The 72,089-nt window shown below is 34.5% G+C and overlaps 3 protein-coding genes across 8 annotated transcripts; 2 read left to right on the top strand and 1 right to left on the bottom strand.

Annotated features, from left to right (window-relative positions):
- Nucleotides 1-8,106: 8,106 nt before the first annotated feature.
- On the bottom strand, nt 8,107-9,938 carry LOC131644539 (protein CANDIDATE G-PROTEIN COUPLED RECEPTOR 7-like). Its single transcript, XM_058915067.1, has one exon. It carries the CDS (start codon nt 9,767-9,769, stop codon nt 8,447-8,449), a length of 1,323 nt encoding a protein of 440 aa, XP_058771050.1. The 5' UTR covers nt 9,770-9,938; the 3' UTR covers nt 8,107-8,446.
- Nucleotides 9,939-22,303: 12,365 nt separating this feature from the next.
- Nucleotides 22,304-27,428, top strand: LOC131644538 (phosphatidate phosphatase PAH1-like). 3 transcript variants are annotated; one of them, XM_058915066.1, is made up of 11 exons: nt 22,304-22,625; nt 22,785-24,377; nt 24,474-25,027; nt 25,123-25,196; nt 25,383-25,467; nt 25,621-25,707; nt 26,017-26,089; nt 26,501-26,544; nt 26,649-26,777; nt 26,864-26,962; nt 27,053-27,428. In XM_058915066.1, exons 2-11 carry the CDS (start codon nt 22,883-22,885, stop codon nt 27,104-27,106), a joined length of 2,694 nt encoding a protein of 897 aa, XP_058771049.1. In that variant the 5' UTR covers nt 22,304-22,625; nt 22,785-22,882; the 3' UTR covers nt 27,107-27,428. The 3 variants fall into 3 exon arrangements, with proteins under 3 accessions (XP_058771049.1, XP_058771048.1, XP_058771047.1); XM_058915065.1 differs by having other exon boundaries at nt 22,751-24,377; XM_058915064.1 differs by having other exon boundaries at nt 22,305-22,625; nt 22,779-24,377.
- A 22,652-nt stretch (nt 27,429-50,080) lies between these two features.
- LOC131619726 (uncharacterized) lies at nt 50,081-55,267 on the top strand. Of its 4 annotated transcripts, none has more exons than XM_058890801.1 (18): nt 50,081-50,478; nt 50,713-50,943; nt 51,215-51,310; nt 51,420-51,472; nt 51,578-51,674; nt 51,801-51,874; nt 51,993-52,080; nt 52,187-52,297; nt 52,619-52,695; nt 52,982-53,048; nt 53,156-53,221; nt 53,346-53,453; nt 53,540-53,670; nt 53,836-53,902; nt 53,987-54,051; nt 54,126-54,219; nt 54,286-54,356; nt 54,500-54,631. In XM_058890801.1, exons 1-18 carry the CDS (start codon nt 50,329-50,331, stop codon nt 54,501-54,503), a joined length of 1,650 nt encoding a protein of 549 aa, XP_058746784.1. In that variant the 5' UTR covers nt 50,081-50,328; the 3' UTR covers nt 54,504-54,631. The 4 variants fall into 4 exon arrangements, 2 of the variants coding, with proteins under 2 accessions (XP_058746784.1, XP_058746779.1); XM_058890796.1 differs by having other exon boundaries at nt 50,091-50,478; nt 54,495-55,267; XR_009288961.1 differs by lacking the exon at nt 54,500-54,631 and having other exon boundaries at nt 54,140-54,219.
- Nucleotides 55,268-72,089: the final 16,822 nt, after the last annotated feature.

Genomic DNA, 72,089 nt, shown 5'->3' with positions numbered 1-72,089 from the left:
GGCATATCTCCCTCAATGTTTATGGTATGGAAGTGTCTAGGACTTTTTGGAAAGATCAAGATGTCCTCTACAAGCCACTTTGGAACATATTTTGCATTTGAGGATTTTATCTTGGAGATATGGCTCCTGACATAAAACAACTTTTGGGGAGCTTCTAGAAAGACCTGTAATGTTTTGGCTCATATCTCTCAAATGGTGCATTTTTGGCCTTGGCTTTAGAGAGACAAATTTTTATAGAATTCAATTTCCTTCAAAATAGGCTTCTTTTGGGAAATTTCTGATGTTCCATGCGAAAGTTATGGCTGGTCAAAGTTCAGTTGACTTTTAGGTCAAAAACCCTAATTTAGAAACTTTGAGTTTTGTTGATTTCAGAACTCTCCTTGATGAATCATGATCAACCCTTGATCAAATGATTAATTTTACTTCAAAATAAGGATGTTGACCAAAAATTAGGAATTTTGACTATATTTTGACCACAGTTGACTTTCAGGTCAAACTAGTCGACTGTTGACTTTCTGAGCTTTTGACTGAGCAATCATGGGAACTGAGGCTTGAAACTTGTCATGGGATTAATTTGGATCATAAGAGGTCATATGAATCCTGCTTGAGACCTTGACTCACTCATCTTCTTTAAGAAATTCAAAACCCTAATTTGAAGGGCTTTGATTAGGAGAGTGTGTACTCAGTTGAGTCTTGAGCTTTTGATACTTGGATGAATCTTGCATGAAAATATGGTGGGAAAATTTTGGGGTATGACACCAAGTGTTCCTTTAACTGGGTTGTAGGAATCATGGAATGAGCAGTGATGGAAATCAAATGTAGCCACGTACACCAAAGATGATGAGATCTTATAGCTTTTGAAGCTAACCATGTGAAACCAAAGGCGAAGAGGCCTTACAACTTGGTGAAACTTATGTATGTCGTTTAAAAAATTATGAATATGGTAAGGTGAACCTTAGGATACCTAGACCAAGAGATATGAACGGATGTTAGCCTGATATTCCCTTTTCCCTATCAAGCGACGACTTTCGAAATCCTACATTCTAATGGTGTAGTAAGTATGAGACGAGGGGTTAGAGAACAGACATCAGGATAGTAACTGCGAGTAGGCATGTTACATATATGTTGGCTATTTCTTGTGAAGTAATTCCAAGGATGTCCCTGTGCCACATATATTGCAGGCATTCCTCGAGTGTCTGATCTCAGGAATGGGTCGTGCTCCGTAGTTCAGGAGCTATTCTACGGGGATGAACTCCCGGAGATGTGGGCCATACCTTCTCCTTTTATCATCTCCTTAAGGGTGAATTTCTATGTGACATTCGGGCCCTGGGATATTGGAGGAGTTGAATCGTGCGATGCGATTCAATGTCGATTCCATGGTTCTCTATAGTCATATGAGTTAATTACCATGTAGATCGAAAAGGTGTGATTTGGGGTCTTGTTTCAAGAGCAGATAGGCAGGTAAACCCGGAAGACCAGACCTTGAGGGGTAGCTATCGAAAGAAGGTTGGCAGGTAAACCCGAAAGACCTATTATGGATGAAACATGTACATAATATCTGAACATGTGATATGTTCTCAGAGCATCAAACCGGGTGGTCAGTGGACACTCAATCTAGTGTTACGAGTTGATAGGCTTTCCTGTATTGGATAGTAAGAAAACCTTAGGATCTGAGATGGTTCTGTAGATTATGCATGTACCTTGTAGAGCCGAGAGAATCCATAAGATAGGGGAACTCATTGAGATTTAGTAATCTCCCCCCATTCATCTTATTATTTTTTCAGGTACCGTGCAAGATCAAGTTTTGCCATATGCTTAGATCAAGAGCTTTTGATTGGATATCATGAAGACTGTGCCTGATCTTTTCTTCCGCTGTGTATTATTATCTTTGTGTAGACATATTCATTGTATCGATCTTCAAGATGATTTTGAAATGTATACAGTTTATGTCATTATTTTCTGACTTTTGTAAGTACTCATTACCAGTTATTATTATTTTACTAATATGATTCTAGATGCATATTGGTAGGGTATTACAGTTTTCAAATTTGTTGTTTCAGGATAGGCAATCTTCCTCAATTTCTCTTTGATGAGCAATTTCATTATGTCATCGACTTTCATGAATCTCTCTTGGATGATGTAACACCCGTAATTTCGTAAATTAATTTAATTGAATTTTAATTTAATTAATTGAATTTATTTAATTATTCGGGGATTAAATTAAAATTGGAAGAATTATGAGAATAAGACTATTGGGCCAGAGTTGTAGTTAGTAAAGAGGAGGTGTCAATTGTTGAGCCTTTTACTAAAGTTGGTCTATTTTTCATAAAAGAAGGAAAATAGAGGGAATTGGAAAAAATAGAAGAGAAAGAGCATTTTGGAGAAAAGAGAAGAACGTGAAAGAGCTGAAGAGCATAGGAATGGGAAGAACCAAACCAAACTCTAAGGTAATGGGGGACTCTTCCGATTAATTTCTTTTATCGATTCATGAGTGGTAGGATTGATTGTATGTTGTTTGATTCGATTGATATAAGTTAGGTTATGGGGAATTTTGGGGTTTTGGGAATAATTGATGAATTGGAATGGTAGTGATTGTATATGGTGTTAATTGGTTCCCCAAACATGTTAATGTTGTGTTATGATATGAGTTCTGGTGCTGTTTTTGCGTTTGAATCGTTTTGGTACGAATCGTTTTGGTACGAATTGTCTGAACCATTGTCGAACCTTTCGATTACAACGTGAAATCCTAATTTTCCAGCCTCTATACGGACCCATTGTAGCATATGTTCACGAACAATAAACACTTCCTTATTTGTAAATTGTGCACAAACATCTACCTCGACAACAACTGGTAAAGCATCCAGTTTAACACCATCATTCGCTTCATCCAATTTAGCCTCGTCATTCACTTCATCTAGTTTAATATCATGCTTCACTTCAACAGGTTTAACATCCACACTTACAATAGCTTTGAGAAACATATCTGGTGCACCATATTTATTACCACCAAAATAGAAAAATAGTGTGAAAACTCAAACTATCAAGATAATCCGGAGATGCACATCCTTATCAATAACAACTTGGTTCGGAGATGCAACTTTGGGCTCAACTTTCATTTTTCAGCTAGAAACTAAGATTAATGCAATGAATGAGGGAAGAAATAAATGTTCTTTACGTGCAATTTCAGCTTGTTTTGCTCTCTTTGAAGTGATGAAATACAAAAATGTTGTTTTGGTGAAAAGTTGATTGAGAATGAGAGAGAAAATTTCAAGGGTTTTGGAATGGTTTCTTGTTTTAGCATGAATGAAGATCATACAAGGTGGTGTTTTATCAACTTTTCCGCTGGGAATTTTCAAAGATGCCTGTTCGGAAATAATACTGAGTTGTATTTTAATCAGTTGAGTGAATATCAAACCACATAAATGGGTGCATGAGGTATTTCGGAGATGCATCTTTGAATACACTCAAACAGTATACGGAACTACATCTTCGAACCATATTTTCTTAAAACTAAGGTGAAACTCTGAAAATAGAAGATTGGCATGATTTTATGTGCGTCCAAATATGAATCTCCAGATTTATGAAGGGCAAATTCGAATTTTCAAGGGTGTGACATTGTGACAACAAAAAAGCTCGAAAATTGTACATATTGGCCCATTTGAATTATTCATTATTTTTGTTATTATTCTTGTTTTTAGCTAATTTTTGAAATATTAATTATATTTTATTAAAAAACACCACTTTTTATTTTGCATCAAATCATTTAGTTAACAAACAAAACTCTGCTTGGAAATTTTAAGAATCCTACCTTATGATTATGACTTGGGGTAATCGTCTATAAATTTAGTATTATAATTATTTTATGAAAAACACTAACATAGATATTTGTTAAGTAATAAAAGAGAAAAGTTTATCTCAAGCAAAATTCCACTTATGGCTCCTTCTCATGGGCAGATTAGAAACAAGAGATAGATTGAATAGATTTGGCATGATTGCTGATACCATGTGTAGCTTCTGCCAAGAAAATGAAACCATTGATCATCTTTTTCTTTTCAGTGCTGGAAAACCAAACTGGTGTGGGAAACTATAATGAGCAAGCTTGGATATATGAGAATAGGGCAGGCATGGCATATGGAGAAAAATTAGATTATTCAGGAAACCAGAAGGAAAGGGTGGAGATGACAAATTCTTGTGGTGGTTATTGTTGAATCTACCTACTATCTTTGGAGGGCCAGAAATGAGCTAACCTTCAACAAGAAGCCTATGGACCATGATATTGTTAACCAGATAAACAAATCGTGGTCATCCGATGTAGTATGCAGAAAGTAACCAAAGTCTTAGCATTAAGTAGTATTTCTTGTGTTCTTGGTCCTTAGATTGTGTAGGCAGATGGTGACGCTAGCATGGGTTGATTAGAATGTATTGGATTGTCCAAAAGAGAAAAGTTTCTATAATACTTTTCTTTCAGCTAGATTTTTAAGATAATTTTTCTTTTCGATTCCTATTGAAAAGAGTGAGAATGAGAGAACATTGGAATAAAATTGTGTGTTGGAATAGCACTACAGATATTGTATTATATAATAAAATATTTTATTCTATTCTAGAAGGACTAAGAAGTATTCTATATACAAATATTAATTATTTTTAACACACTCCTTCAAGCTAGATCATATATGTCATATAAGTCAAACTTGTTGCATATGTAATCCACTCGATAACTTTTAAGAGGCTTAGTGAACATATCATCCAATTGGTCTTCAGATATGACGAAATTTATGGTGATTTCTCTTAAAAGTACATTGTCTCTTACATAATGACAGTCTATTTCTATGTGTTTGGTTCATTCATCAAAAATCGGATTTGGATTGTTGCATATGTGTTTTGTGACTTGAAGATCTCTCAACCTAAGCTCCGAGAGTAAATTATTAAGTCATGCAAGCTCCTTTGAGGCTACTGTCATAGCACGATATTCAACTTCAACACTAGATAATGCAACTATATTTTGTTTCTTGTTTCTCCATGAGATCATATTATTTCCAATAAGAACACAATTTCTAGATGTGAATCTCCTATTAGACATAGACAATGATCCATCCCAGTTTGTATCTGAATAACAAATTATTTTAGTATCTATCACCTTTATCCTCATATAAAAAACTTTTTATCGGTGCATTCTTTATATATCTAAGAATTTGCGCATTCTTTAAATATCTAAGAATTTGAATGACTGTATCCTGATGACTATCAAAAGGAGCATTCAAAAACTGAATTTCAATGCTACCGCAAATGTAATATACAATTTGATTACTATAAGATAGTTGAACCTACCCCCACAAGCCGTTGATATCTTCCCGATCTTTCAATGTATGGAAGTCAACCCAAAGTTGGAATACAATTTGGCAAAAAAAATTTATCACTAGGAGAAAGAGGATCAATTGGATAAAGCACTACGAAAATTATATTATATAATAAGATTTACCGTTTATTGTACTAATTACTTAAGAAATATATCACGGTATATTCTATTGTATTTCAGACTAAAGAACATAGAATATTCTATATCCAAATATTAACGTAATTAATTTTTAACAATTCTTTAGTCAATACTCTTATCATATTCATTAACAAAATCTTTATTACCTTTGTGTCTTGAGTCTTATTTATTTGTTATAACTTCGGTTCATCCAATTTAATTGGTTAAATCATAATTTTAAAGTTTTTGGTTTGACTTTTGATTCGGTTTTTAAAATATTAGTTCAAACTATTGTTTCAAATTTGATTTATCTCAAAATATTTGATGAAACCACAACTTGTATGGTTGAATTCTATGTAGAAAATAATTCATCTGATCAGGAATCTCGTCTATAAAAACCTTAAAGATAACTAGTATTAGATCTAACTAGGGGTGGCAAAACGGGCCGCCCGCCCCGCCCGCCGCCCGCCCCGCCTTATGTCCGCCAAAAAATAAGCGGGGCGGGCATGCCCGCCAAGTAAAATGGGCATCAAAATCATGACCGCCCCGCCAAGATGGCGGGTTGGCGGGCGGCGGGTTTACCCGTCTATTTTTATTTATATTTTTTTAATAGATTAATATGTTTTTTTTATCTTTTAATTAAACTTTTCACTTATTTTTCAAAACAATTTTTTATAAAAGTAATTTTTTAACAAATTTACTCTAAAAAATATTACATATATTTATAAATAAATGTATAAAATAAATCATCAAGAATTGCAATTACTAGAATTAACTAAAAAAAAGAGTGAGTTTTGGAGGAGGAGCGGGTTTTGGCGAGCGGCGGGCTTTAGCGGGGCGGGTATGGCGGGCGGCGGATTTTGGCGGGGCGGGCTTTGGCGAGCGGCGAGCGTAAAATCCCAACCCAACCCGCTAATTTTTGGCGGGTGCGCGGGCGGCCCCGGCCCGTTTTGCCACCCCTAGATCTAACTGAGGGAATGAGAAAAATGGGTGGAGATTACAACTAAAATAGTCCAGTTGTGTAATGTAGCAATTAAGCCTGACAAAAGTTTAATCGGATTCTCACATTTGTTTGCATGGGAACTCCCACAAGCTAGATATACTGCAGAGGATGTGAAGGGTTATATTGCCCAACAGGTAACTAGGCCAATGCTGACATTTACAGCTTCATAAAGAATAGAAAACTACAAAGAGCTCTAATCCTCCCATCTCATACTTAGCACATTTGTATGATTTTGGCCTTTACTTATCTTACTTTGGTATCAAGGAAAGTGGAAACATTGTTGCATAAAACCCAAGACAACCAACCCACTACCAATCTACAAATAAACTCCCCCTAAGGTGATGTTGATTGTTCAACTTCAAGGATAAATTCCACACATTCATTTATGTTTTGTCTATTCAGTCTAGAACCTAACTTCATCACTAACCATTTACAAGGCTTACTTTTCATTGCAAACCTAAACAGAAGCCAGGCCAGCAGTTAGACATGAACCAATCAACCAGAATTAATTGACTAAAAAGTTCACTGGGAATAATCTGTATCTTGATGGATGACACAAATTAGAACAATTTTAGCTCAAAAAAATATCCCTAGAGCAGCTAATAAGTCCCATATGCAACCTGACAACTAAAGATGTAATTGAGAAAACTGAAAACACTGTACATCATCATAGTAGTCAAATAATATGTTAACTTCAAAATCAAAAGCATTTGAATGCATGAGCTCAAGTTCAATGGAAGGTCACACAGGCTTCCATCATGTATAACATGGGCAACCATGGGGATTTCCATCATGTATAACATGTATTGCATTCTTTTGAAATCCATACACTTATGAGTTACACCAACTAACTTCTAGAACCTCACTCTGTTTCTTCCAGAACATTCAGTTATCTAAGAATAAGAATAGACACTCTAATACAGAACTAGAATCTCTCTATGGCCATGCAATTCATATTGTTGAAGTTAGAAGACAAATGCCATAATAAATGTCGGAAAAACCAACCTGGCTCACTGCAACAAATTCTAATCCAACTCCTTCTCTACAAAAGATCAAGTTGGTGCCTTTGTGTTTGTGCTCTACTTAAATTTCAAGTGTTAAAATCATTGCTATTTCTAGCAGATTTTACACCAAAATGACAGTATAATGCAGGAATGAGTACAAACACAACACACAGATTTAACAAAAATCGTTAGGGCCAAACCTTGCAGTTAGTTAGCTATGCAAAATGTTTCATTTTTAGTAACCAAGTGGGGCATGAGAAAAGCCTTTGGTGAGCCATTAATAGGTAATCTGTTCAATTGCACACATAACTTGCTCTAAATAAATTTTCACAAGTTATCAACAAATGAAACCATATTACACTTATAAAGAAATATCAGACCTTGGAAACGAAAACTAGGAATCAATCAACGATATAAAATGTGAGAGCTTGTTATAGAAAAGAGCGAGATGTGATTGCAAGCTTCTGTTAAACTATCAAAGGAAAACACAAATTACAAAACTATGCAAGGTGTGGAATGTATGTAGATTATGAAATAATGTATGTCCAACTGATTATGGTACATTGCTCGTTTTAACCATTCAACAAGAAGAATGTGATGAACATGGAAAATTCAAAAACAATAAGTAACAAAATAACTCGGCAGAACCCGAGCAATCATCTTCTTGAGTGAAATAAGCATTTGATTTTGCGTACAAACATGAACAGACTTTTTCTATTCCGCACAATACAATTTGAGCAATCCAAACAAATACAAAATAAAATCTAAAAACATACAGGCAGTATTACAATATCTCTAACCGTAAAATAGAATGTTAGAAAATAAATAGAGGGTCAAAGGAAAAAAAGGAACAGCAAGGCACTAACAGCATAGTAGAGACTTGAACCACAAACGTAGTTGCACTTGCAGTTATAGGCAGATCGAGAACCTAATATCCGTGTGATTGAGGCAAACCCATTGTTTTTTTCAAAGCTCAAACTCTTCTTCCTTGAGAGCAATCTCGGCAGCCTCTTCTTCCTCATCATCAAGCACAAAATACTCATTCTTCTCCACAGGCATAAACATGTAAAACATGACAATGTAAAAGACAAGACTAGCACCCTCCTCAGCAAGATTACTAACCCACCTATACTTATAAGCAGTGATGGTTTTGAGAGCAAAAACAACAATGCGTGTGAAGTAAAGGTAACCAATAACAACAATATAAAACTGCCTGAAAAGCGTAAGCTTCGCGAGATTCCTAGCAGCTTTTCCATCCGTCTTGGATGTTTCCCTAAGCGATTTAATCGACCATACGATAGGAAAAATGATTGCACAACAACAAATGATATCAACAAGCAAGAAAACCTGATTCCAAGTAACCCAATCCTTGATAAAAGGACCGGTTTCACCGATTATAACCGAAGCTAGATTCGCCAAAACCTGAAGAGGAATAACAACCATAAGAACCTTCTTCTCCCTCTCCTGTAGGAATGGTTTGAGGAATGACCAACCGGTGCCGATCAATACAATGACGGTGAAAAGCAACACCACACGAATGAACTGGAAGATGTAGAACAGAACATCCCAACCGTGTGGAGTTCCAGTGATCTTGACGTAGTGTTTATCCTCGGCGGCGCAGATGAGATTAAGAGCTTTCATGAGGAGGAGCGCCGCCATGAGGAGATGGATCCGGTGAACGGAGAGTTTGTTGTTGTAACAGACGTATAACCATACACCGAAAAACCCGAAGTAAACGATGGAGAAGAGAAAGAACAGAGAAGGAAGCTGTGTTTGACCGGCGGAGAGATAATCATAGGAACCATCGGCGTCGAGGTTGAAAAGCTCGGTGCGAACCGCCATGGAAACGGAGGTTTCCGGCGCGCAGTTGGAGAAGAAGAGACTGAACTCATTCGGCGATGAGACGGGGTAAGAACCGTTCAACGACGCCGTGGGAGGAGGTGAAAGGTCACGGAAAGTGAAGAGACGCGTGATGTAACGTGAATCGAGAACGCAGAAGCTAGGGTTTTGTTGGATCTCGATAAGGACTTGAAGGAGGGACTCTTCGCTGAGGAGGAAGAATCCGAGACGAGATGGATCCGGTTGTGATCCGGAGGCGGCGACGGAGACTTCCGATACGGCGATCCGGACGTGGCCGGTGTGGGTGAACCCGAATTTCTCTAAGAGGATCATGGGTCGGGTATCGGAGGTTATGGTGAGGGATTTGATCTCAGCCGTTGATGGGGGTGGGATTGAGAGGAAGAGGATTGTGAGGAGTGAAACGACGGTGGTGATCGTTGTTTTGGCCATTTTTAGAATGGAAGATGAAAGTCTGAAGAAGCGATTGGAGTGAAAGTGTGTGTTTTTTTTTTCTGTGTTGTGTTGTTGGCGTATTGTTGAAGGTAGCGATTCAGTGTTGAATCGGTTGGTGATTGAGATGTGAAAGAAGAATTTGGTCTTTCTAAAACGAAGTCGTGGTCGTGACGCTGTGGAAAGAATTTGAGGGTGCGTTCTGGCCCAATTTTGTATTCTGGTTTTGTGGGCTCTAGCCCAATATTTTTTAAGAAAACTTGATGTCATTTGTAAATTTTTACACAGGTATCTTTTACTAAATACACCAACATCTTTTTAAAATCACTTTATTTAACACACATTGTGTCTCAATAGCTCTAGGGGTGTTCGCGATGCGGTTTGAGCGGTTTTGACGTAAAAAATCATTTGAATCGTATGAGGAAAAAGTGTGCGGTTCAGTTTGGTTTGGTTGGATTTTAGAAATAAAACCGAACCAAACCAATGCAGTTTGAATTGGTTCGGTTTTTTTTTTTACAAAAATTTATTGAGCCAGACATACACATATTGATGACAACGTAACTTTGTATTTAGTCATCTATGCGTTATCAAATAACAACAAAATTCATCATATTTGAATAACAACTTTTCATTTAATATACAAAAATAATATTAGATAAAAGTGGAATAAAAAACATAAAATAGTAGCATAAAATAATATCAAAAACATTATAATGAAATAAATAAATAAATAAAAGAGAGAAGATGAAATATTAGAGAAATGAAAAAGAAAGAGCATAAGATGTTATTAGATAAGAAAAGGAACATTAAAAACGTAATTGGAAGAGAGAACAGTTGAATAAAAATAATAAGATGAAAAATAAAGAACTTAAGAGATGAAAGACTAGAAAAGAATGTGTGATATGTGTTTGGAAAAGAAGATGAGAAAAAAGTGCAATACCGCTAGGTGAGATTTGAGAAGACTTAAACTGAAACCTTAAAAGTGTGAGAAAGAGAAAAGCATTCGTAATCGTAAGGCTAAGGCATAATAGGTTTGAGTTTGAGTTGGATATAAGTTTACTGAAGTTTGGGGGTTGTAACATAATGAAGTTTGGTTCGGTTTGTAAAATACAAACTGCAAATCGAACCAAATAACGCGGTTTGTTAAAAAATGGCTCAAACATATCTGAATCAAATACAATTTTTTGCGGTTTCGATTTGGTTTGATTCGGTTTTGCGGTTTTCTATTGGGTCAGTTTGGTTTTGAACACCTCTAAATAGCTCTACATATATAGTTTTTCAAGGTTGTATCATCATGATTTGTGACAAGAAAGAGCTGCCAATGTATCGATGAAAAATTGAGAATTAACTATTGATTGACTCAACTCGTATTTTAGTAAAATTCGTCACCGCGCTTAATTTTTTTCAAAGGAAATGAGAAAATAACGAAGTAAAACCCAAAGAAATTTTTAAAACAAAACTAATAAAACAAAATAGAGTTTTTAAATTTGCAGGTTGGTTATATAAAATAAAGGTATTAGCATCCTATGTATCTATAATACTTTATAGGAACCTCTTTAAAATATGCATATTAAAGTTTATTGTTGGTATACTTGTTTGTGAAAAAAGTGGGGTGGTGAGAAGAGAGTTTTATTATGTGCTCAGCCAGACATCGCATTTTGGGCCTACATATCCCTTAAGTGCAATAGGAAAGTCAGAGCATTTGTAGTTCCCCTTAAAGAAAAGAAAAGAGTCAAAGTGGCAAAATGTTTTTGAGTGCTAAGTTTTTCAAATACAAAGCAAGTTTTTTGAAATGTTAAGCTTTAGAAATGCAGAGCAAGTTTTATAAGGGGTTAAGTTTTAAAAATGCAAAGCAAGAGTTTGAAATGCTAAGTTTTAAAATTATAAAGCATGTTTAAAATATGCTAAGCTTTAGAAATGTACAAGGTTAAAAAGGGGACTAAGCTTTAGAAATGCAAAGCAAGATTTAAAAGGGCTAAGCTTTAGAAATGCAAAGCAAGGAATTGAGGTGCTAAGTTTTAAAAGTAAAAAGCAAAGGTTAAGATAAGAAAGAGATGAGTACCTTGACAATTTTAGTCAATACTATCTCATTCCTTTGGATTTTGAGACACGAGCAATATCAATGAGGAATCAAGCAAGCATAAGCATCTCAAGCAATCAAAGTATCTCAAGTAATATGTGTGAGATATGGTATATGTATCATGAACAAAGTCAAATAAATATATCAAAGTCAATCCTTCACATAGGTAAAATGATATCAAAGGGGAAATCCTAGATGGAACATCAATATGACTCAAAGGAGACAATTCAACAATCAAAATAAAGGAGTCAATATATTCACAAATAAGTATACAAATATTATAATTTAAAGAAGAGAAGACATACCATAACAAAGTTAAGCATCAAGATCATAATCATATCAAGTATATGTGTCATATAGATGTGTATGAACATATGAATATGTGTATGTGAATCATGGTAATCTCATGGATAAGTATGGACATATAATGATAATAATAATCACAAGGAAATTCAAAGTTAAACATGGTAACATGGTAGACAAGTACTCAAAAAGTATATGGATGAATCATAAAGTCAAGTAAGGTATGATCTAAGGGCATGAACATATGGATAGGTGAACATGTGATCAATCATTAACATGGATATCAAACAATCAAGAAAAATAAGTCTATACAAAGCATACATATACATCATGGTAGGAACATGTAGGTCAAACAAATATGTACATGTGATCTAACAAGGTGTGAACATTAAATGAGTATGGATAATCATCAAGTAAAGCGATCATATCACGATGTACCAAGCATGTGAAAATGGTAATCATTTCAAACATATAAGGTTAAATCACAAAATATATGGAAAGAATAAATGAGAACAACTCTAAAGGATCAATCATGTTATGAACAAGTGTAAACCTCAAAACATGGCATCAAACTTAAGTTAAGATCATGCATGGATTAGGGTTTAGGATTTTCTAAGTGAAGTTCATATTTAATAAATTTTTAACTATTTAAAGGAAATTATTCATGGTATATAGTAAATAAACAATCAAAGGTTAAAAATAATATCAAATGTTACTGCCTAAAGGTTGATTATGGAAGTATACACCAAATATATGTGAAAGTGAGCCACACTTACTTTTCCAAAAATGTATGACATCCCTTCTTAATTGAGTCGCACCCTCATATTTCCGTAATTTAGTTTAGAGATGCATATCCTTAAAAGATGCATTCAAAAATATACTTCCGAGTCAGTGAAGTGCAATTTGGGGTTTACATAGGGTGGTTCCGAGTCAATGAAGTAATCCCCTTGATTTATATTTGTTTTTTATTCTACAATCAAATTGTAGCAATTCTATTATAATTAGTTTTGCATTTCATCTTTTGATATTTTCAGCAACTTAAGTTTCCATCGTTGATCATCCATACATGCCTTTATGCACCGCTCCTCAAGTTCCTCAGATTGACACTGAATCTTCCTTATATGTTCATCCAAGCGAAGGTTTTAGCATTGTTACTTTGGAACCAAAATTAGATGGTTCAAATTACTTGGCTTAAAGTATATCAACGAAGCGAATCATGGATGCCAAAAATAATCTCAAATTCATTAATAGATCTATTAAAATTCACATTGTTCTTGATCTGAATTAAAGCCATTGGTATTCTGTGAGAAATTTGTCGATGTATGGAATGATCTACTTAAAAGATTTTCAAATACTGGCATAATTCACGTTACCACACTTTGTTCATTTATCAACAATCTGAAGTAATCCTCCATATCAATTATTGAATATTTTCTTGAATTAAAAGGTTTATGAGAAGAACTTATTTCACGCATACCTCTACCAATTTGCACATGTATTTAACAATGTAGTTGTGTTGCTCTACAGCTTGCTCAAAGTTACATACTTGAAGATAAAGTCATTAAATTTCTCATAGATTTGAAATACTTGTTTTCTATTCTGAAAACTTTAATATTGCTTATGGACCCTTTACCATCCATCAATTGGGTGTATTATCTTGTTATTCAAGAAGAAAAGAACCACAGATGTTTTATTCCCATTGATGATGCATCTGTAGCAACCTGCTTTCAAATTTACGTTTAAACTAGCCTCCACCCATTACTTGTTTTATCCTAATGAAAGGACAGGGCAAGTGGGAAACCCTTAAAGTAAGAGATCTGGGTAAGTAGTTAAATTAGGCAAAGGGAATATATTAGGCACGCTTTACCTCCCTTGTACTCAAGGGGACCTATTTAGCCTTTAGGTTTTTAAACAATATTTTTGGGTTTTAATTATTGTTGCTCGTCAAGATCAACAACCTTGTTGCTGTTGTTCGTCGAGAACAACAACTTTGGGGAATTGATAAATAATATGAAAATATATTTAAAGTTATACCATCAGATTTATCATCATATGGTTTAAAACAAACAATTTTTTTGAAAAAGAATTGAAATTCAATAGGAGGCCTCATATTGAAGGTTTACTCATTGGCCAAATTTAAAAAAAAAAAAAAGATTTTAACAAAAGTTTTGAAAAGTAAAGGGGGGCTCATATTTAAATCATTGTCCAAAAATCCTAGAAAGCTTGAAAGGCTTAAAAGAGTATGAGTTGTGAATTGAAGAACCTATGGTTATTTGTTGGTCGTTGTCTGTTAAAGACAACAACAAGGTTTCTGCTCAAGATAGAAACCTTAGAATAAACCAAAAGTAAAAAGAAAGTTTGTAAGAGAGAGACTGAAAAATTGTTGATGTCCTCCCAAGTGCGAACTTAAGGGCTATTTATAAGTGAAAAAACTAGGTTAAAATCTCAAGGAAACTATCCAAGATAAAAATCCCAAAGTTTGATATTTGAAAAAGGAAAGAAAATTAGTAACAAAAATAAGAAGAAAAAAATGTTAAATGTGGAGTAATGGAAACAAAAATAAGAAGAAAAAAATGTTATATGTGGAGTAATGGGATTCAAACCCATGACCTCATGCTTGTAAGCTTTGTTTCCTTACCAATTGTGCTATGTCATTTATTCGAAACAAAAAGTCAATTGAAAGTATATAACGGTGAACAAGCATTGGTTATTTTTAAAATATAATTAATTTTTAAATAAACTCTTATATTTTTAAATAGACTTGAAAACGAATATTCATAAAACCCAAGATGTCAGTGTAAATGAACCAAAGAAATTTAAAAATCCAAAATGTTAGTGGAAATAAAACCAAAGAAATTTAAAACCCAAAATGTTAGTGTAAATAAACCAAAGAAATTTAAAACCCAATTTTAAGATTATTTAACTTTTTGAAATGGGATGGGCAAATTTGGGGTATGACAGCTGCCCTTATTTAATTCCTTTTCGATTGAAGGGTGCGAGAGGGCGCGGTTCTCGCACGTTAGAATTGAAGGGTTATTAAATAATGGAATACCCCAAAATTTGACCAGTAAATCGCAACTTATTATGAAAAGTATGAAAGAGGCGTAGATGACGTAGATAACTCATCAATGCCTGGAGTATGAATTTGACATATCTATCTTTGCTGAGGGACTGATCTAATAGATACGAGAAAGAATGCTATCGCATATTTTGCATTTCTACCACAACATAGGGGGTAAACAAATGCAGGCATAAACTCTATCTTTGCCAAGGGACTAATCCAATAGAGTTGTTAAGGTTTTGAAATTTTTTGAATAATAGTTTGTAAATAAAGTAAGTGAGAACTTAAAGGAGAGCAAAGATGACGCAGATAACTCATCAATGCCTGGAATAAGCGAACATATACCACCTTGGTATAGCGACGCGGATAACTCATACATATCGAAGGAAATTAAACAAAGATGACGCAAATAGCCAATCAATCACTGCCATAGGGCTAATTATGATTGAAGGTAACTTATTACTGCTCGGAGACTAACGCAAGAGGGTGAAATTTGAATTCGATAATTGAGAGTGTGATTTTAAAAAATAGGAAAGTTTGAACTTGAAAATTGAGTTTTGACAATCGAAACTTGAATAACTAGGCTATGAATCGTAGATATACCGCCTAATGTCAATTTGATTTTGATACCTCTAGAGGTTATGTTTGTCCTTAACCGAGGTATTATGGGATATAGATGATGTTAAGCTTGGAAATTGAACATTGAGCGCATCTTTGCTGATAAGCCTGCCTTGAGATTTTCCGCAGTTTTTTATGGGCATGTTTGAATGTACTGCATGTATGCATGTTTGATATGATTATGCTTGATGTATGTATGATGCATGATATGTATGCTTGATATTAAAATGTTATGAAATGATATGATGCGATGATTGATAAATGCAATGCCCGTGTTTTTTGAACTGCGGATCCGAAGGTAGCTTATGATTATGTTGATAAAAATATGTGAGGCTGATCACGTATTTTTGTTGATTGAAGCGTTCGAGGTTGCTCACGTCTTTTGTTGATGATAACTTGCTGGGGAAGGATGGATAACTGACTTGCTAAGGCTTAGAGACTGATAGAGCAAGTTGTGTCGCGAATTGTGCTTATCTATCACTACCTAGGGGATAGATAATGCGAGTTCGATCTTATCTTTGCCAAGGGACTAATCTAATAAGGTTGAAAAGGTTTATAAGAACACTTGCTAAAGCTTAGAGACTAACATAGCAGGATGTATCATAGATTAGGAAATTTATCACAACCTAAGGGATAAATAACACCAGCTTGATAATACGTTGATGCTTCGAGACTAATACAATGGATTATATCTTAGATTTTGCATACTTATCACAACCTAGAAGACAAATAAGAAAAATTTAGGTAATTCATTGTCGTTTTGGGACTGGCACAACGAAATATATCGTAGTCACTGTGTACATACCGCAACCTAGAGGGATAAGTAACACAGATCAGATAATTCAGTATTGCTCAACAAATTATATCATAGACTGCTTTATATCTATCACAACCTATAGGATAAGAAATAACGAGTTTGAACTCTATCTTGGGGTTTAATCCAGTAGAGTTGAGGGAAGATGGAGAACTAACTTGCCACAACCTAGAGAGCAAGTCGTCGCCGATTTCCTCTTTATCTATCATGACCTATAGGAGAGATAATGTAACACCCTTCTAAACCCTGCGGCAATTAAATAAATAATCATAGTAACATGAAACACGGGTTCCACAATTCGATTTAAAACACAAATAATGTACTTCATTGTCATGCATTCACTAAGGAACATTCATCAATAGTTCACAACATCTCATGTCGACACAGCGGAAAATTAATCAAACGGATAGGCACAACATCTTTGATACCATATCCCATAAAATAACTCAAAAACAAACAATTAAAGTTATAAACTTATAAACTCAAAAAAATGACACTTGACGCTATAAAGTTACAATATCAGAGCATGACACTTGACGCTATACTAAACACACTGACTTATGAGCTAATCCTCACCAAGTCGAAAGCCGCTATCCTCAATCTGAAAAATGACAACATGTAAGGGTGAGTCTCATTCACAATTAATTAATATTATGTATTCATAAGCAACATATCTTCATAGCATACCATTCACCCAAATTGCATTATATTCATATCTTCATACAATCATCAAGCAACCATACCAACAATTACCTCACCAAAACATAACATTGGAACTCATTCAATCATGTTATATCAATATGCATATGGACCAACTGACACTATGCATGTGGTACTAATAAATCGTGGACTTAATCCATGCGACCGATATAAACATCACCGAGATACGGACCTACCGACACAAATTCCACACAATGGGAATTATGTCCACCCTTAATCCATACGTCACCGAGATTTAGTTATTAAATGATGTATGAATGAATGCACACACATATGACATACTTACACATCACCGATCCGATGAAATACATTGTCTCACAAACTCACCATTATCACCACCAACGAGTATGCCCATGTTCCACAATCATTCAATCATGTCACTCATTCATTAATTGAACACAGCAAATCACAATTCATTCATTACCACAACATTACATTATCTTATCCGCAATTCACATATTTGCACAATGTTTCATCCCACCAAAGCAATTAAATCAAGTTTTAGAAATAAAGTCGGCCACTACCCATAATTCTATTTTATATTATAAAATATTTAATTAGCTTTGCAATGCCCAAAACAACACATAAAAAGAGTACACGGATCACAAGATACACAATTTTGAAGTTTGGAAAATTTCTGCACAGCAGGGTCCGCTCAGCGGCCCACTAGCGACTCGTGACAGAAGCGAACTACGTTGGGACCTCCGCTTAGCGGGCTCAAACAATTTCTGGAAAACAAACAGCATCCGCTTAGCGGACTAGCTCCGCTTAGCGGATGTGCGAGTATGCAGAATTCTCATCTCTGCAACAGACCTGCGATCTCTCCCATTCTCCACCCAAAATGCATTCCAAACATCACATAAAGGTATAAAAACATCGCAGACATTATCACACATCATCAAACACCATGAAAACACATTTTTCCATTCATAATTTCATGCAATATCATCAATTCCCCCAAACTATTTCATTCCCAAACCTAAGAATCCCAATACCAATACAACCAATTGAATCAAATAATATCCTAATCAGTCCGATTACCTATACTCACATAATAGATACTAAAAGGAAGAGTCCCCCCTTACCTTCGATCGGAGTTCTTGAAGGTTCTCTTCTTCCTCTTCTTCTTCTCTTCTCTGCTATTTCACGTGTTCTTCTTTTTCTTCCAATTGGCTCGTTTCTTATTTTATGAAAAATAAAATAAAATAAACACAACTTAGTAGAAGGCCTAACCAAATAGCACCCCTCTTTTACTAACATCACACCTTAAGCCCAATAGCTATTTATTCCATAATTTTCCAGTTAAATCCAAATTAAAATACCAAAATTCCAAATAATTAATTTAAATTCAAATTAAATTAGTAAACGAAAAATATGGGGTGTTACAGATAAAGTTTGTGTTTAAAACAAGATTGGATAGTATAATCATTGAAGATAACTATGCTTATGTCAATTGGTAAACATTCACACCAAATGTTTGCACCAAAGAAGTTCACACCAAATTGTTCACACCAAAAAATTTCACACCAAATTGTTCAACCCCAAAAATGTTCACACCAAAACGTCAGCGATATTGGAATCATTCATATAAATATTTTTTTCTTGAATTAACTCCTTTGATTGAGCCTCGTAGCGGTATGCCCCAATATTTGAAATTTGCAAGGTATTCCCCCAATCTCTAGGATCCGGAGGAAGTACCCTTAGAAAGACTTGAATCCCATCACGATGAACTTGATATAGATTTCCCCTAAGTATGCGAATCTCAAAAAGTTTGTCCTCAAAGTAGCTTGAAAGAAATCTTGAATTCTACTTGTGATAGGATGAACACTGCCCCAACGCTTGAGTTTCGACGATTGCCCCATGATTATTAGGGTCTTGAGAAGTTTTCGAAAGAGGAAATCGAAATCTATCATGTTGTGATATGAACTTGATTAAGGAATGCCCCTTCAAAAGGTATGCCCCTTATCGAGCTGTGATTTGAAATGTAACCTTATTTGGTTGAATATCAAAATGATTCCCCCTAGTCAATAGGATTTTTATGTGATGTGCCCCAATGATCATTTGGATTTTCCCCTGATTATAGGGATCCTCTTAAATGTTTTGCCTCTAGTCAGGAGCATCTTGAAATGGATCGCTTTTGATTAAACCAATTTTGAGATCTCCTTGATGCTAAGTGTTGATTCGTAGATAAAATTGTATATTTTGAAAAACAATTCTTAGTGAAGCACATGCAAGTTTTCAAATAGAAGTTTTCATGGAGAAGAAATGGACGATTTAGAGATGAAGATTTAAAGAAGCGAAGTGGTTAACAATAATTTTAACAAACATAGGAGTCATTTTAACACAAATTTGCCGAGTATGCTTTCATAGTTAACCTTGCTTCAATTAGGGATTTTGAAGGTTGTATCATGATCGTGGTTCGTGGTTTAAGAAACAAAGGATGTAAGGCTCAAAATTTATTTAGCCCACTCTATTCTTCTTGATATTCACCGATCCTAAGTTCAATTAATCCAACGGATGTATTCAGTCTGCAAGAGAATTTTTGTAGTCGTGATGATGTGCAGAAGCATTAGTAAAGATCCAAACCCCAATGAAAAGCGTTTGATAAGATCTATGCAATGATGGGGAGCATTGATGAAAAGTCTTGATGATTCTTGAGGTGGCAGTCACATGATTGTTCTCTAATTTATTTGTTTTCAAACCCTTATTTTTGCATGTTCCAATTCTTTGGAATTTCCGGTCCATCGAGATGTCATAACTTTTGCCTAAGTCAAGTTTCTTCTGAATTAGCGGGTTTTCTTCTTTTTAAATTTATTTTTGTTTTTCGATTCTGAACATCTGCGATTGTCATGTTGTTTGTTGTAAGCTTCATCTTTGTTGTTTCCTCGATCTTGAACAATGTATTAAGGAAGAAGACGTCGTGGACTTTACCTTCATTAATTCCTCAATCTTGGATAATGCGTTGAGGAAGAAGACGTTGCAGACTTTATTTTTCTTGATTCCTCAATTTTAGATGATGAATCCGAGGAAAAGCATGTGCTTGAACCTTTTGCTTAGATTGACTAATTCTCCTGAGAATAGAATGTACCATTGAATTAATTGAAATCTACCCTGCCCCTGGTTGAAATTAAGGTTCTTTAGAAAATAAAATAAAACTCCAACTTCTGACTCGAGGGGGTTGACTACAGATTATCTCCTTATTTCTCCACTACTAAGTTAATGGCACTATCACTCATCTTGACTAGAAAACAGGAATTGCTGAAAGGAAATATTAAGTTAAGGAGGATATCTGGGTATATGAAATTGGTGAAGCATAGCAAATTGTGAACGCATAAACTCTGAACAAGGAACAAATAAGTGCTCTAATAAATGCTCTCTAAAATGAAGATGGCGAAGGATTTAGCTAAAACAGTAAATGCAAACTTGAATGCCAAGGATTGTAACAAGTTTTCCAAAACACTCGACTGCTATTTATAAGCGAGGGCAGTCGTACTAATCAGGATCAACTAGGGAGATGAGTTATGAGATCAACAATTGTATTTCACCTTGGAAATACACAAACTCGAGTGCACTATAAGTCGCGCCATGCCTAACTTGTCATGTCAGTACACATGTCAGAAAAAGACGTCAAAATGTTTCAAATGCACTTGTTCCCCACTACTTTTTCAACTGACTCTAAACGTTTAAGTTCTAGCTCACACCAAACTACATCTCATAGGCCGACCAACATCACTTAAGACTTCCTCGACTCCCTCAATGTCTGACAAAGTCTTGGGGGCAACTGTTTTGAGCCGACTAAAGACCCAAATGACAAAAGCTCAATTCATATCAAATCCACTCTACTTGATCCAAGGTATATAAATTAGTTCACACATAAAGCAAAATACATTCTCTGATCTCCATCTTGAATCTTGAGCTAACTTGAACGTTGGAATGTTAACCATGCAAATCAATCCTGCACCGTCGTGACAGAGATCAGAGCAACCAATTCAAAATCCCTAGTTCATAAATTATATTCAATCCTCATTCTAAAACGAAACAATTTTATCATCAAGTCACTTTTTTTAATCAACATCAAATTTTATAAAATCAGTTCATCTAATTTTTTGGTTAATACAAAATCAAGCACATGGATACGGCCTTATAGTATTTTGTTTTTCAAAAAATTTGATGACATGCTTAGAAGTGGAACTACATATTTCAATATTATATATTTCAACAATCTTCTTGACACATGCTTATTAGATAAGTAAAGTAGTAAAAGATAAAATAAAATAAGTGGTATTTACAAGATAATGTAAAAAAATATTTTAAAAATATAATATAATTTTTACATTAATATTCAATCGATAATACGTATTTATCAAAGGACAAAACTTAGGCACAATTCTTTAGGTATGGTTCTTACTATTTTTCAATAAAAATATGACAAGTGTATAATTTTCTCTTACACGTATGCAAAATTCTCATATTTTCACTCACTAAATAATATTCAAGTATATTTATTATATTTTCATTGAAAAATAGTAAGAACCACACCTAAAGAATTGTACCTAAGTTTTATCCTTTATCAAATTATAAAAAATCAAAATTAATTTTTTAAACTGAAATTTAAAATTAATTGTACTAGTACGACATAACGTGATAATAATTTTATATGGACAATAGTTTAAAATTACTTTACCTTAAATGTCCATTAAAATCCTAAAATATATATTCTTTCATATGTACATATATTTGATAGATAAAAATATACAAAATAATATTCGAAGAATAAACCATTGTAACAAAGTTGGTAGGGACAAAGACAATAATTTTCAAATGAATTAAACATTTTAGGGACATTCTCGTCTTTCCGACAACATCTCGTTACATTTTGCTCACTTTAACTCGTTCATACGAGGTGGTCGGTGCATCACACACCCCAAAAACAAACGACAAAGACCAAAAAGTCCCATATAGAATACATTATCCACAAAATTCCCGTAATATAGTTTTGCAGAAACGGAGTTATCGAAGATTATAGGAATGAATAACTATAACTATTGAATTGCGTGGCACTGAAACGGGGTTGTGTGGGGTTTCGTTTTTCTGGTATCCAAATCCAGAAAAATTCAAACTTTCATTCAAGCCTCCACGAAAATTCAATTCTTAACCACCTTAGAACAAGACGTGGATGATTCAAATAGTTATTCCTTTAATTCATTACATCATCGTTTCAAAGAGAAAACTTCCAAATCGCCATCAATTTTCTGAATCTGTAAGTGTACTGATTTTCATTTTTCAACTTTGGATTGTTAATTGTTGATTGTTAATTGTTGATTATTAAATCGGTCATTATGTTTTTTCCCCCAAAAAATAAACTAGTTCATGTTTGACATGCAGTGTTGTTATTGTTGTTGTTGTTGATTAGGGACAGTAATCATTGTTAAGAGACAAAGTTTGGGGGAAAAATTTATGTTTGTGTTTGTTGGAAGCAAGGTTTGAGGTTTTTGTTTTTTGGGTGTGAGGAAAAAAATGAATGTGGTAGGGAAAGTTGGAAGTTTGATAAGCCAAGGTGTGTACTCAGTTGCTACTCCTTTTCACCCCTTTGGTGGTGCTGTTGATGTGATTGTTGTTCAGCAACAAGATGGTACATTTAGAAGTACACCTTGGTATGTTAGGTTTGGTAAATTTCAAGGTGTTCTTAAAGGTGCTGAAAAGGTTGTTAGAATAAGTGTTAATGGTGTTGAGTCTGATTTTCATATGTATCTTGATAATTCTGGGGAGGCTTATTTTGTGAAGGAGGTGGATGAGGAGAAAGGGGTTAATCTTGATCAGGATTCTAGTAAGAAAAGTGGTGGTTTTTTGAGTAATGGTCATCATGTACTTGATCATAGTATCTCGGATTCTGGGGTGCTTCGGTTGAAAGGTGAAGTTAGTTCATCGGTTGTGCCTCGAATTCAAAGGACGGAGTCTGATGGGAGATATTACGATTTTCATGATTCTTTTGATGATTCAGTTGATTTATCGGATTACGGGTCTAACTCGTATGAGACTCTAGAGGGAGAGAATTCCGTGGACTCAAAGGGTCCTCAGCCTGAGATGGTCTTGGTGAGTGTTGACGGTCATATATTGACGGCTCCTATCTCGGAATCAGAGCAGAATGAGGAAAATGTCCAGTTAAGAAATCCTCAATTTCATCTCGGCCCGGCGGAGGAGACTGATATATGTGAAGGAAATGAAGAGTTTAGTTCCGGTGAAACTGCTTGGGCTGCTGATTATATTACCCAGTTGGAGGTTTCAGCAGATGACGTTCAATCCATTCGACGCGACACTAATGGTAATGATATCACCTCCACGGCCCCACTTGAAGTTTGTCAAACAGAGGAGGTGAGTATTTGTCAATCACGAGAAACTCTGGTGGTCGAAATTCAAGATCGTCTTACGATAACTGATTCAGAAGGGGTGGTTGCATCTGGTCTCAAGAAAGAGAGTGTCTTCAAAAGCTGTTTGGAGCTACAGGATTTTGGGCAGCAGACTGGAAGCCCTGACTTGCAACGCTCTGGTTCATTATTGAAGGTTAAGAATTCATCTGATGAATCTAATGCAAGTTCTCCTGTAGTTGATGAAAATGAACGAGAGATAGTTATACAATCTGATGCAAGTTCTCCTGTAGTTGATGAAAACAAACAGGAGAGCGTTGAAAAGTCGCAAAATATTGACGGGTTATCCTCCACAAGTAGTCCTACTTCTTCTGGTGGTCATAAATCTCCAAAGTCGGAATCGAGACTTCAAGATCAAGAGGTTGAAAAGGAAGCATCAGGAGAAGTTGATTCTGCTTCCAGCTCTCCTTCTGTCATTGATGATACTGAAAGGAATAATGAACAAGTTCGCATGTCCGTATCAAATGGTGGAGAAGATGATAGTCGTCAAACCACTTCACTCGAGGATATTAGTAAAAATGCAAGTGAGGTGGTGGAACCTCAAACGGAAACTTCAAGTAAAGGTGACAAAATCCATTCTGGTTTGGGTAAGCCCTATGCTGCAAAGTTGTTGCTCTTGGATTCAGTACTTGTCTTATATTACTCGGTAGTTATTTACTCTTGATTCATCTTATAATATGCAGGATTTGAGATTTCTCTTTGTGGTCATGAACTTAAGGCGGGTATGGGTTTGGAAGCTGCTGCTGGAGTGTTTGAAGCGCATCGAGTATCGGAAGAGTATTTTACAAATTCTGCACTGTCAATAATTAAAAATCAAAATCTTGTTATCAAGTTTCAAGAGATGTACTTGACGTGGGAAAAGGCCGCTCCTCTTGTTCTCGGAAAGGCTGTATTTGGTTCAAATTTACCTCTTGAGCGGAAAGATGCAATTCCCGTGGAACTTGATCAACGATCACCTACATCTGGACGCAGATGGAGACTGTGGCCTATTCCTTTTCGAAGGGTCAAGACACTTGAGCACACTTATAGTAATGTATCAACTGAGGAGGTATTTCTAGATTCCGAGTCTGGGGCCCTTGTAGAACCAACTCCAACATCGAGTTCCGAAGGTTCTCCTCGTAAGCAATTTGTAAGGACAAATGTTCCCACCAATGAACAGATAGCATCGTTGAATCTTAAAGACGGTCAAAATACAGTAACCTTCAGTTTCTCTACAAGGGTTCTGGGAACACAACAGGTTTTGTGACATTCATTGACTGTTTATGTTCTCAAATGAAGTTATATACAGTAATTAAGTTTTGTTTATTAAGATATTCCAATTGTGTGAAACAGGTTGATGCTCATATATACTTATGGAAGTGGAATGCAAGAATTGTAATTTCAGATGTTGATGGAACTATTACAAAGTAAGGCTATTAATAACGCTTCTTAGGCTACAAAGCGTCCATTTGGATTTGAAGCTTAAAATAAAAGTGATTCTATTCTATGATACATCTATAGTTTTTTTCCTGAAGCTATTATTGTAAACTTTTGAGAAAAGTACTCAATAGTTTTGAGAATAAAAATCAAATTCTTATTTTCCCTTCTTTTAGGTCTGATGTTTTAGGACAGTTCATGCCTTTGGTTGGCAAAGATTGGACACAATCTGGGGTGGCAAGGCTCTTCTCTGCCATTAAGGTATGTAAATAAATTAAATGGTTAGCAGCAAAACTTTTACTGTCTTTCAAAAGTAAAATACAGCTATGGATGTTGTTATCATGATACCTGTAGTTACAGTGATTTGTCTCAAGAAAATTAGTATTTAATGCTTAAATTTGGATTTAATGTCAGGAAAACGGATACCAGCTGCTGTTTCTGAGTGCCCGTGCAATTGTCCAGGCATATCTAACGAGGAACTTCCTACTTAACCTGAAACAGGTATTATATTAACATAGATCAGTATAATATAGCATATAAACGAATTCTATATATTAAAGTTCATAATTGAAGGACTATTTTAAAATCACTATACCCCTCCGGCCCTCCAAAAAAATCAACATCACAGACAGTTACAAAGTTATATTGCCCTGTGGTTGGGATTTTCGGACTTCTCGGACATTTTAAATTGGCCCATAGAATACTATTGGCATTTGGCAAGTACATTGCTTCAAGTAGCTCTACACCTTGAATGAGGTAATCACTGTCATGATATTTCTTTAGCTAAATAGAACATCTGTATATTTGCAGGATGGAAAAACCTTACCCAATGGACCTGTTGTTATTTCTCCCGATGGATTATTTCCTTCACTTTTCCGAGAAGGTGAGGCACTTTTAAAATGAGATTAATTGAAGATATGTTGGATACTACTATATATGTACTTCATGTGATTATGTAATCATTTGTTAACTATGTGATGATAGACATGCATATTACTGTCAATATCATGTGAACTTATAGCTATTTCCTCGGCTCAAAAGAGAGGGTTGCTATTTTCTTTCGAAGGTGGCGTTGAGAAAAACACAATTTCAGTAATGATTAAAAAAATATGAATAGAGTAACACATGACATATTTTTAAAAATAACTATTGCCAGAGGGCTTTACGACTTACCAAAAACCTAACAATAACAATGCATTACCTTTGTGTTCGTATCATCTGTTCTTTTTATGCGCGGTGTTTTTCAAGTCTCTAACTTGTTATTTTGTGTGTTTGGTACCCATTTGGATGGAAGTGATAAGAAGAGCACCTCATGAATTCAAGATTGCTTGTCTAGAGGTAACTCCTGGAGCCCAAAACCATGACATTGTATATCTCGGAAATGCTCTTAGAATGTGTCTTCTTACCAACAATCTTTTTTTTTTTTTTTTTTTTTTTTGCAGGATATCAAAAAACTTTTCCCTTCTGATTATAATCCATTCTATGCGGGGTTTGGCAATAGAGACACAGATGAGCTTAGTTATAGGAAGATTGGAATCCCAAAGGGAAAAATATTCATTATTAACCCTAAGGTGTGTTTTCTTGATTAATATTTCAGATGATTAGTATTTTCTTTAGTTCTTCACTAACACCAACTAAATCTTGTGAAAACTTACAGGGCGAGGTGGCTATTAGTCAACGTATTGGCGCAAAGTCATATACGTCGTTACATACCCTCGTCAATGACATGTTTCCGCCTACTTCTATGGTTGAGCAGGTGCCAAATCATCTCATACCTCCCCCATTTTAATGTCAAATTTGAACTTAACCCTGGAGAATTTTGAGTTTTAATATCCGAACATTGCAGGAGGACTACAACGCATGGAATTATTGGAGAATGCCATTGCCAGATATTGACTAATTTTTTTGGTTTAAGTTATTCCCTTCCCTTTGATAAGTATCCGTTGGTGCGGAACAATTCACCACGTCCGCCAAAAAGCCAGACAAGTCCACCAATTTGACGCATTTATGTGCCATAACCGAGCAAAGAGTGACCTTCTATCCGGGAAATCATTGATGATTGGGCATGTAAGTTATCCAAGGACATAATTCATTATGATGGCAATGCCCATGTTTTTCTTCTTTTTTGATCTGCATTGAATCTTGATTCATTTCTACTCATCAACAGAGTTGAATAACATTTGGCTTACATTACATGGTAACTGCCACATCTTGTATATTTTTTCATTTCATTGCATTATTATGAAATAATGGCATACATGCTTCTCAAAACAACTGTCTCTTTTCTTTTCTCTCTACTTCAACTTCTGTGTCAGTGTAGTGACCGTGGTCACCAAGTCACCAAGCATTAGAGACTGTGTTTTTGGTCCCTTAATTTTATTTATGTTATTCCTTTCCTGCAAATATGTGTTAGCATTGAATTTGTGGTATTAGTTGCGAGTTATTGATATTTCTGTAGATTTTAATTTTTCATTTTTTTAACTTATAAATAAGGATTTTACTCTAATTGTCATCTTTTTCTTGCTCTTATGGTCTGTCTAAATCTGATGAACCCCCATAACTCAACTCACCTAAATTATTTTGTAACAAAAAAAAGAGTCGAACAAAAGAAAAGGAGAAAGAACAACTCTTTAAATGATAGCAAGTGGACTTGTAAAAAAATAATGAATAAAAAGTTGATAATTTTTATTTTAATTTTGTTATTTTATAGTGAGCATATAAGTATTTGTAAGGAGGAGGAAATAAGGAGATTCAAGTTTGAATTTGAAATTTTACATTAGTGTAAGATATATTTGTAAGGAGGGAGAAATGAAGTAATATGATGTCGACACGTTCTGTATGATGTTGAAGATTCTTACCATTTTTTGCATGCCATTTTTCTAATAAAGTAAGTATTCTTCAAATAAAGTAAGTATGCATTGTGTAAGCATTAAGCAAACTGGGTTGAATGACTAAACTTTTAATGGTGTGTTTGGATTGACGGTGAGCAGAATTGATTCTGAGAGAATTGAATTTAGTAGAATTGATTTTAACAAAATTAAGTTTAGAGTAATTGATTTATGTTTGGATACAATGATATAGAAGTGATTGTTATCAATTAATGTTGTTTCGATAGTTTTAACAAAATTGATTTTGAATTGGGTTCTAATACAAATAAAAAAGAAAAGAAGTGATTGATGAAAATTAAAGAGGATAAAGAAGGAAAATTTAAAAGAGTCGTAATAAATAATATATAATATATGTAGAATTCATTCTACTAAACTCAAAGCTAGGAATTGTAGCTTCTATTATTTTTGGAGTAGGAGAATTGATTTTGAAAAAGTGTCCAAACAAAAAAAATTAATTTTTAAGTTTTATTTACAGCAACAAATTTAACGACTTTCATTCCTTAAACAATGATCAATACAAAGAGGTACCATATTAAAAAAACTACGCCTAGACCAAGAATTGGCCGCCTTAGTTAAAGTATGGGCAATCGAATTCGCTTGGCGTTTAATGAACTTTACCTCAAAGTTCGGAAAAAAAAGCAACAAGTTCTGAATAATCCTAATAATAAGGCTAAATTTATAGTTACCTACAATTTTAGTATGAATAGACTTAGTTACAATTTGACAATCACTTTCAAAAATAACATGAGATAAATGAAGGGAGATGGCATTTTGAATTGCTTCCTTCAAAGCGGTGGCTTCAACTTCAATGACGGAAAGAGAACCCACATCCCAAGACACCCCTCCTGTGATAAATCTTCCCAAGTGATCTCTAAAGCACCATCCTCTATTGGTAGAACCATATACCTTATTGAAAGTTGCGTCAACATTGGACTTCACTTGATTAACCGTAGGCGGAACCCAAACCTCTGAACAATTAGTAGTAACGGTAGACTCATGCTTCTCTATGGCTAGAAACCAATCGTACCAATTGTGATGGGCTTGTAAACCAATCCGCATAGCATCTTCACGAGTTTCTTGCCACACCACATTATTTCTACTCCAAAGAGTCTCAAGCAAAACCGCAAATCTACCCGCATTCCTACGGCCCTCACGACTACAAACATCCAAAATAAGGAACTTAGCATCGTGGAAAGTATTTAAACGGGGTTCAATTATAGATGACAAACCTGTTGCCCGCCAACTTTGACTAGTAAAAAATCACCCGAAAAACACATGCCATTCATCTTCATCTTTTAATTCACACCAATGACACAAGACCGGGCATTGTACATGATGTTGTTTGAGTTTAAAACGGGTCGGGAGGCAGTCCCTACATATCCGCCATAACAAATGCTTAGCTCTAGGTGGTGTTAAAATACTTCAAAGATTGTTCCAATTACCTTCAATACCATAGTGACGAATATTGTTTTGCATCCTTCACCATAATCTATACCCCGATTTCACACTATAATCACCGTTTTTCTCTTCTTGCCAAATCATCCTATCTACTACCACATCCTCCACTAAATGAGTTCTAAGAATAGTTTTCGATAGGGTGGATGCGGAAACCAATTTTTAAGTTGAAGTATATTAGAAGTGTTTTTTGGGCTTGTAAATAGAATATTTAGATCATATAATAACTAAATTTAATCAGTACTTCATTTATTTGATATCTTTGTAGATATGAATGTTTAGACCATATTGAGATAGACATTATTTGTCAATTTATTCGAAACCCAAGGTAAATGACAATGTTTATATAGTTTGAATGATTTTTCTATTATGTGGAACATTTGAAGCACATTCTTTATAGCCATCTTGGACCTGTTTGTTTTGTCTTTTTTTAAAAATCATTTTTATAGTATTACATAATTTTGTGAAATTTATTTTTACAAAGAAACTTTTTATAAAAGCTTCAAATGAAAAATTTGTTTGAATAGTTATTCTTAAAATGTGATTTTAGGTATTTCATCAATTTATGAAAAAAAAATAAGGATATCAAAATTTCAAAAAATCACTTAATTTTGAAGCTATTTTAAATAATGTATGTTTATGTTATAAAATGTCAAAATTAGTGTTCCATTTTAGAAAAAACGACTATAAAAAAACTTGTACTATTTTGAAAAACGGTTTTAAAAAATCTATTTTAAAAAATACAAAAAGAAAAAAATCTATTTTTTTATAGCTAAAACAAACATGCTCCTTATGTATCTCTTACGTTACAACATCTCTTATGGCCGATGTATAATCTACTTCTCTTTTATATTAGGGTTGAAAATTAGACATATTTATTTTTTAAATGTAGATTTTGTGAATTTCATTCCTACAAAAACGTTTCGAAATTCCAAAAAATCTTTGAATTTTAGGATCCATAACTTGTTTTTAAAGGATTTGGATTTTAAAATTTGAATGTATGTAAACCTAGTAAAAAACATTGAGTATAAACAATCCATTAAATAAAATTAAATCCAACACAATACATTATCAACCACAACAGTACATCATAAATTAAAAATATTAATTCAACACTGTAGTGCTACATTTGTGAGAGTCCTAAATAATGGCAGCTTCGATGTTTCCGCCTAAGATTGATGTCGTTTCAGCAACATCCGCACAAAATTGGGGGCTCGCCCATGGGACTGATGACTTGTACAATACAGTTGTTTCCCGTTAGTTAGAGGAGAGGAAGTTCTCCATGATTTTCTCAAGAATAGGTGGTCAAAAATCTTTCTTAGTTATGAGGGGGCGTTTGTCACATTTAGGGTACCCTAAGTCCAAAAGGTCTCAATGAATACTTCTCTCTCAGCGGGAGAAAGACAGATCTTAACTCATAGCTTATACCCAAGTAATCAACATATATAAAGAGCCTTTCACCTCAATGACCAGGTCCTCTAAACCATCATAATCACCTTCGTAGAAGGCTTCTCACCGTAGTGGGCAAGTTCTAGCCACCATTATTTGTTATACAACTACTAAAGCTTCTGAGTGTCCCTACCTTTGCAGAGGGTAACACACACAACTTTAATTTTTGACATGTACAATGACACCCCGATAAAACTCACAATGGCCACTCATTCTTCGTAACCATCACCCTATTAACTATTATCCTCCACTCCTACACTTACCCACCTTCGACCATGGTTAATAGGAGAGCTTCATCCCCAACATCAAAAGGTACCAGCGGTAGAAGTGATGCCAACACCCTACCCTGGCAGAGATGCGTGCTGCCATGGACAAATTACACCATCATAAATAGACATTGGAGGACGATGTCCCCAACATTAGATAACGCCGGCAGGAGTCCAATCCCCAAGAGCAGATGGATGTGATAGATCCCCAACCACTATCAAACGAGATATGGGGAATGCCTGCCCCTGAAGGATTCAAACCTCCATCTTAGCTCAAGTTTGATAGGCGCAATGATCCTACGAGAATGTCACATCCATCCACACACATTTGACCATCATAGAACTATTAGGGAAGTTGAAATTTTATATGGGTCTACCTCGTGCCTCTATTACTAGCTATCAGGAGCTAGTAAAGAATCTTGCGAAGGCGAGATGACGTAGGAAGCCTAACACCTACGACCCTATGCAAACCTAAGCCCTATTTCAAATGTCTCTTCATAAACCATACTCACGATAGAAAATGAAAGAAAGGGAAATTTATACTTGGAAAGAAGGTTATGAATGAGGAATCAGGAGAGATGAGAAGTTGGGAATCAGGTAATTTGGATGAACTTGCAGAAGTAGGGAGAAAAATATAGCAAATAAGATAAAAGAAGAAAGCTTTTCTAGGGGAGTTGGAACCACGAGGGAACCTTTAGACTCCTTCATAATTTTGAAAAACTTAGTACATTTCTAACATGTGCCACTAGCGTTTAAGGTCTCGAAAAACAGGCTGTCATTACTTATATTAAATGGAAGTAAGCATGACCATCTGAATGATTGATTGACATTCCTAGTTTACATTTTTATCTAGTCAGGAGACATATGGGAGATGAAGATGACTCATCCCTCGATTAAAGGCTTATGCAAAGAAAAAAGGTTGCCTTCAATTGAGGGGCTCGGCCCAAGCTGAGGGACTTGCCTCTCATTAAATAAGGTCCCTTTCAGCTAAGGGACTCCTCCTAAGCCGAGGAATTCTCCTCTCATTAAATAAGGCCACCTTAATTTATGGGACACACCCAAAGCTAAGGGACATACCTCACAAACGGAAGAAGCCTTGAAAACACTTTGTCTTTTTACCAAGTCCTTGTGCTTGAGGGAACGTGTATTGTTTTATTTGTGAGAGTCCTAAACAAGGGAGGATTTGGGGTCTCAGCCTAAGAGCGATGTCTCCTGGGTGACATTCATACAGAACATGGGGACTTACCTGTGAGACTGATGATGTGTACAAACGTTGTCTCCTGTTAATTCGAGGAAAAGAAGCTCTCCATGATTCCCTGAAGAATATGTAGTCAACAATCTCTCATAGTCATGAGGGGACGGTTGCCGCTCATTAGGTTTTCCTAAACCCTAGGCCCAAAAGGCCTCTATAAATACTTCTCCCATAGCGGGAGAAAGACATATCACAACGTATACGCTTATACCCAAGAAATCAACATATATACAAAGCCTCTCACCTTACTTGAGCAGGTCCTCTAAACCACCATAATCACCATTGTGCAGGGATTCTTGCCATCGTGGACAAGCCATAACCACTATTATTTTTACAAAAATACTAAAGCCTCTGAGTTCCCTTTTCCTTATAGGGGTAACAAGCATTCTTGTACTTTTTGACCAATACAAACACAAATAAAATTATGATAGGGATTTACTAGTTTTTTTATTGGATTCAACATTGCACACTACGATTTCATCAAATGTTCTATAATGGATCAAGTTCGAACAAATAATATAAACATATCTGATCAGGATAAGGTCTAACTCGACAGACTCATTGAAATTACATTGACAAAAATATTTTAAAAATATGATTCGTCATTTTGAAGTTGCATGTAGGTGCAATAAACACATCGAACATTGTCGATTGATGGAAGACGATACTCAATGCTAACCATCTTTCTTATATCACTGTAGCAGAAATGACCATTCAATTGATCTATTTTCCCCTTCAAATAAGACAATGCAAAATCAATATTGATCCTAAAAAATGAAATTTTCCTTGTTGTACTAAACTGCAACTAGGTTATAATTATTTTTGTCTAGATATGGGTAAAAGTTAACTATTTTGTATTGTGAACTACAATTAAGAAACATATCAATGTATACAAGTTTTCATGTATTGTAAGTTTGTTATCTCAGGTTTTCGACACAAGCATTAGTTCTGAAGATTAGAACTAATCTTGAAAAAATAGTTGTTGACATAGGTTTTGTCTTCGATCGAAATGATCAGTCTCGACCATAAGATCTAACGAATTTGGTGATTCACCCCGTTGGGGGGTGATGTTAACCTTGGTCAAACAATTATTAGTTTAAAGACCAAGGATACGTAAATTTTAGACTTAGTGAAATTTGGAGTTTCCAGCGTAATATTACTAATTGCACGCATTCGAACAAGGATAAACGGATAAGATTAGACGGTTATCCGAGAACAGATGTAAAGTTTGCAGAGGAGAAGGTTGCACGGTGTTGGGAACATGGAGAAGATTACTAAGTCGACCGTTGTAGATGGTTACGTTAGGACTAATATATAAGCAATGTTCGTTTATAGTTTTAGGGGTCCGCAATTTCACACAAATTCTATATAATCAAAGTATCCAATTGTGAGAGGAAAAGAGTGAGATGAAAATGTATGCATTTGTGTTCCATTTATGAATTAAGTATCTTTTACTTTTAGTCATTTACTGCATTAAAGTTCTTTACATATTTCTTTACATTTTCAATTTTAGTATCAAATGTGTTTCATGTTAGAACAAGATTGAGAATCTATGTTCAGAATCTAGTTTTGATGATAACAAATATATATTTTGTGAGTAACAATTTTATTACTAATGACTTCATTGAGTATGCATATATTATGCTATAAGCCTTATACGACAAAATCAAAAAGAAAAGCACAGCATCAGACAAGCACAACATCATAAGTTCTGAATTCAACAAGACCAGCTTCAAGGATTTGAACAGAAATATCAATATACATGAAGACCCGTTACAACAAGAAGATCACATGAATAGAAGATCAGAAGTTCTGATAGAATAACGCAGTGATATACAAAAAGCTACAACAACAAAGGCACACGCAGACAAGAAAATAAAATACCACTTCATCCTACAAAGTACAAAAGTTCAGAATCAAAAGAAAAATCGTTACAAACATCGTCATTAGCAAAACGGTTGCAACAATTAAATGGAAAAACTCCCAAGGTTGATTGAAGAAGCAACCCACATGCAGCGCGTTGGAAAGACAAGCTTAACTAAGGAAACACGCTACCAACTGTAATCATCACGCTAGAGATAAGATTCTGCCGCGAACAACACTTGTCATTACTGATTAAATCGAGACAAAGCATTTAAAGCAATCTTCAATAGCTAGTTTCCAACGGTAACACATCAAGCTATATATATATATATATATATATATATATATATCAAAATTCAAACTTGAAAGTGTGCATCCATTGTGTGCATCCATAGTATGTATCCATAATGCATCTACAGAGTGAAACAAAAAGAGAGATCCTGAGAGAAAATCTGTAGAAGAGAAGCTGAGCATGAAAGCGTAAAAGAAAAATGTGAAACCATGCTTCAGAAGTTACACAAGCGGAAACACATACTCAGTATGTGATGAATCAATCAATAGTGTTGTTATACACAAACAATATGCCTATGCAAAGAGGAGAAAATGAAGTGAGAACAGCTTGAGCGAGCAAGAGAATTAAGATTAATCAAGCTGCACCATCAAGAGGAAATATACACGAAGTGTGTGATGAATCAATTATGTTGAAATACACATCAGATTCCTATGAGAAGAAAATCTAAAAGAGTGAAAGAGGAAATCCTGCATGTTATGCAATACGCTCCAATGGAGTCATAAGAAGTTCACTAATACTTGATCAGTCCATACATTGTTCATATTGGATGACAAAAGAAACTGAATACACTAAGTTATTGCTCGAAAAATGTTTCATGTTTACTGAAGTCGGTCAATGTGTTATCAGCTATAACAAGTTTCATGATCAGTATGGAAGCAACAGAAGAAGAAGATCAAATCAGAAGCAATTTACAATAAGAGTTGTTGCTCTTAATCAGCTTAAGAAGATTTGAAGATGAGGATCAATTCAAGAAGCAACCTAAAATGAAGCTGTTGCTCTAAATTTGCTTTCAGAAGATGAAGATCAAATCAGAAGCAATCAACAATAGAGCTGTTGCTCTAAATCAGCTTAAGAAGATTTGAAGACGAAGATCAGCATGAAGAAGCACTCAACATTTTGAGCTGATGCTCATATTCTGCTTATTAACAGACATGCATAGATCTCATCCAGAAGTTGAAGAAAATAAGACTACAAGATTATTTATTATGTCTTGTAAATTATTTGTAAAACACGTAGAGTTTTTGCTCGTATTGTGTTATATCTTAGGAAACTTCTGATAGATTGTTTAGGCACCAGAAGTGACTTCTAGTCAGTGTGTCGTAAACATATGTATTGAGAATAGGATATCACCTGCTTAACTAAGAATCACACTTGTAATCTCCAGAAGATTGATTAACGTTATATCCTGATGGGATCACTGAACAGTTCATCATCTAGGGTTAGTCACAGTAGGTTGGTTATGCAGGGTTAGTCACAGCAGTTGGCTGTGCAGGAGTCAATGAATGTTATATCTGTGGATCATATCACTGAACAGTCCATTGTAGTTAGTCAAGAGCAATTGGCTTGTGCAGGGTTACTAGATTGATGAACGTTATATCTCGCTGAGATCACTGAACGGTTCAATCATCTAGGGGTTAGTCACTCACGGGTAGCTTGTGCAGGGTTAGTCACAGCAGTTGGCTGTGCAGGTTGTTAGTCACGACGGTTGATCATGCAGGTGTAATCAAGTTTAGTTATAGTGTATTAAGTCCTTTGTTGAGAGGCAAACCACCTGAGGAGGGTGGACTGGAGGTATCCTTATTCAGAAGGTGAACCAGGATAAAAATGAACATGTCTTTTACTTTTTGTACAATTTATTTAACTCAGAACATTCACGCATGATGTCTTCAGAACTGTACTGTGACAAGTCAGAAGTTTTGATGATATGAAGAAGTTAAAATGTACATCTCATTGGTTATGCAACTCCATTCCAAACATGCTTCCGCAACATTAAAGCATATCCAGAAGACGAGATACTAAGAGAAAGAAAAGAATTTAGAGAAAAGGAATTTTAATTTGATAAAGAACACAATTCAATCTCCCCCTTTCTTGTGTTTTTCTCCGCCTTCATTTCAAACTATAATTTTTGCACAATCTATCGCATTATTTTGAGTTTAATCCCTTAAGTAAAATAAAACTTGTCTTTGTTTTACTAAATTTACCCAGATGTATGAAATACTCCTTTAGTCGGTGTTCATATTATAGAATCTAATTACATGTTATTACACCAAAATACATGTTGTACTTATATTTAAACATTTTTTATCATACAAACATCAATAATAATCATAACATGACAATATAAAGTAATGTTATAACTATAAATATTAAAGAAAAGAGAATTTCTTTACCCACCTCCCTATGGGGGTCACCCCCAGCGAAAACCCCCTTTTACCCCGCTTCGGAAATGCATTTCCGAAATATTTTTTTTTTTAAATTTTTCCAGACTTCGGAAGTGCATTTCCGAAAAAATCCCAAAAATTAGGATTTTGACTAATTCGGAGATGCATCTCCGAAACAACAAAAAAAATCTAAAAAAATCTCAAAAATTAATTTTAGGATATTAATTAATTCACATATCATAAATTTGATATAATTTATGAGTAAAGAATAATAATAATTATATATTTTGATATAATTTATGAGTTATGAATAATAGTTATTATATATTTCTATCCTGATTCATATTTTAAAATTTAAAATAATTTTAATTAAAAAATTAAAATAATTTCACTTACAAAATAAGTTATAATTTTTTATTTATATATTTATAATAATTGTTATATATTTATAAAAAAAATTTAAAAAATGAGTGTTTTAATTTATATAATAATTATAATAATTATAATAATTATAATAATTATTATATATTTATAAAAATTATTATATATTTATATATTTATATAATAATTAAAAAAATTAAAAAAATGAGTGTTTTAATTTATAATAATTATTATATATTTATATATTTATATATTATATATTTATATATTTCACTTACAAAATTAATAATTATGATTATATATTTATATATTTCTATTCTGATTCATAACTAAAAATAAGTTATAATTTTTTATTTAGTTTAAAAAAATTAAAAAAAGATTTTGTCTTAATTTTATTTAATGAATAAATTATATATTTAATTTTATATAATTCAAAGTTTACTTATGAAATTAAGATGTTTTTGATTTATATAAGTTAGTAAAATAATTTTTAACTTTAAAATTGTTTAGGAAATTTTGATTCACCTTCATTTTATTGATTCACCTTCATTTTATTGATTCACTTTCATTTTATACCTATTAATTGTATTGATTCACCTTGATTTTAATTTTTTAATAATTATTGAATTCTTTTGGAAGTGTATATCCGAAACATTCCAAGACCAATTTGGTCTTGGAATATTTCGGATATGCATCTGCGAAAACATCCCCCTCTTCCAAAAAGGGTGTTTTCGGAAATGCATCTCCGAAAACTCAAAAAAGGGGTGTTTTCGGAAATGCATCTCCGAAAACACATTTTTTTCGTGTTTTCGGAAGTGCATTTCTGAAAACACTTTTTTTTTCAATAAAAATACGTTTTCGGAAATGTATTTCCGAAACAAGAAGTATTTTGGTAAATTCGCCAGAGGTGACTAAGAAGGTTAGGAGGTGGGTTGAGAAATTTTCAAAGAAAATGTAATATAACATGTCATACATAATACATAATACATAATATCATGTACAAACTCATAATATCAAATGTACTTAAGCACTATACATCATATGAAAATACATTCTAGCACGTCGCACACCACCTACCCATTCCTTTATACCGTGCTGGAAGAAATTCTTACTCTTTCATAAATTCTCCAGCACAAGATCGTGAAATAAAATGTGCTCATCTATATCTATTTAATATAAATCTAAGGTTGTCATGATGACAACCCTAGACACATGTCATTCTAATACTTTCTCTCAAACCAACCTAGACACATGTCATTCTAATATCCACTATAACACCAACCCTATTTCTAACTTTTTAAATTTAAAATTAATACCTACTCTATTTCTATATTTCTTTTAAAATTGATCAACTAATAATAATAATAATATAGTGTTCAACTATTACTATTAAGAATAATATTATTTATATAAATATTATTATTAACATTATTATTATTTTTTATTTTTGTATACTAAAATAAATTTTCTTAGTGCTAAATAAAAAATAAAATAATTTAATAATATTACATACAATTTGTAATTAAATAAATTTAATAATTAAATCAAAACTATATATCATTTATCATGATTTTAACATATTATTACATTATTATATTATTTATATAAATATTCTTATTAATATTATTATAATTTTTGTATACTAAAATAAAATAATTTAATAATACTACATACATAAGAAAAATTTATAATTAAATAGATTTAATAAATTTAATCATATATATATATATATATATATATATATATATATATATATATATATATATATATATATATATATATATATATATAGAGAGAGAGAGAGAGAGAGAGAGAGAGAGAGAGAGAGAGAGAGAGAGAGAGAGAAGTGACATGATAGTTTAAAGTTTATAAGCATTTTATTTTAATTCTTTATTAATATAAATAAAAATATTTTCAAAAAAAACAAATTACGATAATTTTTTTTTAAATGGAAAATTATCATTATACACATCAATTTCAAAAATTTTGTCGTTATACTATTTCTACATCTAACCAATTAATTAATTTAATATTTTAAATAAAGTCATTAAATTTTATTTAGTATATTTGTGAATTCTATTCCCTTAAAATCCCAACTAGAGGGAGTTTCTGAATTCCACCATTAAATAATCTCATTTAATGAGTTTTTAAATAAATACTTTTGGTATTATTAAAACGTATATGTATAATGCTTTTGGTTTCTTAATTTAATTTCTAAATTTTTTATTAACTTAATTTAATATCTATTGATAAATCTCCTAAAAATTATTCTATACGATATCTCCTATATCATTAGAATATTTAATAGTTTCTTAAATTATGAATAAATGAATAAATAAATACTAAATTTATGAATTAATTTTTATACAACAAAACCACCATTAAATAAGCAATTATATAACAATTTCATTATCATCTAATTCTTATAACTTATAGGTCTATTATACATTTTATGACAATTATATATATTAATGAAAACGTTTAATTATAATAAATTTAAATAATATACAACAACACATTTATACTTTAGTTGAATGGTATGTTATAAATTATATAACCAAACAATTAGTGAGTTGAAATGTTACAATTTGAAAAATTATTATTGTCATTTATATTTATAAAAAAAACCTTAACAATCTTTCAACTACTCCCATAATAACTGTAATAATCTCAAATTTTAATAATAAATTTTTCTGTTATAATTTACATTGATATTGTAACACCCCATACATAATTGACTAGTATATCATGCATGAAACATTAATAATTGATATTGAGTACATACAAAAGCTATAGTTATAGAAAGATCCATTTAGAATACAACATGAAATCCTATTAAGATTTCCAATAAATATATATATACCTCTCATACTTAATAATATAAATATAAGGATGTTACATTCTCCCCCCCTTAAATTGAATTCTCCCTCGAATTCTTTTCAACCACCGCAGAAACAACTGTCCAAGTCTATTCCAATCGGTGGATGGAATGTTCCTTACATTCATCCTTTAAATAACATCATTACTCTGCCTGAGTGTCATTCCATATGAAGAAACATAATCTGCCAAAACACCTGCGTCCCACTATGCATGGTTAGAACCTTGACTCTCAAGCAATATGTCTATCCAGATACTTCATCTTGACATATCTGGGGAAAGATCCTTCCAGGGTCCTTGACCTTCACTGCTCTGCACTGAATCTCCAGAACTTCAAAAACTCCAATAATCCACTCATGTCGGATATCCTTCGTTTCATTCTCTGGTGTGTTCACCCTCGTTCAACAAACATTACTGATTCACTCAGCTCCTTGAATTATTTCCCACTTGAGAATTACCGCCACTACGTCGCTTCTGCGATAACACTTCAAGTTATTCTCCACTCGAGTCCATACAATGTCATTAGGTGTTAGCCAAATTCCTTGGTCTTAATTTCCGGTTCCCAAAGTCTTAGGATGATTGTCCCAAATTTACCTTTACCTATACAACTGAATCTCCTTACTTTAACCCTTACTCCAGTTTAGACATATCAACTGTCACCATAAACCGCGAAGGTGTAATCATCTTGCAACCATAGCCTTGACATTCGACAACTTCGAACAAGATTCTACTGATAAGATGCGAAATTCAACAACTGACCTGTAACCATTGTACCAGTCTTCCTGTACAATCATAGTACACAAGGCATAACCACAAAGAACTTGCGCCAACTGAATGCCCTCTCTAGCCTTCAGCATTTCGACGGTCTGATACTCAGTCCAACCCTTGTGACTTGCAAGCTAAACTGATGGCCTACGAACATCGGACCGCATGCCATCCACAAAAATGTATTCCCAAGCTGGTCCATTGTCAACACCTATCGAGTTATGGTGATCCTTGAGAAACTAGAACGAACAAAACGCTGCTTCGACAATTTCCCTTAGGAAGATACTTTCATCCCAACGTAAAATCCCAAAAATAGTCCGTTCGTTCCTACCTCGGACTTATTTGATTCTTCCTTGATCCGTTGCGCTACTCTGATCCCAACAAGTCATACACCTTGAAATCCTCTGAGTCACATTATATCCATAATTCACTTAGCTCTCATTAATACACAATAATTCCTAATCTACAGTCGTCCAATTACAACACGTGCCACAACTCTATATACATCCATCATCGACTACTACTCTTTGAAGTTCCGTACCCTCCAGAATCAAGCTTCTACTTACTCTGCCATTCCACATAGTTCATCTACCACAACTTAGGTACACGTTTCATCCTCAGGACATTGAAACCCAAACACTCACTGACTTAGAGTTTCGTCCTTGTCACTGATTTCCACAGTGTACATCTGCTATGTTTTTCATTCCAACAAATCTTTGTTGCTCAACCGGCATATCGAATCCTTCACGATATAATGCAGTTCATGATAACTCTAGCAGTTTTACACAACTTCTACCCAACCATACACCTTCATTCTCTTAGCGTAGTATCACCTCCGATAACTCGTGCGACTTACTGATATAACGATCCTCCCATACCCACACTCCATTCACACAGTCATCTAACGTATGTTCCACCTCTGAATCAGACACTGACTTCCTCGGCGGCTGCATCCTTCATTGCAGTGCTTCCAACGGTCTGAGTGTAGCCACAATGCAAGAAATTGCACTTTGCACTTTGCACTTCGAACATCTCTCTTACAAACTCCTTGGCAGTTCTCAAACTAAAATGTCCATGCTTACCAAGATTAACACTTCTCCATTCAGAGTATCTAGCAATACCTTATCGGACACATCACACATCGAGCCGATCCAAGATACAACTTGTATATTCCATCACCGGTCGCCAATGGTACATGATAGCCACTCACCATGCTGACGAGGATATCATGACCGCACATAAGTTTCACTCTAGACACTCATGCAAAATTTCTAACTTAACACTTCATGAAACAAGAACGTCCCCAAGGTACAATATGATACTAACTCACGCGATCACGATCACTAAGAGTCTCCATAAGTATAGTATTGGATCTTGATCCATTTCACCACCGGCTTCCTAGTTATTCCTCTACTATCGAGCGCGACGTATGGATCCTTATCCCACATACCTTATGAGAGTCTGGATCTGCATCTCACAAGTGCCAAATCAGAATTCTACCTTGAGCTTCAGATCACCTTTGTCCCACACATGTCGGAAAAAAGATGGCTCATGCATCTTTGTGCACGATAGCGATACTGTGGCATTATACCCGTCTGGTAGTACCAACATGGTGGTCTAACTCCGAGGCCATGTATCCAGGTAAACTACCTCAGTGGCGTATAATGACCCCCACGAGTATCCTACTGTCACAACCGACCAGTGTCTGAACAGGCTTCCAATAGGCTCATCGTTCCTCAAGTCCTTCGAATCACACTCCTCAGGATGCTAAAACCTGAGAGTGCTACACATCAAGGTTTACTTACTCGGAAAGCCAACACGGCAAGCACGAAGATTTGAAGTTCAACTTCGGATCACCATGCAGTGCGCGTACCCACTCGTCCCACGCATGCATGAGATTCTAACGATAATCCAGTCCAGATAGGAATACTATGGTTCCTAACAACCAACTCAACTGCGACCATCCTACTAACGTTCCAGATAGATCTTAGTTCTACTCGCCTAAACACTCAACGCCAAGCGTAGTTCTATGGTTTCACTCGGGGTCAGACGAACAACAACTAACAAGAACTTAGGTTACTGCATTTCACGCTTCTACATCATTTCATATTCCATCCAGCGTAGTTCTAGAACTTAAATATAAAATGATAAGAACAGAAATACATATCCTCTTCTATCGACCGGGTATTACTCCTTTGCGTCAAACGCTCTCCTTAAGCTTGACGACTCCAATATCATCCACTTAAAACGTCCAACAATTCATTACTCATCTCACTCCAACAACTTAGGTTCACAACCTTGCAGGTTTTACGAGTCCTCGTGGCGGCTCTGCGGTAATTCTACTGTCTCACACTCGGTCGATGAGTTGATCAAGTTCAACAACTGAGTGATATTTCAGTAAAATCAGGCTAGCAACGCACACTTGAGAGGAGGAAAAGGAATTGCTAGTGATGTCTCATGGCTCGGCCGAGAATCGACCTGCTCTGATACTAACTGTAACACCCCATACATAATTGACTAGTATATCATGCATGAAACGTTAATAATTGATATTGAGTACATACAAAAGCTATAGTTATAGAAAGATCCATTTAGAATACAACATGAAATCCTATTAAGATTTCCAATAAATATATATATATATATATACCTCTCATACTTAATAATATAAATATAAGGATGTTACAGATATACTTGCTCTAGCTCTAGATGAGTATAAATATGACATTTTAGTTTCATATGTTCACATTTGTATGTTCACATTTGTGCTACTTTTCAAATTTTATCTTCTTTTTCTTACTTTATATATGTGTATTGAATATTAATTTTTTTTCGTGGCAGGATAAAAGATTATTCATTTGCTAATTGCACCTCATGTAAGTATTTAGATGTTTTTAACTCTAATATTTAGATCATTTAAACAATATTTAAACAAATTGCATACATATTTATTTGTATAAAAATTCATATCGATTAACTTTTATAGATAGTAGTTTTTTTTTTGAAAAAGTTTAGGTGAGTTTTCCATTGGGGGTTCACCGTGGTAAGACAGACCTCAAGGATCAAAGAGCACTTAAGATGTACTTACATATCATCCATCAAGGGGATCCTCACATTATCTGTTGAAGTTGAGCGCACGATCTCTCGGTGTATGAGCCAACTTATTACCAATGATTAAATACCGCACATCTGAAGTAAATATCACATATCAAGACTAAATGTCACGCCTTTATATTTCATATGATTCAAAATTATTCTAATTTTATAATTATTCTTATACTTTTGATTTCAACAATGATCTAAAAAATAGTTTTTAGAATTCATTATGTATAAGTCTTATCAAAAACACCTTTGTAATGTATACTCATTTTGATACCAGTTTTAAAATTATTCTTATCCTTTCAATTTTAATAAAAATGAAACATCATATACACTTACGACTATAACACTTCTTAAACACAAAAAAAAAAACTAAAAAAAATACAATTACTATTAATTTATTTTATAATCTTTAAGTTGAGAAATAAGATAATTTATTTTTATTTTATTTTGGATTTTATTATTTGAAGAATGTTAATGGACAAATTCGATGGTGATGGTGTAAAAAATGGATATTTTAACAAGAATATAGAAGTATATGCTTTTATGCACAAGAATATTAAAGACATGTGTGATATTCTTTATGAAACACATTAGAGATTAAAGGACTTATAAATAAGTGGTTTAAAATATAATCATGGTAAATCAATCTTTTTCTTTTCATTTTTTCTCTATTCTTTTGTTTGGTATGGTAGATTTTCGACCATTAAAAAAACTTTAAGTAGTTTTTCTATTATTTAAATTTCAAAATTTTATACAAATGATAATAATTTTAATATATAAGGTAGCAGATTATAAAAAATTAAAGAAAATTTAAATTTAAATTATTAAAAAATAAAATATTTGTTTGATAGAAATTTTGATATTTTCTTTTAAGTGTTTTTCAATGTTGCTTTGAGAAATTTGATAATATTGAACTATTAAAGTTTTTATACCTAATTATAATTATATGGTTATCATGTTTTGAAGATCCTTAAAAATTAAAAAAGAAGCAAGTGACATAAAACATCACAAAATTCACATATTTATTAGTAAAATTATAATTTATCAAAAATATGAATTTTTTTAAAATAATAATCATATTTCAACATAAATTTTTTTTATAAATATATTATAATAAAAATCATGCAACACACAAGGTATATACTTAACCTCAAAATACTATAAGTTTAACTTTTAGAAATTTTTATCAAAAAATTCTTAAAATTAATATTAAAATTTTATGTTATTATATTAATAAAATTATGAATGATTCAACTTTTATGGTAAATAAAAAATAACATTATATAATAGAATAATATTAATAAAAAGCGTCTTGATGTGATGTAATTGTTATAAATTAACACTAATAATATAGTTTATTATGTTAATAAAAAATTAAATATCAACTTTTAATAAATATCATAATTTTTCAATTCTAAAATACCCGTGCATCGCACGGGTCAACAATTTAGTTTCCACCAAACATTATCACATTTCTCATGCCTTGGATACGAGCACTTGCAGCAACCAAACTACTCACATTACCGCTCATATCTTCAGTCGATGGCCCGACAAGTGTTTCATCTCCATATGGTCTCAGAGGCTATTCTTCAAGAGTGGAAAACCATTGTAAAAGTGACATTATGAAAAAAAAAAACACATATTGTATCCCACCATAGTCTCTTAAACATGTATGATACATAAGCCTCAATCCCATGTAGACCACGCATGGTCCAAGTTCTCAACATACCTTGTTCTATAGTAATCATCATAAGTTGAGTAGTGACAATTAGATTTATGGGAATAGTCTGCATGTACCTTAACTGATATAAGACTAACTCAAGTATGTACTAAATCATACATAACCCAAATCTGATCCAACCAAAATAGAAGAATATCTCATCAAACATGTGTATGTCGCATCATCATAGGGGTAGAAGAACACATCCATGTTTTGTAGCCAATCATAGGGGTAGAAGAACACATCCATGTTTTGTAGCCAATCAAGAAACTCTCGATAGAGGTATGGGCACAATGTCATTTAGTCGAAGCGAAGAGGTTAAAACATGAAAAATCCTTAGTGTACACATTCTCATGATCCCAATTACCAATGTCACGAAAGTGATGGAAGATCCATGTCTGTATTAATATATACTAATCAATAAACAAAATTGAATATAATGTTCTTAACACTTAATTAAATAATCATAAGAATATGTTACTTAAAGAAATTTCATATAGCATTATAGCCTACCAATTGCTTCGTCTTGAACTTCATGGTAGCATTAAAATTCTTATATAAGTATGCTAGGGAAGTAGTGTCTCAAGAAAAGTTATTGACCATATTGATACTGTTGAAAAACTGCAAGTAAACAACATGAGTTTATATGAAACTCTTGTATGAGAATATTGTTGAGCTCACCAAATAAAGTAGATACACTCCGATTATGTATATTTCCTTCATCATCACCATTTGCGTCACTTATACTTGCAGTTGCCAGGTATCTATGAAATTCATCTTTTAGGAAGCTAAATCACACATAACCCATTGGTTTTTTCAACTTTTCTCTCAAATGTTCTGTGGATCACATCAAATCAACTCAGCCGTCGTGTTTACCAATTCAACTTTGATCAATGTAGTGTGATTAAGTAGACAGTTCTAGATGGACAAATGCAACAGACAGGGCACTTAATCCATTGTCTATGTTGTTTCACTAAATTATAGATGAAAGTTATTGGTATTTGATTGAAGATAAAATCAGGTTTTTAATTTGATTATTATTTAGTAGGACTTTTAGCCAATTAGGTCTTTGAACCTTTTATTTTGTTATCCACTCTAAGTATTATATATGTAGTCTTGTTGAGACATTGAAAGATATCAATGAATGGAAATATTATTTAATTTTTATTAGATAATTATTTTAGTGTTATTCCTTTTTATTTAGAAATCCTGGTTTAATAGTTTTGATAATGTTATAAGCCAACCATATAGCGACTCCAGACGACCACTCTAAAGAAATTGTAATCCTTCTAGAATCTTCTTAGCACACAAGGATTCTTCTCAGGATGATCATAAAGGATCTCAAAGGATCTCCATAATTTACTCCTAACAAATAACAAGTATGTTATTCCCTCTCTATTATATATGGAGAAGGCGCCGAATTTAGATTAAAAGTTTCAAACTCAACTTTAATTCACTCTTCTCCCTCACATACTGACTTGAGTGTTAGAGTGCAAACCTTGCAGGCCAACCCCTCTCCACCGTACCTAAAGCTTAGATTCTCCATAACCACCACTCTTTACTTCATTTCTGGTTCAAGAACATAACAGTGGCGCCGTCAGTGAGAATTGACTTTTGATTCCTGTGTTTACCATGGTTTTATGATTGTTATTTGATACATCATTTTGAAACCTTCTCAGATCATCAAATCAAGAACATTCAAAATCCACTGCCTTAGACGGTCGATACTAGAGATATTAATCCACAACTCTGTGACCAATTTACAAGACCATGATGATAGCAAAAAAGCTGAAAGAAAAGATTCAGAGAAGGCTCCCTCTTTAAGTACTCGCACCAATATTGGAAGACCTTCACATATGCATAACTTGTTGGATGAAGTTGGGAATGATCCATTACCTGATGATTAAGACCTTCTATCTCTAAAGGGAAAGTGAATACCCAGAGATGACTAAATGAATTCATAAAAGGGGATGATGCAATCACCATACTCGTTGCATATTCATTCATTCTTGTTCAGGGTCAAGACACCCCAATGCGAAGATAGACCAACTTCTATAGCAAAGGCATAAATGACAAAGGAATACATAGGGTCCACCCGTGAAGATTGTACATTCTTCTAGAACTTGTGAGCATTCTTCTGTGACTTCTTACCCACAATGCACAACTTTTTCAGGTATTGGAAAGCCAAAGGTAAAAGAAGAAAGTAACATCTAAAATGAAAAAATGACTCAAAGAAAACAACGTTGACTCTTCAAGAACTATACTCTAGTATGGAACAGGAAACAGACCCCGCCAAATGTGTCAAATCACTCGTACACAACACTCAAGTATTCTAGTTCTCAAGAGTCGTAATGATGATACATCCAAAAATTTCTTTGATGCATGAGGGGAATTAAATGCACGAAACCCTAAGAAAATAGAACGTCTCCCTTTTGCTCTCAAATGTAAACGTCAGAGTAGTCGATAGCCGAGGCTAAAGTAGCAAACCATTGCTTTCTTGAGCACATACACAGACTTAGGGGCAATTTTTCTAGGTCGACCATATCAACCCCGACCGACCACTCGAAGGAATTGTATTCCTTTTAGAATTTTCTTAGCACACGAGGATTTTCCTTAAGATCATCATAAAGGATCTCAACTGCATTCACATCCAACGAGTCTTCACAATTTACTCCTAACAAATAGCAAGTTTATCATTTCTTCTCCACTATATATAGAGAAGGTGTCAAATTCAAGTAACAAATTTCAAACTAAATTTCAATTCACTCTTCTCTCTCACATACTGACTTGAGCGTTGGAGTGCTACTTATAGGTCATCCCCCTCTCCACCGCACCAGAAACTTGCATCCGCCGTTACCACCGTTCCATACTCGATTTCTAATTATAGAACGAAACATATGAGAAATATCTTTCTATCAATTATTTCACCTCTAAAAAAAAAGTAGTTAACATGCCATTAGCTTAGCTATAACATGTGGCGAAGAGCTCAGCCCAGTGCCTCTAATGACATTAGTGAATATTTTTTATTTGGAGCTGTAAAAAAAAATTCTTTTTGTTTCCGCACATTTAAATGAATGAAATCAATATGTAAATTAGTGGTTTAAAAAATTATAAAAATATTTAATAGATGTTATGAATCTGTGTGGTAGTTGGTTAGAGAATTTTGAATGAATCTGTGTGGTAGTTGGTTAGAGAATTTTGAATGAAAAGATTTTGAAATTTGCGTCTATATCTTAAAATATATTAAATATTTTTTAAAAATTTTAAAAATGATATACTACATATAAAATCATATTATTTTTAATTTTTTTTAAAAATATCAATTACATTTTAAAATATATACGTGATTGCCAAAGTATTCCTCTTCAAAACTTTCTAAAAACAGTCACCAAATCCTATAAGTCTACACCATTACAACTAGGGACAACTAGGGGTAGCAAAACGGGTTTGACCCGTAGAGAAAGTCTGTTTAGCCTGTATTTTTTTACGGGATGAGGTAAAATTTTAGGTCCGCTCTCTTCAATGTGCCCATCCCGCTCTGTTTTTTTGCATGCATGAGTTTTTTCATACAATTTTATCATTTTAAGGCGTAAAAGGTTCAATGTCCGTGGGTTTTACCCGTCCTTCCCTTACTTTTTTGTGGAACGAGGCAAAATTTTAGACCCCACTCTCAAATATGTCCGCCCGCCCAATTTTTTACCGACTTTTGTGGAACAGACCTAAACGAAACGAGCATGTCCGTTTGCCATCCCTAGTTACAACATCATTTTTTTTTGACATATGGCATCGTTGGGATCGACAATATTACAATTTTTCTTCTTTTACCGATATTAAAGAATGAGGATGGTAATGTTTGTTTAATTCTATATAAAAGCAAAGGTGCCTTTTGGATGTTACCATTAAAAATAAGAAAAATCAATTTAGTCCTTTCAAAATTTGAAAAACTCATCTTAGTCCATCATCATAAAATAAGAAAAGAATAAACATGGAAGTCAATTTACTAATTCATCACGTTTGAACATAACAATATAAAACACACTATCTGAATTTAATCTTTTGCAAGGAGTTAATTATCCCTTAAGTTAATTCATAATGAGATTTTAAAGGTAAAAATAGTAACAACAACATAATAATAATAATAATAATAATAATAATAATAATAATAATAATAATAATAATAATAATAATAATAATAATAATAATAATAATAATAATAATAGAGTTAAAAGGTAGTGCACTGAAAGTGTAAAATTATTTTACACTGTCATCCAATAGGGAGTCATGAATGTGCCATGTCATTAAATTAAAGTTTTTTTAAATAAAATAATGTTTTAATTGGATGCATGGTAGTGATTGGTTGACACTTGACAGTGTAAAAATATTTTAGCATAACCCTTTTTCTCTAATAATAATAATAATAATAGTAATAATTATTATTATTATTATTATTATAAATTTATAATAATAATAATTTGAATAAACATAGAGCGAAAGTGAAGGCAGAAGAATCGAAATTGATGCCAAAACATCGAACTTTGATCTCAACATGCTTGACTTCTTCTTCTTCCTTTCTTTCTCCATTTTTCTTCATCACCATTCTTTACCATAATCACCGTGCAAAGGTGGAGGAATTTGAAATAATTTACAACAATGTCGTGGGTTAGATCTGCGGTCAACAGAGCCGTCGAAGCAGGTGGCCAGAGCAATCTCACCCGCACTGTTCGCAATTACGCCGACACCGTCGTTCATCATGCAAGCAATGCCGTCGCCGGAGGCGCCAAAATCATACAGGACCGCATTGTATGTAAATTCTCCTTTTGTTCTATGTATGATCAACTGATTTAGTTTTCTGAATTTTATTGAATGAAATTCAAATGAATGATGTCCATTTCAATCAATAGAAGAGAATGTCTATAAAATAGTGTATTTGTTTGGTGGAATATTTTTACTTGGCTATGTACCTTGCAGTGTAAGCAATCTTTAGATAGATTCATGAATTTTGAAATGGATTTGTTATTATTGATGAATGAATAGGTATCGCGGAATATGCAAAGTTTTAGGCATACTGTAAAACGGTTAGAAGAAGTTTCTGTATCATGTAGAGGGATAGAGAGAGTTCAGTTGCTTAGAAGGTGGTTAGTTGCCCTCAAAGAAGTTGAGAGACTTTCTGCTACAACCACCGCCACTGACACCGCCAATGCAAGAGATCAAGACGACCAATTTGTTTCCGATGATTCTAAGGATTCGCCTACAACACCTACCTTGGTTTGTGAAGCCTTTCCTATATCATTGTTGTTGTTTGTGTTATTTTATAGCCTCAGTTATATTATTATATGCTAAGCTCTGTAACACAAACACCTCTGAAAAAAAGTTTGTCTGTGTTAGTGTCAGTATCTGAAACCAATACTGGCTCTTGTGATTACGTTTAATTTAAATTAGCCTCACTCTCTTTTTAACAAGATTACTGTTTTTGTAACTTTGGTTTTGTTTATTTGATGGTAATTAATTTATTCTCATAGTATATAACCATTTACAGATTTACTATGTAGACCCTGGTGTTCCGGGTGAACCAAAAAATTTTCAAGATGTTTTTCTCCACAGTCAAGCTCTTGAGGGTATAACATTGTCAATGGTGAGTTACTTGATGCAATATATTTCAAATTTACAGTTGTTAAAAGCTTAGCTTTATATTTGCTGATTTATGGAACTTAACCGCAGGTTAACTCTTTTGTGTGACTCAGATTCTTGAAGAACCAAATGAGGAAGAAGTTTCACTACTTTCAGAGATATATGGGTAAATTTGTCTTTATTTATCTTTCTTTTGGTAAAACTGATATTCTGAAGCCAAATTTTGGTCGAAGATAGTTAGCGGTTTTGTTTCTGGTTCGGTGTTGTTTAGGCTTTGCATTAAAGGGGGGAAGGAAGAACAAACTGCCTTGTTATCCAGTGTACAGACGTTGGCAAAAGCATTTTCTGGATATGAAGATGAAGTACTGGTAAGTATTTTTAAACACTTTTTTATAGACTTGTTCGTTTATCGTTAATGCAAACAAACCGACACACATTCTGAGGAACATGTATGTATATATTCATTTTCCCTTTCCACTTTATATTTTCAACAGGCGAAACGAGAAGAGTTACTTCAATATGTCCAAGCTTCAATTTCAGGGCTGAAAGTAAATGCTGATCTCATGAGGTTGTTACAAAACAACATTGACCTTCTCGACTTATAATGCTTTGAACCAATGTTAAGACTCAAGAGTAAATTTATTTTTCCTTTCTCCTTATGTATGTGATACACTCTCCTATCTCAGAATAGAAGTTGAAGCCTGCAATCTGAAAGATAAAATTGACAAGATAAAGGCATCAAAGTCAGTCGAGACAATGTCTGTTACAATAGAGGTGAACTTCTTATATGGCTTATATGGATTAAGATCACGAGATCATGTATCTATGTGTAAATTTGTACCTTAGTTAGTTGCGATTGAGCATTTTTGTTTATGTTCAGGCTTTAGATGAAGCTATGAAAAATGTTCAAATGTGTTCTAAGTTGGAGGAACTCTTGTTGAAAAAGAAAGACTTTAGCTTTGGCGATTCTCCAGAAGTTCATGCTGAAAAGGTCATTTTTCTTATCTCTTCTACTAATGAAGCGTTAATTACGTTATGGTTTCTCCTGCTTTAGGCTGATCTAACCTGAATTCTGGAATTTCCATAATGCATGTAAATCCATTTTTATCAATTCTTTGCCATAAACTTGTAGAGTCCTAAAGATTGAACACATTTATGTGTTCTACACTGATCAATATTGTATTATTTATACTTACTCAATTGCATTTGTAAGTAGGCATACTTTTTGTATTCACAGTGAAATGATGCTCAATTTCCTGCTCATGATGTTAAACTTTTTGTGGGTGATGGTGGGTGATTGAATCACTTCCAGGTTGATAAAATGAAAATTTTGTCAGAATCTCTTGCAAATTCTACCACAAAAGCTCAGAGTCGCATTTCGGATCACAGGTGACAGAAATAGTTATCATGCTTCTGAGTTTCTTAAGATTAAAGAAAAGAGTAGAACAGTTTTTTTCTTGTATATGCAAGTGCCTTCATATTGCGCAAAGGTACTAAACAGACTTTATGTTGCACGATACATATCGTTTTTGTTTTGAAGTAAAGTTTTGAACTTGTTGCATCTCATCTGATCTTTTGGTTAGATGAAAGTTTGTATGGAAACATTGAAAATGTTGAATGAACTTTTTAATATTTTTCTTCCATTGATGTTATTGTTGTTTTTATTCTCAAGCAGATCTCAGAAAGAAGAAGCACTTCATTTTCGGGTAACCAAGTCCAATGAGGTTAGCGAAATCGAGAAGGTACATTATCAGATTATTTTCTCTTGTTGCAGGTATAGAAACAAATTAAGATATATGAAAAGAAATCGATGAATATGTCAAATTACATGCCAGAGTATTTTTTTCAGGAGCTGGGAGCAGAGATTGAAGAACTCGAGAAGCAGAAAAATGAGCTCGAAGACAAACTTAAAAAGGTTCTTTAGTCCACCTCTTCTTGAATGCTTTAATCACAATGCTAAAAGAACATTTGAATTCAGGAACTGTACCTTCTTAAATTTTGTTGCATAGCATCTGCATTGATCATATCAAGTTTTGTAGGTGAACACCTTGTTGACATCTGCACGAACACGTCTCCGTAATGCAAAAGAAGAAAAAGACCAATTTGATGATGCAAGCAATGAAATTATTGTACATTTAAAATCGAAGGTACAAAGTTTTTTCTTCCATGCGCATCGTTAGGAAGTTCGTAATACAAGCATGCCATTTTATTATTAAAGTTTTCCTTATATTAGGAAGACGAGATGTTACGAGCCATTGCTTCTTATACAACCGAAGCCAAGGTTGTTGATACATGGGTCAATTTTCTAGAGCACACTTGGACATTTAAAACCTCTCTTACTAAGACAAATGAGGAGCAGATCAAGTATGTTGTGTAGTTTAACAATCAAATATGATCAAATAACATTCGAAATTATCGTTTTTTTGAGTTTGTTCTACAAATTACTATATGGCATGATAGTTATTTTATTGGACTTAAAAATGTGCATTTTCATCTATTGATTATTTATTTTTCTTTTTACATCTGAAGTGCTGAGCTTGAGAGATATGGAGATTATTTTGTGAATTTGGTTGTTAATCTTCTGTCTTCTTATAAGGTAATACATAATCCTAACTTGGTAATATTAACTTATTTACTTCATTTTTCTTATCTTTGCATCACTGTCTTACTCTTATGTTAGGAAAATCTTGGTTCATATGTTCCTCAAATAAGAACACTTGTGGAGAATTTAAGATCAAGTCAAGGGTATGTATGGTATTCAGCCTTTCTGAATTGTTATTTGTGTCAAACCCATGCCTTCAACTGTTGATTTTTATCAGGTTAGAAATACCAGTAGACGTAGATAATGACGGTTCAAGAGTAGAGAATCCAAGGAAAAAAGTTGAAGAAGAATATTTGGACATAGAATCCAAGGTAATTTATCTTTATAATGTTTGTTTTTATAACATACGACTAATGATCGTTTTTTCCACTTGTCAGATTTTAACCATTTTGAATATAGTCGACTTCATGAACAAGCAGTTTCACATTCAAAAGGAAGGTATTTGCAGGTATGCTGAGTCTGAATATAGATTCCCTACATCAGAAAATACACGCATTAATTGATCGTGACCATTGTCTCTTTTTCTCATCTTACGCGTTATATGTATAACGTGTTGTTTGCTTATAGAATTACACTTTTGATACAGAAAAGATAAGGACAAGGTGACAGAACTGTTACATGCCATTGAAAAAATAAAACAAGATTTTGAATCAATTGAGAGACCAAAGTTGCAAATTGAGGCACCAATTGAAAAGGCAGAAACACCCTCAAGTCAAACTCCATCCCCTACTTCCAAGTTGCCTAATAAAAACAAGCAAGATAAAAAGAAAAAATCTCCATCATTTACTATGAAAACAATATCAATCGAAGAACTCGATAAATCAAGCGAGGATGACTCAGCAGAAGAGATAAGTGAATGGGAATTTGATGCAATTGACAAAGATCACACCATGAGTTGACCCTCTTGACCCACTTGGGAAAACACCAACATTACTCATGTTGTAAAAAGAGTGAAAGGTTGTGTGTCTTTGGAAAGACAGTGACACCGTGTTAGTCGTACCAGACAACATATCCTTAACTACGTTGTCTAGGAAGTTCACTTAACGAATGTACATGAAACAGCTATGGTCCACTGAAAGTTAGTTGTACTTGTATCATTATTCAGGTATTCAATCATTGATGATGAAATTGAAATGTAGATGTTTAACCATGTAACTTTTGGAATAAAGAGCTTTGTCAGTGTAAATTTTTTGTCTAGGGAAAATCCCTTTTTATCATAAGCTAGAAAAAGATGACATGATTAATTGAATTTAATAATTAGTTGTTATGATTGAGGATTTCAGGGTCATGCACAATAGGCAACTCATTTTCAACTTGAATGATGTAAAAATCTCCTAATTGTGAGAAAATGAAGTGAACTTGTTGAAGAATGATTGTTGAATTAGTTGTTAGAAGCTTAATATATTGTTGTGAAAAACGATACCAATAACAAAGTATAATAGGGAATTATAGGGGAGAAGAAGAACACAATAATTGGTTATAACCGTTATTCTTTTACTTTCTCTTAAAACAAGATTACAAGTTTACAAGAATAACAAATAACCTCTCTCACCCTAAATTAGGATTTGCAGCTTAGCAATGATGAGAGACTAGTATGCTATTTATAATAAAACCTAACATACTAACTAATGGGCTTTTTCAGCAAGGCCCATTACACAAGCCAACTTAATAAACAAGCTAACTTAACAAATTAGGGTTTAAACACTAAAACCTAATTTAACATGCTAACAACCCTAGCATCTTCGACACAAGCATGTGAACAACCTTCGACATCATGCTTAACCCTGTCGAACCAAGAAGCTACCCTTCGGCCATACTAGAGTTCGATCCAATATCTCACAAATCTCCACCTTGGATCTAACTCTACAACATCAAGGGAACACACTAGCTTTCTTCATGCAGCTTTATCAACTGCATACAGTGGAAAAACTTGCAACTCGGCAATGTCTTGGTGATCATATCAGCAGCATTGTCTTCAGTCGAAACCTTCAGCACTTGGACTTCTCCACGCTCGATTACTCCTCTGACGAAATGCAGCCTCACATCAATGTGCTTAGTTCGCTCATGATAGGCTGAATTCTTCGACAGGTGTATTGCACTTTGACTATCACATTTAACAGTGCTACCTCGACCTTGAAGTTTCAGCTCCTTCGCAAAACCTTCAAGCCACAATGCTTCTTTCACAGCTTCAGTTAGGGCAATATACTCCGCTTCAGTGGTTGATAGAGCAACAACATTCTGAAGTGTTGCTTTCCAACTAATTGCAGTGCCAAACATAGTGAAAACATATCCAGAAATAGATTTTCTGGAATCCATACAACCTGCATAATCAGAGTCGACATATCCTTCTATTACTGCTTTACTATTTTCACCCAAGGCTCCACCATAAATTAGGACTCTATTCAGAGACTCATTTATGTACCTTAAAATCCCCTTCAATGCTTGCCAGTGAGCCTTTCCAGGATTTGCCATGTACCTGCTTACAAGACTTACTGCGTATGCTATGTCGGGTCTAGTACAGACCATAGCATACATCAAAGAACCGACTATATTAGCATATGGGATACTATTCATATAGGCTCTTTCGACATCAGTACTGGGACACTGATCAATACTCAGCTTGAATTGAGGGTTTGTTGGAGTCACAACTGGCTTCGAATTCGACATACCAAACTTTTCAAGAATCTTCCGTAGATATGCCTCTTGAGATAGGCATAACTTCGACTTCTTTCTATCTCTTCGAATGTCAATTCCAAGAATCCTGGAAGCAGCTCCCAGATCCTTCATATCGAACTCCTTATTGAGTTCAGCCTTCACCCTCATCACATCTTCGACACTGTTGCTTGCTATGAGAATATCATCCACATAAAGCAACAAAATAACAAATGAATTACCAGGTCGAAATCTGAAGTAAACGCAGTGGTCGAACTGACTTCTAATGAAACTTATGCGTGCCATGAACTTGTCGAATCTCCTATTCCACTGTCGAGGAGATTGTTTCAGCCCATATAAAGATCTCTTTAACTCGCACACATAATCTTCCTTCCCCTTTTCGACATACCCTTCAGGTTGCCTCATCAGGATCGTTTCATCTAAATCACCATACAAGAACGCAGTCTTCACATCCATTTGTTCCAGTTCAAGATCGAACTGTGCCACCATGGCAAGCAACATTCGAATGGACCTATGCTTCACAACAGGAGAAAACACATCATTGAAGTCGACACCTTCTTTCTGAGTGAAACCCCTTGCAACTAACCTTGCCTTGTATCTTTTCGACGTCACTCCTTCAATTCCTTCCTTAACTTTGAAAATCCATTTACAGCTGACTAACCTTGCCCCAGCAGGTTTCTTGATCAGTTCCCAAGTATGATTATCATGAAGAGATTTCATCTCATCATCCATGGCCTTCATCCATTCAGTCTTATTTCGACTCCTCATAACTTCCTTATAGTCTCTAGGTTCTTCGTCTAGAACCTCACTTGCAGAGATTAAGGCATAAGCTATAAGATCTGCATATCCAAGTCTCTGAGTTGGCTTGATGACTCTTCTCGACCTATCTCTCGACAATAGGTAGTCATCGTCAGTTTCCTCAACTTCAGCATCTTCTGCTTCTTCTTCGACTTCATCTGGGATATGCAATTCAGCATCAGCATGCTCCACCTCAACAGGAATCTCTACCTGTTCCAGCTCTTCGTCAGATGTTTCTGTACTTCGACCAACATCATCAGTTTTCTTAAAAGACATTTCAGCTTCATTGAAAACTACATCTCGACTGGTGATACACCTCCTGTGACCTGGCTCTAGGCACCATAGCCTATAAGCTTTAACTCCTTCAGGGTATCCCATGAACATGCATTTCAGAGCTCTAGGTTCGACCTTGTCTTGCCTAATGTGAGCATAGGCTACGCAGCCAAATACTCTCAGTTTGTCGAGATCTGGTGGATGTCCCGACCAAACTTCTTCAGGTGTCTTCATATCTAACGCTGTCGAAGGACATCTGTTTATCAGATATGTTGCTGTCGAAACAGCCTCAGCCCAGAACACCTTCGTTAACCCCGCACTAGTCAACATGCATCTGACTCTCTCCAAAATAGTTCGATTAAACCTTTCAGCCAAACCATTTTGCTGTGGAGTACCTGCAGTAGTTCTATGCCTTGCAATACCAGAGGCAGCACAAAAACTGTCGAATGCCTCATTGCAAAATTCAAGGCCATTGTCGGTTCTCAACCTCTTGACCTTTCTGCCAGTCTGATTTTCAACCAGAGTCTTCCAATTTTTGAAATTCTCAAACGTTTCATCCTTAGTCTTCTGGATGAATACCCATAATTTTCTGGAATAATCATCTACTATGGATAGGAAATACCTTGCTCCTGAATGTGATGGACACCTTGCAGGCCCCCAAAGATCAGCATGGATGTAATCAAGGGATCCATGTGTTCTTTGTTTGCCTTTGTTGAACTTCACTCTGCAAGATTTTCCAAGTACACAGGGTTCACAAAACTTCAGCTTTTCGACTTTGTCTCCACCAAGCAGATTTTGTTTCCCTAATTCGACCAGACCCCTTTCACTGACATGGCCCAATCTCATGTGCCAGATTTCTGTCTTCGACAAAGGTTTCGTGGATACAACATTTGTCGAACCACTTACAACTTCAGCCTCCAGGGTATACAAGCCTTGTTTCTTCACGCCTCTCAAGACTTCCTTCGACCCCTTCATGACTCTTAGGATACTTTTCTCTCCTTGGAAAACATATCCTTTCTTGTCGAATTCACCAAGAGAAAGCAAATTTCTCTTCAAATCAGGAACATACCTGACTTCAGTCAACAACCTTATTGACTCATCATGGAGCTTGAATCTCACAGATCCAACACCTGCAATCTTGCAAGCCTTGTTGTTTCCCAGCAATACTGACCCACCATCTTGATCACATAATTCCTCGAACAAGTCTTTGTTTGGAGTCATGTGCCAAGTGCAACCTGAATCCATAATCCACTCCTTCTTAGATTCACTGCTTGAAACCACAAGAACATCAGATGATACGAAATCATCTTGAACAATGGCAGCGTTGCCATTATCCTTACCTCCATGATATTTCAGGCGTTCAGGGCACACCTTTCTTGTGTGACCCTCCTTCTTACAATGGTAGCATCGAATGCCAGATGCTTCGCCACTGTAAGACTTCGACTGGCTTTTGCCTTTCTTCTTGTCGAACTTACCATCCTTTCGTAAGAGTTTTCCTTTAACGGCCAAACCTTCGCCAACAGTCGAAGGTTTATGCTCCTTTCGTTCATTCAAGTCCTTAGAGTACAAGGCTGATTGAACTTCTTCAAACGTCAGGGACTCCCTTCCATACAAGAGAGTTTCTTTGAAGTGAGCATGTGATCGAGGCAAAGAACACAATAGTAACAGCGCTTGATCTTCATCATCGATCTTCACATCAATATTTTCAAGATCAAGAATCAGCTTGTTGAACATATCCAACTGCTCAGCCAATACTTTGTCTTCAATCATCTTGAATGAATACAAAGCTTGCTTCAGGTAGAGTCGATTTACCAGCGATTTGGTCATATACAAACTTTCAAGTTTCACCCATAACCCTGATGCTGTCGTCTCCTTTGATACCTGTCGGAGAACCTTATCACCAAGGCTCAACAAAATTGCGCTGTGTGCTTTCTCGATCATAGTTGTCTTCTCCGCTGCCGTTAATTCAGCATTCATGGCTGCCTCTCCCTTCAACGCTTCCAAACAACCCTGCTGAACCAGTAGGGCTTTCATCTTCAAGCGCCACAGACCGAAATCATTCACTCCGGTGAATTTTTCAATCTCATACTTTGTTGACGGCATCTTTTCCACGCTCACCGCACCAATTTGTTGTGAAAAACGATACCAATAACAAAGTATAATAGGGAATTATAGGGGAGAAGAAGAACACAATAATTGGTTATAACCGTTATTCTTTTACTTTCTCTTAAAACAAGATTACAAGTTTACAAGAATAACAAATAACCTCTCTCACCCTAAATTAGGATTTGCAGCTTAGCAATGATGAGAGACTAGTATGCTATTTATAATAAAACCTAACATACTAACTAATGGGCTTTTTCAGCAAGGCCCATTACACAAGCCAACTTAATAAACAAGCTAACTTAACAAATTAGGGTTTAAACACTAAAACCTAATTTAACATGCTAACAACCCTAGCATCTTCGACACAAGCATGTGAACAACCTTCGACATCATGCTTAACCCTGTCGAACCAAGAAGCTACCCTTCAGCCATACTAGAGTTCGATCCAATATCTCACATATATTTTTTTAAATAGCAAAGGAAGAACCATTCTAATAGAATGAGTAAAAAAATGAGTTTAAATGTCCAAAAATAACAAAGAGCATCAGAAGTGCTCAAAGAACACCAACCATGACTATGCTAAATTGAGATCAAATCTAAAGATACATGTTTTACAAGAATAAAATTTTGGAACAACTCAAAACTGCTAGAATAGAGTGAGGCAAAGGCCTCCACTGCCTAATCCAATAAAAAACTCTATACCATATGACATAAGCAACCTCATACAAAACAAAAGATGGTCCGCCAACTCCACCTGCTGAACACATGCCGCACCCATCCCGCTACTAGGTCCCGACACAATTTGACGTCTCAGAAGATTTTGTCTAGTCGGTAACCTATAATGAATGAGTTGCCAAGAGAACAACGCCAATTTAGACGGCGCCAAACTCTTTCAAATCTTAGATAACCCTAGCACCACCCACTTAGACTTATCTTCTCGGACCCCAGACACACTGCCAAAAGGTTATCATAAGCATAACTAACCGAGAAACCCCTAATCTAGTCGGACTTTCACACTCAAGTTGCATCTCGACCACGACCAACAACCCCTTGGATATGGGCAAACAAACCCTCAAGAAGCTCCTCCTCCTGTACGAAGGATCCGCTTGTTAAAGTGTAAATGCACATTCAGAGTGTGTTAGCTAATTAGTTAGTTTTTAGGCCTTGTGTTGGACTTTAATTAGTTTGGCACAATATGGATTTAGTATATATTGCAGTTTCGCTTTGTAATTGGTAGAATAGTGTAAAATCCTCCTTGTAACCATTTTTCAATTGAGTAAACGTTAGTTACAATTTTTCTCTCTCTCTTTTTCATCTTTTCATCTTGTTCTGTTGTGCTCCAACAATTCATATCTAGAGCTCCGGTTCAGATCCACGAGAAGGGAAACACGAGTGTACGTTAGGTGTGTTATTGTTTTTATTTCAGATTCATTCTATTCAAAGTGAATTGAAAATATGAATCGTATCGAAATCACATTTCTTGATTTCGAGGGATCAGGAAACACGAGTGTTTGGTGATATCTGAGTGATTTCTTGCACAATATCGAAGATGAACGGTGGAAACAATGGTTTGAATACGAAACTTTTGGTGTTTGACAGAAAGAATTGAATCGGTGAATAATTTAGATGTGTGTGTTGTTTGGCGCTCAAGATGTGCTTAATCTCGTCAACAAAGGTAACGCGCCTATTGCTGCAGATGCAACAGAAGCGCAAAGAAACGCGCAAAAAAAAAAGAAGAAGGATTAGAAAGCGTTATTCTACTTCCATCAATGCGTGAATGCGAATGTGTTTGAGAAGATCTCTGATTCGACGATGATGAAGGCTACGTGGGACACACTGGTACAGTGCTATGGTTGTGATTCATCAATGAAGAAGGTGAAGCTTCAGTCTCTATGTAAGCTGTATGAGAATCTCAACATGAAGAACAATGAAAAGGTACCTGAGCACATCTCTAGAGTGATTATGATAACTAATGAGATGAAAGCTTGCGGAGAAGTGCTCTCATAACAAGTAATTATTGAGAAGGTACTGAGATCACTTACTCCTTAGTTTGATTACATTGTTATATCTATTGAGCATTCTAAGGCATGAGAATTAAAAAGGTGTAAATCAGTCTAGAAGCACAAGAGCTACGTCTAACTGACAGAACCTCTGAGAGAGAGGTAGAGTAGGCTCTAAAGGTGTCTTATGGTAGGAAGAGTCAGAAGCCTTCTTGGTCAGAAGCTAAGAAGAGTCATGGTGGTTTTCAAAAGTCAGAAGCGTCCAACTCTGATGAGAAGAAACATCAGAAGGGAAGGGAGAAGCCTGACAAGAAGAAGATTCAATGTTACTGTTGTAAGAATTTTTTCCATTATGCTTATGAGTGTCGGTCAAATAAAGAAAAGAAGTCAGAAGAAGCAAATATAGTCAGAGAGTTTGATGATGAACCTTTGATATTGATGACTTATGACTATGATAATAGTGAATTGTCAGAATGGTGGTACATGGATATTGGCTGCTCAAATCACATAACTGGTAGACTTTGACTTCAAAAAGAGGACAAATATAAGATGTATTGATGATAATTTCCTTAATGCCAAAAGAATGGGAAATTCCAGAATTAATGTGAAGAATTGTAAATGTGTTCTAATCAAAGATGTTTGGTATGTTCCTGGGATGAAGAGCAATCTAATAAGTGTAGGTCAGTGAATTGAGAAAGGTTTCTCTGTTACTATGAAGGATAATCTCTCAAAGTTGTATGATTCCAATGAGAAGGTGATTATCAAATATGAGCAGAGAAGCAACATAACATTCAAGATGAATTTAGAGACAGCTGAAACTAAATGCCTTAATGCAAAAGACGTTGAAGGTGACACATAAGAGATTAGGGAATCTGTACTTCAAAACCTTGGAGCATCTGATTTTTAAGAAGATGATACATGCATTCCCAAGATTATGAAGCCTAAGAAGTCATGTGTGGTATGCTTGAAAGGTTAGAAACCTAGATTATCATTTGCATCAGAAGTAGTTCCAAGAGCAGAGAATGCTTTGGGAATTGTACACTTTGATATGTGTGGGTCATTCTCAGAATCTTCACTTGGAGGAAACAAGTATTCGGTGTCATTTGTAGATGAGTTCACAAGAATAACATGGGTAGCACTCATCAAGTTCAAGCATAAGGTGTTTATTGAGTTTCATAAGTTCAAGATAAAGGTATAAAGACAGAGTGGTCACAAGCTAAAGATTCTCAGAACACATGGTGGAGGTGAGTATAACTCTACAGAGTTCAGACAGTTCTGTGAAGAAAATGGAGTTGAGCATGAAGTGACTGCTCCCTATACTCCATAACTAAATGGTCTTGATGATAGAAGAAATTGTACTTTATTTGATATGACAAGGAACATGTTGAAGGAGAAGAAGCTACCTTATTCATTGTGGGGAGAAACTGTTGCCTTTTCAACGTATGTGCTCATCAAGTTTCCAACTAAGAAGCTGAAGGAAGTTGTTCCTTTTGAGAAGTGGACTGGAGATAAGGAAAGTGTGAGTCACTTTATGATATTTGGTTATGTATGTTATAAGCATGTTATAGATGCTAAGAGAAAGAAGCTGAATGATAGAAGTAAAGTAATCTTACTCGTGGGGTACCACAGTATAGGTGCTTATAAACTTTAATCTCTAAGAAGGTGGAATTCAGTAGAGATGTCATAGTGAAAGAGTCAGAAACTTGAGATTGGAACACATCTAATCCCGCCTCTGCTGTTGGAGGTGCTTTTGAAGGAAGTTTGGAAGTCGTTTCTAAAGATAAGTTAGAATTAGAAGATGATTCAAATTTTGAAGGTGAATCAGAATCGAAGGCGACTCTGAATGAGACTATGATGGAGATTGTGAAAGTGACCCAGACTCTGGAAATGATCCTGACTCTGAAGTTTGTATAGAATCTGATGGTCATGACGGTGGGGTTCAAACTTCTGGAAGTAATGATGCTTATGAAAGTAGTCATTCTTCTGAAGGTGGTAATTCTAAAGGTATTGTTTCTAGAGGAGGTTCAGAAGCTGATGTTGTTCTAGGTTCTGTAGAAGATTCAGAGCAAGTTCAGAGACCACAAAGAATGGAACAAATACCTAGAAGGTTTGCAGAGTTTGACTTGTTATGCGATATAGAAATAGACTCTGAAGGCGGACTCATTCAGTGTGCCATGTTAGTAGACTTTGAACCGTTGAGTACAAAAGAAGCACTCAAGAATAAAGTCTGGCTGAATGCCATGAAAGAAGAACTTGAGGCTATAAAAGAAACAAGACTTAGGAATTCACTGAGCTTCCAAAGGAGAAGAAAGCCATCAATGTCAGATGTATTTTCAAGGTGAAGTTGAAGCCAGATGGATCAAGTGGGAAACACAGAGCAAGGTTAGTAGCTAGAGGCTTTCTTTTGTAACTTGGGCTAGATTACTTTGAGGTGTTTGCACCTAAACCTAGACATGAAACAATCAGGTTGGTGATTGCTATAGCTGCTAATAAGAATTGGTATATGATACATCTCGATATTAAATTTTAATTTCTGAATGGTCATTTACAAGAAGAAGTTTATGTGTCACAACCTCCTGGATTTGTGAAAAAGAATCAAGAAAAGATGATGTATAAGTTACATAAAGCTTTGTATGGATTGAAGCAAGCGCCCAAAGCTTGGAATTTGAAGATTGATTCATTTTTTATTAAGAAGGGGTTTTAGAAATGTGAGATGGAATATGGAGTTTATGTTCAACATACTTCTGAAGGCAATATGCTTTTGACATGCCTTTATGTTGATGACATATTGTTGACAGGGAGCTGTTTTGATGAGATAGTCAAGTTCAAGAAGGTGTTGATGAATGCGTTTGAGATGACTGGTCTTGGAAATATGGTATTTTTTAGGGATGAAGATTTTGTATTAGTATGAACTAGAACTTCTGAAGAGATTAGACATGACAAATTGCAGGTCTGCAGTAACACTTGTTGAGACGAGTCACAAGCTGAATTCTGATTCTGAGGGTGATGATGTAAATGCTACAACTTTTAAACAGTTGGTAGGCTTGTTAAAATATCTCTATAATACATACCTGACATATGCTATGCATTTGGAATGGTAAGTAGGTTTATGAACAAACCGAAGTGATCACATTACAAAGTTGTAGTTAGGATTCTAAAGTATATTGAGAGAACTCTGAAGTTTGGAGTTTTGTTCCCTTCTATATCTGAATGTGAGTCAGACTCTAAATAGTGTGGTGATATAGTTGACATAAGAAGTAATTTTCGATATTTGTTCAAATATCTAGGAAGTCCCATTTCTTGTTGCTCCAAGAAGCAACCTGTGGTTGCGTTGTAAACTTGTGAAGCTAAGTACATTGTATGTGCGTTGCCTATGTGTCAAGCTGTTTGGTTGATGCATGTTAAGCAGTGTGGTTAGGCCTAACTCAACCCTACAAAACCGGCTTTGTAGGGTTGAGTTAGGCCCAACCACACTTCTTAACATGGTATCAAGAGCCTCGTTTAAGATCCGGTGGGCCACCTTCTATGGTTTCCGCTATCGGGCCATCCACCATTTATTTCCACGCTCCAGTTGTCTAGTCCTGGGCGTGAGGGGGTGTGTTAAGAGTCCCACATCGGATAATATGCCTGAACATGTCCTTATAAGTGGGAGCAATCCTCACCCTACAAGCCGGTTTTGTAGGGTTGAGTTAGGCCCAACCACATTTCTTAACAATGCATTTGTTGCTAGATCTTAAGATCAAGGTAAGCAAGCTTGTGAAATTGATGATTGACAACAAATCTACCATAAGCCTTGATAAGAACCCAATGTTGCATAGGAGAAAAAAACACATTGATACAAAGTTCCATTTTTTAGAGGAGTCAAGTCTAGAATGGAGATCTAGAATTTGTGCACTGAAGTACCCTGAAGCAACTTGCATATTATGACGAAAGTTGTCAAGACTGGGAATTTCATCAATTTGAGGGATGAAATTGGTGTTGTTGATTTTAGCTTTGCATGTGAATTAAGGGATGGTGTTGAGGTGTAATTGCACATTCAGAGTGTATTAGTTGATTAGTTTATTTTTGGGTCTTGTGTTGAGCTTTAATTAGTTTGGCCCAATATGGGTTTAGCATATATTGCAGTTTTGCTTTGTAATTGGTAGAATAGTGTAGAATCATTCTTGTAACCATTTTTCAATCGGGTAAAAGTTAGTTAAATTTTTTCTCTCACTTCTTGTTCTGCTGTGCTCAAACATTCCCTTCCCAAGCACCCAAGAAATCTTCATCAAGAGACCTCTACTCCGAGATAAGAAAAAGTTTCTCAAAAGAAACACTCAGAGGGATAGTCCCCACCCTGGCATCATGTCATAACCTATTCTTCTAGCCATCCCCTACCATTCTCGCATAAGATTAGACAAATTCGTCAGACTCTTGATTTGGCAGAGACCCCAATAAAGAAACACCTCTCTACCAATGAGACGTCATCTGAAGGCTCCATTTTCTACCTTTTAAAGGTGAACCAATTGATTATCATTTAGATGAAAAATAACTGAGAATGATATTTTTTAAGGTGATATTTTTTTTTAAAGTAGGTCAATAAAAGAGTCTAATATGATCTAAATGATATTTTTTAAGGTGATAATTTTATTTTTTTAAAAGTAGGTCAATAAAAGAGTCTAATATGTTCTTTGAAGTTTAGGCTTCAACCGTTTTGAAAATTTTGTTGTTTGAGGAGAAAAAAACATATTAAGAAATGAGTTGTGATAATACCTTGTAATTTTCAGAGTCTTTTGAGGCAATTGTTCAGTTGCATGCTTTCTTTTTCTAAAATTTATGTTGAATAAATGGTTCATGGATAAAATAAGGAGTGTTGTTGTACCTAGGCACCCCTGCCTTGCGTCACAATGCATGATGCAACTACAAAAGTGTGTTTTAGCTACAAATGCATGACATATTGATGCAACTATGAAAGTATGTTTTAGTCATGTTTTAAAGATTCTTCTGACTATTTTGAGATCTGCAGCTTATTGAATGAGTCTTCTTAAAAATCACTAGTGACAAATTCTTGTAATATTCTTTAATATCTATCTTTTATGCCTTTGTTATGAGTAACTTTTGATTTTGAATTGATGTGATTTTTCAACGTGATTTTGATCACGTTGATGAAAATCCAAACACATACTAAGAATATATATATAAAGCATATATTAATTAGTACTAGCCTTTCTTTCCCTTTTACATCCTTTTCTCTACAGCAGATGTAAGTGGTAGTGTGGTACCATTGTTCAATAACCCAAAATTGCAGAACTTCCATGCATGCTATAATAGAGCCATTCGTGAAAAGTAATAAACTTTTGAAAGAAAAAAGTTAAAAGAAAAAAAGAAAGAAAGATAATATTGACCCCATTACTTTTGTTGTTATGGATTCTCTTTCACCTTGTACTTGTAGTATCAATGCAACTATGAGACTCTCTCTACTCATGCACTAAATTTAGACACTGCCATTCCTGTTACTATGCATTCAATATATGCAGCTTTTTAATGCAAGTGCAGCGATACATTTCCTATGTGACAGCCAATTTGCTTTAAAAGGTTGTACTAGATATAACTCATCATGTGCCTATAGCTTCATGATCAACACATAATATGGATATTAATTAGAAAAGAAAATATTTAATATTTATAAGTGAGAGAATCCCCACACCTATCATCTTAATATTTTAAATAAATATATGGTGTATCTTTCACAAAAAAAATATACTTTAAGCGTAAAATGTCCTCTCGCATTGATCCCGGATTGCTTCACTACTAGAAAATTCGCTTTTAGTGACCGAATTAGAGACCGAAAATGCTTAAAAATCGGTCACTAAAACGTTTAGCGACCCATTTAGCGACCATTATTTTTCGGTTGAAAAAGTGCTAGTCGCTAAGCATTTGCGACGAATTTAGTGACTGAAATTTAGAGACCGAATTTGTGACCGAATTCAGTGACCGATTTAGAGACCGATTTTAGTGTTCTTTTTCATAAAATAAAATAAAAAATTATGATACCTAGGAATCAAACTTGTGACCTCCGCATATTTTAAGAAGAACTTACCACTACACCACTTTACATGTATTTTTATATTTTATATTTAAACATATATACATATAGTTTTTTACAAATATATTATATGTTAAAACAATAAAAAATATGAAAATTTTATTAAAAATTAAAAATTAAAAGAGAATTAAAATCTTTAAAAAAATGGAAAGGAAATAATAATATAATAAAGAGGATTAAAAATAAAAAAACAAAACAAAAAATATTAGTGACCAAAATTTCGGTCTCTAATTTATATATATAAATTAAATTGCATAAAAAAATATTTTTTGTGACCGATTTAGTGACCTCTTAAAATTTACTCATGAATATCAAATTTTGGTGGCTAATTCGGTCACTATAGTGACTAAAATTTCGGTCACTAAATTTTGGTCTCTAAATCGGTGGCTGATGTATTTTAGTGACCGATTTAGTGACCTATTAAAATTGGCTCATGAATATCATATTTTGGTGGCTAATTCGGTCACTATAGTGACCAAAATTTTGTGGTCACTAAATCGGTCACTAAAAGCGAATTTTCTAGTAGTGCTTCCATCAACTTTCACATTTTGTACAAGTAATTTTTCTTGACATTATAAAAAAACTATATATATTTTTTTATTTATAAACGACTAGTTATTAATTTATATATTAGAAATATCAGTTTTTTAATCAATTAAAAAATATATAATTATAAAAAAAAACTTTAAAAGAGAGTCAAATTGTGATGAGCATAAATTTATAAATGTCTTTATGTATGCAAAATACAAGGGTTTGAGGATGTGATGATAAATATAAGCTTTTTCTTTATATATATATATATATATATATATATATGAAATGTTTTTAACTTAAAAAACTTATGGAATTTAATTAATTAAAATATGTTTAATATAATATGATATTTATATTAATAATTAAAAATTAGCTAGAGATGTGGCCGTCTTTGCTAGGCCTTGAACAACCTAATTCGATTGTCTTTTAATAAACTCAATACTAGAGTTATTATAACAGATAGAGAACAACTCTACAATGTCTAACAATGTTACCAAATTTTGTATAATCTTTTTTGATAGAAGAGAAACTATCCACCACAATTTTAAAATCTAATTCAAAATTAACTAGAACCATATTGAGTTCATGTACCCAACAAAAAGTCGAAAGTAAGCCACTAGCCTCCTCTATGCGAACATCACAAATTAGAGTGATCAATTCAGTTTTTTCCACCAGACCACCATAAAAGCACCATGCTCTTGATACAAACACTTATTCATAGACTATTATGAATAGTAAAAAAATAGTCATCCACATTACATTTAATTTTTTCTATGTTCAAATTACTTCACTTAATACAAGATCTTAACTGAGTAGATTAAGGGTCTCTTATCTTCATGGCATCTTTTCGAGAAAGAAGAACGCCAATGGCTCTGTGCATAACCTCCCATGTTGCTTTGTAACATTATTCCAAAATTTTCTATTTCGTTGTTTCTAGATACTCCATATGACAGTGACAAAATGAGCACAATCATCATGGGATAATATCAAAGAACATTGTAGCAACATTAGATCCACTATCCACCACCTCATAGATCACATTGGTGAAAAAGTGTTCAAATCCAAAAATTTCGGCTATTAGAACACTTGAAGAAAATATGCACAAAGTTTTCTATACCATCATCACATAAAGCCCAATTAATGAGACAAGTAACACCTTTGTCTTCAAGCCTATTTCTTATAGGAAAACAATTCATACATATCTGCCAAATCAAGTTCTTGACTTTTGGTGACGCTTTAATCTTCCAAATGAGGTCTCAGTGGTTAGGTCATCTAAGAAAACTAGTATCAATAAGGTACTGAATAATCAAACGATAATAACTCCTTACCGAGTGGTCTCCATTAGTCTCAATGCTCTAAACTCATCTATCTGCTCTGTATGAATAAAAAAGTGCAATATTGGAAAATTTTCAAGCACTAATTGGATCGAAAGTAATGTTGACTAATTGATAATTCCACATCTTTGTATCAGAAGAAATAAGGTCAGATACATAAAGATGGTTATGAGTTGCAACAAAAGAGGTGATGGGATATGAGTAGAACCATCACTAAGCCACATTTCATTCTAAACTGGAATATTCACTCTATTTCTTATACATCGTCTGTTTTCTTCTCTCAAAATAAATTTAGCACTATACAAATGCTACTCCATTCGTGTTGGGTCATCAATGAGGGGGGAGGAACATTTACATTGGGTCAAACACTCAAAGATTCACCAAAAAAAATGAGAGTGACACCACATATTCACCCAAAACCTTAAACTCACTGGTGTATGGGTCCTCTCATGTATAAAGTGCTCAAGCACTACTTTTCTAAGCAATGTGGGACTTAGAACTCGCAGTTGTTATTCTACCAACTCACATTTGTTTCTCAACAATCTCCCCCCTCAAGTGTGAGTCCATCCACTATGTTCCCTCTCATAGAAGCTCTTTCATCCACATGTGTGTACCGCCATTGAGAGACACCCTTATTTCGTCATAGGCACTTCAACGGGGCACACCACCTGACCACCATGTAAGGAAGACTTTTGACACAAGGAATCGGTCCCTTTCTTGAACCGGACTCTAATACCACTATTGGGTCATGAAATAGGTGGGGATAGATTAAAGGAATTTGTTGCTCCATGAGTTGATCTTCTTCCAGATCCTATCTTTGATAAATTTCAAAATTTTCTTCTTACTTCTACCAATCATAGAGGGCAACCCCAATTACTTCCCTATACTAAGAACAACTTGCACACCATGAACACCAACAATATAGTCTTGTACAACTTGAAGAGTATTACGGTTACAAAATAACTTAGAATTTTGAAAATAGATCGCTTGTCCCGATGCCGCTTCATAAGTCTCAAGAATGATTTTCATGGTTGTGGTTTTATGAGTATTGGTATACAAGAATGAAAAACAATATTCTACAAATAAAAGGCGAGAAATGATAGGTGAATTGTGACAAATCTTGACACATGTATGTTTTTCACTAGATTCCACCTTACGAATAAGGGCTGAGAGTCCTTCTGCACAAAAAATAAACAAGTATGAAGAAAGAGGATTTCCTTGACACAAACCTCTATCGGTTGTTATATGACCAACTAATTTTTTGTTAACAATGACTGAGTAATCAACCGATTTGACACATAACATAATTCAAGAAATCCATTGTCTACAAAAATCCGTCTTTGTAATAATAGCGCACAAATACTCCCAGTCAATTCGGTTATAAGCCTTGCTAATATCTAGCTTAAGAGCAACCTCAATAACTTTTCCTCTTGTTTTATATTCCATATAGTGGATGATCACTATGGAGGCCATAACATTATCTATAATAGATCGACCAGGCACAAAAGTTGATTAGTTTGTTGAAATCCACTTATCAAGGACCATATTCAACTAATTAATAAGGACTTTAGAGACTAATTTGTAGATGACATTACAAAGAGCATTGAGACGCCAATCTCTCATCGAGTGTTGTTCATTCATACCCCTTTAGGTATACATGGAAAGGAAAATACCACAATCTAACCATTCACAACAATCTTGGAAAATCTCTCGACCAGCCAAAAATGTTTATAAAATCCTGGGTTAAAACCCCAGGCCTTGGACACTTATTAGACTTCATAGAAAACAAATTTGCTTGAAATTCCTCAATGGATAAGGGAGATGTGAGAATGGTGTTGTCTTCAATAGAAATTAGAGATAGAATGACTTATAACATCAATGACATGACATGAGCTATAATATTGTTCTATTTTTTTAAAGATTAGTAGAACAATCAATTGGGATATTATATAAATCAGGAGCTTTAAATTGTATTAAACCAAGTAAATGGATAACCTTTCATATGAATGTCTAATAACCCCGCGTCCAACACAGGTGATCTAAAACCATTAATCAGCCACAAAGCTCTATATATTCTTCCTTCTTTTTTTTGGTGGTTGCTAGGATATCATTGTAGTCACCCATAACACACCATAGAGAACTTGAAACCCATGAGAGTTATCGTAAACAATTTCAGTAAAACAAGAATAAAACATGAAAATCCAAAAAGTAACGAAGTTTTTCCACTTTATTAATAGTGACATGAATCTCAAGTATGTGAGTTTACGAATGAACAAAATGAAATAGAAGTAGTAAATGTAATTTAATATATGAGGGTAGAACATATTTTCCTTAATAATTTATTCATATGATTAATTTCTATGTCTTTATGGGTCATG

This window comes from Vicia villosa, linkage group LG1, assembly GCF_029867415.1.
Source record: "Vicia villosa cultivar HV-30 ecotype Madison, WI linkage group LG1, Vvil1.0, whole genome shotgun sequence".
Taxonomy (NCBI): Eukaryota; Viridiplantae; Streptophyta; class Magnoliopsida; order Fabales; family Fabaceae; genus Vicia; species Vicia villosa.
The sequence above is the reverse complement of the archived record's forward strand: the minus strand, read 5'-3'. Positions and strand labels throughout refer to the sequence as shown.

Excerpts from the sequence above, each read along its gene's own strand:
- LOC131644539 (XM_058915067.1), bottom strand. The coding sequence starts at position 9,769 with ATGGCCAAAACAACGATCACCACCGTCGTTTCACTCCTCACAATCCTC.
- LOC131644538 (XM_058915066.1), top strand. The coding sequence starts at position 22,883 with ATGAATGTGGTAGGGAAAGTTGGAAGTTTGATAAGCCAAGGTGTGTAC. Across the intron at positions 25,708-26,016 it reads TCCTACTTAACCTGAAACAG|GATGGAAAAACCTTACCCAA; the intron begins GTATTATATTAA and ends GTATATTTGCAG. Across the intron at positions 26,963-27,052 it reads CTACTTCTATGGTTGAGCAG|GAGGACTACAACGCATGGAA; the intron begins GTGCCAAATCAT and ends CGAACATTGCAG.
- LOC131619726 (XM_058890796.1), top strand. The coding sequence starts at position 50,329 with ATGTCGTGGGTTAGATCTGCGGTCAACAGAGCCGTCGAAGCAGGTGGC. Across the intron at positions 50,479-50,712 it reads AAATCATACAGGACCGCATT|GTATCGCGGAATATGCAAAG; the intron begins GTATGTAAATTC and ends ATGAATGAATAG. Across the intron at positions 53,049-53,155 it reads AGGTTAGCGAAATCGAGAAG|GAGCTGGGAGCAGAGATTGA; the intron begins GTACATTATCAG and ends TATTTTTTTCAG.